At 43.6% G+C, this 72,089-nt stretch overlaps 1 protein-coding gene across 1 annotated transcript; it reads right to left on the minus strand.

The window, feature by feature from the left end:
* Positions 1-16,351: 16,351 nt before the first annotated feature.
* Positions 16,352-24,977, minus strand: LOC121006069 (oocyte zinc finger protein XlCOF6-like). Its single transcript, XM_040438961.1, has 7 exons — positions 24,877-24,977; positions 23,204-23,362; positions 22,897-23,082; positions 22,685-22,808; positions 22,516-22,613; positions 22,303-22,414; positions 16,352-18,149 (listed from the first exon to the last, which is right to left on the minus strand). Exons 2-7 carry the CDS (start codon positions 23,279-23,281, stop codon positions 16,576-16,578), a joined length of 2,172 nt encoding a protein of 723 aa, XP_040294895.1. The 5' UTR covers positions 23,282-23,362; positions 24,877-24,977; the 3' UTR covers positions 16,352-16,575.
* Between the last annotated feature and the right edge of the window lie 47,112 nt (positions 24,978-72,089).

Genomic DNA, 72,089 nt, shown 5'->3' on the forward strand with positions numbered 1-72,089 from the left:
AAAAGTTCTATGAACTCACTATGCCCATCAGCGAATACCTTAGGGTGTCTACTTTCCGAAATGGGGTCATTTGTGGGGTGTTTGTACTGTCTGGGCATTGTAGAACCTCAGGAAACATGACAGGTGCTCAGAAAGTCAGAGCTGCTTCAAAAAGCGGAAATTCACATTTTTGTACCATAGTTTGTAAACGCTATAACTTTTACCCAAAACATTTTTTTTTTTTACCCAAACATTTTTTTTTTATCAAAGACATGTAGAACAATAAATTTAGAGCAAAATTTATATATGGATGTCGTTTTTTTTTGCAAAATTTTACAACTGAAAGTGAAAAATGTCATTTTTTTGCAAAAAAATCGTTAAATTTCGATTAATAACAAAAAAAATAAAAATGTCAGCAGCAATGAAATACCACCAAATGAAAGCTCTATTAGTGAGAAGAAAAGGAGGTAAAATTCATTTGGGTGGTAAGTTGCATGACCGAGCAATAAACTGTTAAAGTAGTGTAGGTCAGAAGTGTAAAAAGTGGCCTGGTCATTAAGGGTGTTTAAGCTAAGGGGGCTGAGGTGGTTAATCACCTTAGAAAGCCTACCTGCCAAAACCTTTGCCAAAATTTTAACATCCGTATTTAACAGAGATATTGGTCTATATGAACTAGGGTCTAGTTGTTCTTTACCCTTTTTTGTTTGAAATCTCTTTTTATTAGACAAGCAAAGAAAGATCACCATATCGCATGTAGCGCAGTACAGCTTATGTCACAACACAATCAAATCTAGTCATAGATCATCAAAGACAATGCCTAACAATACAGGTTAGGATGTGACAACCACTTATCTAGAGCTAAGAGGCCCTTGAAATGATTGATCTTACAATATAGCTGTCAGTTACATATCAATAGTGGGGAAGGGGGGGGGGGGGTAACAGCCCCAACAGTGTGTCGACCCGGAGTGAAATTTACATCCTGCTCAGGAATATCTATGAAAATCATACTGCTTATATTATCAAAGGCATGGTACAACAGATTTTGACTATATCACTGGAGATGACTACATTGGAGAGTAGAAAGAGAAGAGGTATTACCTAGTTATTAAAAGAGGTAACAATCTACCCACATTCCTAATCAGATTCCCACAGTTGAGAGTTAAGAAGGTTTGCCCTATAATCTAACCATGGTTGCCAGATCTGCAAAAATCTATTTCTGCTATGGTAAGTCCAGCCTATCAGCTCCTCCATCTGGCATATCTGTTGGACCCTACTACGCCACATCTTCAGTGTTGGCGGATCAACTGATCTCCACTTAACTGGGATTAATAACTTTGCGGCCATAAGCAGATGAGTGGCCAAATTATTTTTTCCGGGGTGAAAATCTGAGGTAGGCATCCAGAGTAGCACTAGCTGAACTGAAAGCTTCAGGGTCATTGCACAGATCTTGTTAATGGCGCATTCTACATCTGCCCAGAAGGATTTGATGGCAGGACAAAACCACCAGATGTGAGACATGGATCCCGTGGCAGCAGCACACCTCCAGCAAAGATCTGTGGATAGCAGATGGATTTTAAAAAGATACTCAGGGGTTCTATACCAACGCAACGCTGTCTTGACAGAATTTTCTTGAATTTTTATGCACTTGGAAAAGCCGTGCAAGGATTTTTGAATCCAATTACTGTCAGTGTCATTAAATTCAAGATGAAGTTCTCTTCCCCACTCAGTAACCCAAGGCGGTACATTAGAGTCTCTCGCATTTAGAATCTGTCTATAGATGAGGGTAGTGCATTTATGGGGCAGGTTTGGCAATAAAACATAGTTCTCTAACCATGACGGATCAGGTAGTGGGATGAACTTAGAGGTCATAAATTGTCTACAGGCGTTCTTAAAGTCATTTATTTGAATAAAGTCTTTGCCAAGGGCAGGTACACCCGAGAGGGCAGTATAGAAATCGGATGTGGGCTGCAACCCTTTCATATCTCCTAATCTGTGATGTGACATTGATAACCAAATGTCCGATGGAGATTTAATTTGTGGAAACATTAGTGTGGGAATAACTGAGATAGGAGCTAAAGGAGAGATCTTGTCCTGAGTAGATGTTAACACCAAGGACTTATGGCAAATATGAAGCATTCCTTTGGTAAGTTCGTTTTCTATTTTGGTCCCTTCTCCTGCCCTCTCGGGTGTCCACAGCCTATGGAATAGCTCCCTACCCAACAAGGCCAATTCTAAGTCTATATGCATGCAGTGTGTCTCTTGTCTGGCGAGTTTAAGCCACCTTTCCAGACTAATAGCTTGTATGTAGGTCGATAGGTCAGGAAGGGAGATACCCCCATATTTCTTTCTTCGAGAAAGGAGGCGAAAGGACATTCTGGGACGCTTCTTATCCCATAAGTAACTGCTCATGATAGATTGTAGTTTATTGATGAAACTAATAGGTACCAAGATGGGCAAGGCTCTTAAGGTGTATATTATCAATGGCAGGATGTAGGTGGTAAGGACATTTTTCCTGCCTAGCCAGGTTAGGAAAGGAGAACTGCTCCTAGAGAGAATTGAGGTGACTTTAGAGAGTAGCGGGGGGAAATTAAGACTAAACAGCAACTTGGGGTTCATCGGGATCATCACTCCTAAATATTTTATAGCTTGTGCAGGCCCTTTGAATGGTGTGAGGGCTTTAACTTTAGTACGTAGGACAGCATGGAGGGAAACGCCAAGGGCCTCCGACTTATCAAAGTTTATCTTAAAATTTGAGATGGCCCCAAAAGATTCAAAAACCTGCATAACCTCCGGCAGAGCCTCTTCAGGATTTGACAGTAGGAGCAGTAAATCATCCGCAAAGGCGGCCATTTTGTGGACGAATTTACCTAGTTTCACCCCTTTAATCGTGGAAGATTGGAGGAACTTAAGAAGAAGCGTCTCTAGGGTGAGGACAAATAAGGTGGGGGATAATGGACATCCCTGACGGGTACCATTTCTAATTTGGAAGGCGTTCGATAGGGAGCCGTTAACTAGTACTCTCGCAGATGGTGCAGAGTATAGATAGCTCTGATAAAGTCTTCAGGGAAACCAAAAGCTTGTAGTACTTTACCCATATAGGCCCAGCTAACCCTATCGAACGCCTTCTCCGCATCTGTGCCTAGAAGCACAAGAGGGGATTTAGATTTGATGGCGTGGGTGATCGCATGTATCACTCTACTGATATTATGCCTGCCCTCCCTTCCTGTAATGAATGCAACTTGTTCCTCACCCACAAGCCCAGGAAGCAACCCTGACATCCTGCTGTTAAGCAATTTAGCCCATCACTTCAGATCAGTGTTCAGCAGTGAAATTGGCCTATAGCTTCCACATGCCTCTTTATCTTCCCCTTCTTTATGGATAATCGTTATATGTGCTTCCTGGGCTTGTGGGGTCAGAGAGCCACCCGTGAGAAGGAGATTACATGCTGTAACAAAGTGTGGAATTAAAATGTCTTTATACTTTTTGTAATAAGAGATTGGAAAGCCGTCCGGCCCGGGACTCCTGCCTGAAGGAATGGACATTAGAACCTTTTCTACCTCTTCTATTGTAAACGGCTGAAGTAGCTGATGTATTTCAACCGCAGATAATCTTGGGATGTTAATGGAGCTGAGGAACTCGGATGAGCGTGCCTCAATTTGCTGGCTGTTGAGGGGTACCGGAAGGTTATACAAGTTCGAATGAAAGGAGCAGAACTCCTGAGCTATCGCTGGGGTATTAATAAGTCGGGGGCCCGAGGCAGATTTGATGGCTTGAATAAAGGATTTATTTCTTTGGTTCTTAATAAGGTTGGAGACTAACTTAGATCCTCAATTCCCATGAAGGTATTGTTTGAAGCGCAATGTCTTCAAGGCCCCAGCCGCTCTAATGTTCAAAAGGTCAGTGACCTTATGCCTCAAGCACTTAAGTGACATCAGGACCTCTTCTGTTTTTGTTTTCTTGTGGAGAGTTTCAAGTGTGGAAATCTGCTGAAGGAGGGAGTCTAATTGTTTCTGCCTACGTTTCTTGGCACTAGAGCCTAGGCTGATAAGTTCCCCTCTGACTACAACCTTATGAGCCTCCCAAAGTGACGTCCCACTAGCAAGATCCCTGGCATTCTCTAGAAAGTAGTTTTTAAGGCACAGCTCAACAGCCTTCCTATGGGGTTCCTCTTCTAGGAGCGGCTCATTCAACCTCCAGACCCAGGATCTCGGAGGTAGGGCGTGGATTCTTACTCTCACACTCACCGGCGCATGGTCAGAAATGATTATGTTACCAATTCTGGCCTCAGTAACCGAGGACAATAGGTGGTTTGCAAAAAAGATGTAATCCAAGCGCTGGTATGAATTGTGCGCCAGTGAGTGGAAAGTATAATCTTTTCCCTCAGGATGGAGGAGGCGCCAGACATCCGAGACCCCTAAATCCCTTAGAGTGATAAGTAATCTCCTCAGCTGTCTTCTTGAGGTAGGGCGACCTGTAGAGGTCGAGTCTATGGAAGGATCGAGTGTAAGGTTAAGGTCCCTCCCTATAATGAGTAACCCCTCCCTAAATGCTTTTAGGGTCTCCAGGGTGTGAAGCAGCCAAGTGACCTGTCTACTGTTTGGGGCATAGAGGTTGACTAGGGTAAACATGGTGTTTGCAACTTTGCCTTTTAAGAAAAGAAAGCGACCATCAGGATCAGCTAGTTTGGCCTCCAAAGTGAAGGGAAAATTTTGTCCTAGGGATATGGAGACGCCTCTGGCAGCTGAGGAGTAGGAGGCATGGTGCCAAACGGGAAAATGTTTATTTACTGTTTTGGGTATATGTAGGTGTCTAAAATGGGTCTCCTGCAGAAGAACTAAGTCCGCTCCTTCCTTTCGGAGCACATGGTATATTTGGCTCCTTTTCTGCGGTGTGTTCATACCATTCACATTGAAAGATAATACCTTTAAGTCAGACATAGTAAAAATGAGTGAACCTGAGTAAAGCTATGCGACCAGGAGGGGGCGACACAGGGTAACGATAAAAACAAGGAATATGAACATAACATCTAAAGAAGATATTAAAGGTAAGTACTAAACAGGTAATAACTACCTAGAGGGTCAAAGACCCCGGCAGGGGGGGAAACTAGTGTGTAAACACCCAAGAGCCAGAGCTCACACCCCAAACCCAACGCATAAGGATGGACAGTGGATTTGTGAAAACCTTGTGTAGAGCAGGAGCACGGTGAATGAAACAAGCTCCTTGAAGTATTGCATAGTGTCACCACCGTGGACCCACAAAGGGACAGGGTAACTTGATCTCGTATGTGATCAGCAATAAACATAAGGGCAGCAGACATTATACTATAAATAACGGTCTAATGATAGGTTAGAAACAGGGCTTTTTTTCTCAGAGAAAAGGTGGTGGAACTCACCCCCCCTCTTCTGGCCACGCCCCTACCCAACCCTAGGACCGCCCCCTACCCACCCCTAGGACCGCCCCCTCTACCCAACCCTAGGACCGCAAGTAAAATTTGGGGGGGGTATAAAAGTCCAGCCCAGCAAAGAAACCCCCCAGATGGGGATGGCACTGTTAATGGGGGATCTGAGGATGGCACTGTTATGGGGTGGAGGATCTGGGGATGGCATCCACAGATCCCCCATCCTATAACAGTGCCATCCACAGACCCCCCCCATCCTATAACAGTGCCATCCACAGACCCCCGCCACCCCATAACAGTGCCATCCACAGACCCCCGCCACCCCATAACAGTGCCATCCACAGACCCCCGCCTCCCCATAACAGTGCCATCCACAAACCCCCCCAACCCATAACAGTGCCATCCACAGACCCCCCCACCCCATAACAGTGCCATCCACAGACCCCCCCACCCCATAACAGTGCCATCCACAGACCCCCCCACCCCATAACAGTGCCATCCACAAACCCCCCCACCCCATAACAGTGCCATCCACAGACCCCCCCACCCCATAACAGTGCCATCCACAAACCCCCCCACCCCATAACAGTGCCATCCACAAACCCCCCCACCCCATAACAGTGCCATCCATAGACCCCCCACCCCATAACAGTGCCATCCACATACACCCACCCACCCCATAACAGTGCCATCCACAGACCCCCCCCACCCCATAACAGTGCCATCCACAGACACCCCCCTCCTTAACAGTGCCATCCACAGACCCCCCCCACCCCATAACAGTGCCATCCACAAACCCCCCCACCCCATAACAGTGCCATCCACAGACCCCCCACCCCATAACAGTGCCATCCACAGACACCCACCCATCCCATAACAGTGCCATCCACAGACCCCCCACCCCATAACAGTGCCATCCACAGACCCCCCTCCTTAACAGTGCCATCCACAGACCCCCCCACCCCATAACAGTGCCATCCACAGACCCCCCACCCCATAACAGTGCCATCCACAGACCCCCCTTAACAGTGCCATCCACAGACCCCCCCCCACCCCATAACAGTGCCATCCACAGACCTCCCACCCCATAACAGTGCCATCCACAGACCCCCCTTAACAGTGCCATCCACAGACCCCCCTTAACAGTGCCATCCACAGACCCCCCCCCCACCCACCCCATAACAGTGCCATCCACAGACCCCCCCACCCCATAACAGTGTCATCCACAGACCCCCCATTGCCGCTCCAGTAGAGACTTATAAAATGTGTAATTAAATGAATTATGATTCCTGCTGCCCCTCAGTAAGATAACTTTCAATATATTGTACTCACAGCCGGCTACTGTTATCGTAATGCAGGCGGCCGGGCAGACGAGCGGCAGCGTCACTGACTGACGTCACGTGCGTGCGCCGCCTACTTTATGAATGAAGCAGGCGGCCCAGGCAGGTGACGTCAGTCAGTGACGCTGCCGCTCGTCTGCCTGGCCGCCTGCATTACGATAACAGTAGCCGGCTGTGAGTACAATATATTGAAAGTTATCTTACTGAGGGGCAGCAGGAATCATTATTCATTTAATTACACATTTTATAAGTCTCTACTGGAGCTGGGGGCCGGAGCACAGTGAACGCACCGGCCCCCAGCTCCTCCTCCCAGTCCCTCCCCGCTGATACATCGCAGGCTGCGATGTCAAAAGGTGGCGGAACGCCGTTCCAGTGCGTTCCGCCAGAAAAAAAGCCCTGGTTAGAAATAAGGCAAGGGAAGAGGGGAAAAAACAATAAGGAGGGAGAGAAAAAGGAAGAGGCAAAGGCAAATAAGATAAAATAAAATAATGTCCCGTAAATCAAGGGAGGCAAACTGAAGAAACAAATATAAGAGGCAATGGAGGAAAAATTAGGCAGAGGGCATAGAACCTGAGTCCTGTAAGGCTGGAACACAGCGGCTGGAACACAGCGGCCGCTAAAGTCCCAATAACGGTGGACTCTGGTATCACGAATCAGAGTGGATCCCGAGAATAAGTCCTATAGGAGCAGGTTAGGGATTCCTTTTCTTCGGAGATTTCTTCTTTTGCGCTAAGCGCCATCCCTCCGTCTGTGGCAAGCTTAGAAGGTCCGTAGTCGGATCGCAGGGAAGCCATGATTGAATATCAAGGGCTTCTGATCCCAAGGCCTCCCATATAGGCGGCAAGTCCTCTGGGAGTCTCACTGTGTACTGTTTACCTCCTATGGCGGTACTAAGGCCGAAAGGAAACAGCCACCTGACAGGTAACTTCTTTTCTCTAAGCAGCGTGGTTAATGGGCGCAGGTTCCTGCGCTTTGCTAACATGCTAGCCGCCAAGTCCTGAAATAAAAGCACTTTATGGCCGTCCAAGGAGGCATCCCCCTTCTCCCTAGCCGCTCTCAGGATAGCTGCGGTATCCAAAAAGTTCATGAGGGCACATACCACGTCTCTGGGTGGTTCGCCTGCGGGCGGTTTGGGCCTGAGAGCTCTATGCGCTCTGTCTATGACGATGGCGGCGGCCTGCTCCTCACCTATTAGGGAGGCGAACAAACAGCGTACGGTGTCGGTCAGGTCCTCTGCTTGAACCGTCTCAGGTATACCTCTCAAGCGGACGTTTTTCCTCCGACCCCTGTTTTCCTGGTCCTCCAGGTTCAGGAACGCTGTGTTGATCATTTTGGACATAGCCTTCAGGTGGTTGTGGACTCCTACTTCCCGCTGGATCATTAGATCATGGCTATCCTCCAGGTTTTCCACTCGGTGACCAAGCTGTAAAAACTCGGCCTTTATATCCGACAGTTCCCTCATGACCGGGGTAAGGGCCTGGGTCAGCGACTGCTGAAGAAAGCTTCGGGTGAGAGGTAGGGAGTCCAACTCACTTTTGTTGTAAGCTTCGGCATTAGAGCTGTCTGCATCCGAATCGTCTCCTTCCTGCTCAGAGAGGTTGCGCGCTTCCCGCGCCATCTTGCCTCCATCAGGGTGCGATGTAGATCTCCTATTAAGTAACTTATTCAAGTCCCCCCGAGTCTTCTTTGTTTTCAAAGTGGCCCCGGAGGCACTATCTTTGTCTCTGAGGGTTTTCCCCATCTTAGGATCCGTTTCCACTGATTAAATCTAAAGAAGCTGGGCTAGCGGTGTGGAGCTCTGGTGAAGACGACCTACACCTTGGCTTGCTGGCTCCGCCCCCCCCCCCCTTTACCCTTTTTTGGAATCAATGTAATAATTGCTTCTTTCATTGAGTCTGGTAAATCGCTAATTTTTTGTGCCTCACACAGTGTTGCTCTTAATTCTGGTATTAAACACCTGCGCAAAGGTCTTATATATTTCGAAAGGAAGTCCGTCACACCCTGTTTTTTTTTACAGGTTTCACCATACCCAAGACATCTTCTATTTCTAAAATAGATATTTATTTTTCCAGGTATTCCTTTTGGGCCTTAGATATTTCTCTCAGGGCAATCTGATCTAAATATTGGTCCAGATCTTTTTTTGTATATTGTACCCTAGACTTATAAAGTTCCTGAAAGTAATCCACAAAAACTTTTTTAATTCCTTCAGGTGAACTGACTATTCCATCCGTATTCTCTCTAATCGCCCCTATCCATGATTTCCCTCTCTGATTTTTTTACTATACCTGCTAAAATCTTCCCAACCTTTTCTCCCTCTGAGGCTAGCCGAAACCCTTGGAAGAACAATTCTTTCCTACTTCTCTCTATCTGGTGAATTTTTAGCTTTTCATGTTCCTCCTCCCATTTCTTATTATTACCAGAAGGGTTCATTATACATACTAATCTTGCGTTCGTTTTTAACTGACTTTTTTTTTACTGTCGTGTGCATGTAGCCTTACAATTCTGGAATGTATTAGATGACACTGACATAATGCTGTCAGTGTTATCCAATACATTTCAGAACTGTAAGGCCCCTTTCACACGGGCGAGATTTCCGCGCGGGTGCAATGCGTGAGGTGAACGCATTGCACCCACATTGAATCTGGACCCATTAATTTCTATGGGGCGGTGCACATGAGCCGTGATTTTTACGCATCACTTGTGCGTTGCATGAAAATTTCAGCATGCTCTATTTTGTGCGTTTATCACGCAATGCAGGCCCCATAGAAGTGAATGGGGCTGCGTGAAAATCGCAAGCATCCGCAAGCAAGTGCGGATGCGGTGCGATTTTCACGCACGGTTGCTAGGAGACTATCGGGATGGGCATCCGATCATTATTATTTTCCCTTATAACGTGGTTATAAGGGAAAATAATAGCATTATTTTGATGGACCATGTGATGAGCGCAGTGACTAAGTGGATTAAGGTGAGTTAAATTATTTTTATTTATTTCTTTAAGCCCTCCAGCCCTATTGTACTATGCATTCTGTATTAAGAATGCTATTATTTTCCCTTATAACCATGTTATAAGGGGAAATAATACAATCTACACAACACCTAACCCAAACCCGAACTTCTGTGAAGAAGAAAACATGCCGATTTTTCTCACTCGCGTGCAAAACGCATTAAAATGTTTTGCACTCGCGTGGAAAAATCGCGCATTTTCCTGCGATGCACCCGCATTTTATCCGGCCCAAAAACATGACGCCCGTGTGAAAGAGGCCTAAGGGTTACATAGCATCATAAATTAATATAATGCTATGCGACCCCGGCAGTTCTGAAAGTTCAGGCCGGGTGTCTCGCTGCGAGTCTGCAGTGAGACACTCGCTTGTCTGAAAGGGGTCTTAGACTCTGAGAAAGTGTTTGACAACTTGAAGTTCATTGGGGATGGTGCTTGATGCAATGAATATAACAGTTCATTTCCACACTTTCTTGAGGGGATTATACAGTAATCCCATAGCTATGATCCATCTTCTTGGAGTTTTGTCTGGCCCCTTTCCATTGACAAAGGTTACAAGAAAGGGATGCCCCTTCCCCTTTATTGTTTGACAGCATTGGAGCCCATTGCAAGATACATGGAGGTTTCTGATTTATATTCAGGAATCATCTTTTGCAGATGATTATTCTCTTCTTGTATAATCCACAAGCACATATTCAGAAGATATTTGAATTCATAGACTATTTTGGCCATATTTCTATTTTCTATGTTGGGATTGGGCACAACGGTGAATCATTAGAAACTGGCATTGTGGGGAGTCCCAATTACATTAGTTATCGCTCACATAATTTAGTTGTCAAAATTGGCAGATCGCCAATACACTCTACAAGCTAAATTACTACTAAAATAAGATTCTTAAAAAGCTAAAGAAATTGGCAAAATGTGCTCCTTACATTCTTGGGTTGCTGTCAACTGGTAAAAATGATTAGTTTCTCTAGACTGCACTACAATCGGCTTTCACTACATACATCTGGTCCAGGAAAAGACTGTGTATTGCATATAGAAAATTAATGTTGTATACACAAGAGGATATAATGTAACTGGACTATTCCATGTGGTCGATTGGTTGCATGGCACCTACTCTAACTTTACGGTAGAAGCAGAGTTGACAGGAGACTGGGATCTCACCACCCTGTAACATGAAATATGCAAAACTCCTACCTTGGGTGAAGACTTCAGTCTTAGGCCTCATGCACACAACCGTTGTTTTAGTCCGCATCCGAGCCGCAGTTTTGGCGGCTCTGATGCGGATCCATTCACTTTAATGGGTCCGCAAAAGATACGGACAGCACTCCATGTGCTGTCCGCATCCGTTGCTCCATTCCGTGGTCCGCAAAAAAAATATAACCTGTCCTATTGTCTGTTTTGCGGACAAGAATAGGCAGTTATATCAATGTCTGTCCGCGCCATTACGCAAATTGCGGAACGCACACGGACGCCATCCGTGTTTTGCGGATCCGTGACTTGCGGACCACAAAACACAACGGTCGTGTGCATGAGGCCTTACTGAGAGACACGATAGGCACGAGGAAAAAAATTAGGAAGGTGCTCAAACTTTCATTCCTATTTTCTAAACATGTCATTTTGGGGGGTTGTCCTGAGCATTGACCTGTTCATAGCAGGATAAAGGAATCAGGCAGGCCAAAGATATCAGACTGTTGAGACAAACAGGTGGCTCACTCCAAAGTCGATTAAAAGAATATTTACCCTGGCGGATATGAATTTTGCCATATCCTACAGCTACACAGCTTCTGCAGATCTGGAGTTATAAATATAGCTCAAGAGGCAAGAATGCATTCACTCGATAATGATAGGTACCAATTCGCACAGAGTAACTATCTAGAAGCTCTATAATAGTTTAAGGAATCAATTTTTAAACATTGATCTGAAGAAACTGGCAACAATGGACAGAATATTTGGATATTATTGATACAATGCTGAAGGGTTGGGAGAAGGTACATAGCAATGTGGTTAATGAAAGATGGAGGGAAACTTATTTCAAATGCACTCAGCATTGTATGGCTTTAATATCCTAGCTTCCCCTGATTTTCCAGATAGGATTATGGCTTGTCCCAAATGCCACGTACAGACTTATGGTAGTGCAAATAAACTGTCTCTTTTTGGCAGGATATTATCAGTTATATGCCACAGTTTTGGCATGTAAAAGTTTCCTTTACCCCTAGGCACTTTTGTTTCATCAACATCATGGACCTCCTTCTGGTGGGTCAAGTACCATAAAATCATACATGCAGTGCCGGACTGGGACTAAAATTCAACCCTGGCATCGTAAAGCAGACAGACCCACTTGTGTGGTGAATGTAAAATATGTTTGTGCACCTCCCCCATTACCCACTGCTAATTATATATTTGAAAAACAAAGAAGACCAAGGGGCGTCCCAAAGGGGGGTGGACAATTATATATTTGGATGGACATTACATTTAACACATCAAACATACAGGAGAATACAGCACAACATACCTATTATCCTGCTGCTACCCCCAATACTGTGCCTGCTGTGCTCCCCAAGTACAATACTGAAGTGTGAGGAATATGGATCATTATTTACTGGCAGCCATAATTTTCATCTGATTCACCTTTGTCAGTGTACAAGCAAAATAAGTTCTCACTTCAACCCTCTGCTTGTCAGATAGCGGAGGTAGTGAACTCCACAGAGGTTCTGGCTTCAAGGAGGCCACATGCGTACGAATTCACACCTCAACCAGTCAGCAAGGAACCAAGATGATGTGACAGGAAGAATCTCTCAGCATGAGGTCTAAGCCATTCCCCAGTTCAATCAAATCTAGAAGACAGCATGAAACCAGCGATTTATAAGGAATTATGAATCGCCCGCCCATCACAGGTGCAAACCGGATACATATATGTGTCACGGTAGATCACGATGGAGGTCATAGGTTGGAGGTCGGGTGCCAGGGAAGGGAGATATACATATCTCCCCACAGAAACCAAATGACGGTACCATGTTTGGACTCTATTTTTAGCCGGAACCCAGGCGGGTCTGTTGGTCCCAGAACCATCTTCCTGTGACCTGGTCTGGAGTGTCAAGTATTTATTTCATATGCCTCTCATCATCCCCATTATCATCCATTATGCCTCTCATCATCCCCATTATCATCCATGATGCCTCTCATCACCCCCATTATCAGCCATGATGCCTCTCATCACCCCCCATGGCCTCAGATCAGCCCCAAGTTTTATAAAATAAAAAAACACTTACCTCTCCTGCTCCTGGATGCCGCCGCTCCTCACCGCCCGCGATCTTCTTCCTCCTGCTGTCGGCTGTGCTGTGGACTGGCGTGCACAGCGTGAGGTTACAGAGCGCCCTCACACTGTGCGCAGCCACTGCACAGCAGACAGCCGAGGAACAGCAAGCGGTGAGTACAGAGCCTTCACTGCCTCCCGGTCCTCCGGTACTAATGAGCGCTTCCATAATGGAAGCACTTATTAGTATTCGCCCCATAAGATGCACCCCCTTTTGAGTCTTATGGGGTAAAAAATACGGTAACTGTTGTTGATTTTCGACGTGATTTTCTATATTTGATACAGTGTGTCCCTTGTGGGCCAAGTCACTTTTGCTGTCCACACAAAAGGTTCTGTATAAATGCATATAGCACACGGAAGAAAAATACAGTTGTGTGCCTAAGGTCTTATTCACAGGACACGAAACAAGTGTCTAGTAGGGGTCTGCGCCCACTGAGTATAGCATTTGGCTATCTTTGGCAGTCTTATAGAGATGAATGGAGCAGCAGCACTCATGCTTGACTTCCACTCCAATAATACAAAGAAGGATAAAAACCAAGATCTCATGATCTGTGGGGGTTGCAGCTGTTGCCTCCTCCCATAACAGTCACTTACCTCCTATCCTGTACATTAGGCCATTTAAATCTTGGGATAACCCCTTTAAATGGAAACTGTCAAAAGTAATGCACAGTGTGACAGACACAGATTTTAAATATGCATTTATTTTAGTCAAACTTGCTTGCATTCCCCTTCAATTTGTTTAAAAAGGTTCTGAGTTGTACATGTCAGTACAATCAGGATTAAACAAGGATTCTTCTTACCTGCCCTCCTGAAGATCCAGAGCAGATGGGACTGTCTACATTAGGGTTGTTGCGGGTATCAAAATATCGATACCCAATCGATACTTTTGTCTCGGTATCGGTTCGGTACCGGGATTTGCCTTTTATCGATATTAGGCTGCGCTACTGCGCAGCCCAGTATCAGTGAACATGAAGCGTGCTGCTTTCAGCACGCGCCATGCTCTCTCAGAAGCACAGGGGAGAAGGAGTCACTCTCTCCCTCCCCCTGTGCCGCCGCTGCTAATGAGGAGAGAGGGGCGGGCGCACTGCGCCATCAATGAAAATTAACGTCGAATACAGATACAGGAGGCAGGTGCGGCGGCAGAATCACATAGCCTACACCCGACCTCTGACAGGGAGCTGGGTGCTGCACCTGAGGGGTTAACTGCCGCTGATCGCAGCGCCCTCTCATAGAGGTCGGGTGCAGGCTATGTGATTCTTCCGCCGGCACCCACCTCCTGTATCTATATTAGACGTTAATTATCATTGGTGGCGCAGTGCGTCCCCCCCTTCCCCAGTATTAAAAACATTGGTGGCCCCCCTAGTATTAGAGTAATTGGTGGCGCAATGGACCCTCCTCAGTATTAAAATAATTGGTGGCGCAGTGCGCCCCCACCCCCTCAGTATTAAAATCATTGGTGGCAGTGGCCACAGGGTCCCCTCCCCTCCTCCTCATTGGTGGTGCAGTGGCAGTTCCGATCGGAGCCCCACCAGTGTAATCCTGGTGCTCCGATCTGTTACCATGGCAGCCAGGACGCTACTGAAGCCCTGGCTGCCATGGTAAGCTCCCTGCTGCTGTGTGCACAAAGCACAGGGCAACAAGGACAGTGTGAGAGCCTATTCACCCTAATAGATCTCTATTAGGGTGAATAGGACAAGGGAGTAAAATATCCCAGGAAATAGTTATTAAATAAAAAGTAAAAAATAAATAAATAAATAAATAAAAAAACACCAGAATATTAAGTATAAATGACCCCTTTTCCCAATTTTACATATAAAATATATAAACAATAAATAAATAAACATATCACATATTGCCAACATATCACAAATCCAAACTATTAAAATATAAAAAATAAAATCTATGCGGTGAATGCCGTAACAGAAAAAATAAATTAAAACTGTGTGATTTCCCTTTTTTTTTTGTCTTCTTGTCCCCCCTAAAAATAGGATAGGACTGTTCGATTATGGGCTGGACATTCCATAAAATGCAGAATATTAAGTGCAAGAAAATCACTGCAGCTCTCACCTGCACGGAAAATCAGACCTGGACACAGTCAGATGCAGAGTTCAATGAAAACAAGGAGAATACAGCTCCACGTACAATAAACTTTAATCGGCTTCTATTAAAATCCAGACATCAAAAATTGACAAAATTAGTTGTGACGCGTTTCGGGCTATAACATCTTTAGCCCTTCATCAAGACATACAAACTTAAAACCAAAGTTATATACACTAACATCAGTGAACAGACGCAAAATGTAATGTCGCCGCTGATACATTGCGTCTGTTCACAAAGGGGATACCTCTGCATTTTCTGTGCAGGGTATTGAAAGAGTATCTATGCCGATTAGGGGTGGAGATCGCAGACAGAAACTCTTCAGCAGGGAAACCTGCTGGATGTTCAATTTGGGAACATGTATACTGAATGGATTAAATAAAAAACATGATCTAACTTTACAATATAAATAAAATCCCTCATGTGTATCGGGCCTTTATTCTACCTGACTGAATTCTCCTCCCCCCTGTTGAACCTCACTCACCGGTGGTGTGGGTTTCCGGTGGGGATGATTATTCAATCAGGTGGGAGTGTCATGTTAGTGTATATAACTTTGGTTTTAAGTTTTTTGATTGTTTGTATGTCTTGATGAAGGGATAAAGATGGTATAGCCTGAAACGCGTCACAGCAAATTTTGTCCATTTTTGATGTCTGGATTTTAATGGAAGCAGATTAAAGTTTATTGTACGTGGAGCTGGATTCTCCTTGTTTTCATAAAATGCGGAATGCACACAGCTTTTTTTTTTTTGTGTGGTATCGAATGGTATCAAGTATCGCAATACTTTTTTATGGTATCGAAACCGAATCAAAATTTGGGTATTGCAACAACCCTAGTCTACATACTGACTAACTGCGTAACAGGACTCCTGGGCTTGTGCACATCATTAGATGGACTCACCAGGACTCAGGGAGTGGATGATTACTGGATCACAGTGGGGATTAGGGGGCCTTCAAACACTGATTTTGCTGCAGAACTTTCTACAGCTGAAAATCAATTCTGGTACAGTGCGGTATGGTGCAGTTTGGGGGTGGGAGGGGGGGATATGGCTTGGGAAACCTGTTTTGTTACACATGTGCCTGTTTATTGTAATCTACTGAGGATGTACCCAATTCGGGTTTATGTATGCTTATGCACATGAATCTGTTTTATTTTTGTTTCTGTATAACTGCAAAAGAAAAATCAATAAAAAAAAATAATCATTTAAAAGAAAAAAAATATAAAAAATCTATTCTATTCATAATGGGGTTATTTTGGTGGCAATCAGATGAATATCTGCAAACATCATTCAGGTGCATGGAACAGTTTTCCAGTTGAAGAATTTTCTGAAACAAAATCTGCTACGTGTAATGGCACCCTCAGAAGGTGAACTTTACAAACGCAATTACACCTATACAACAATGCCATTAGCTGGGGATGCCAAAATGAGGTGAGGGTAAATGTTTGTCACAGTAATGTCATGGGAGCTACGTTGGTGTGAGTTCTCTGATGTTTAACTAGGTTCTTCTTTTGTTTGAAACGCCTGCCACATTCAGTGCACTGAAATGGCTCCTCGCCGGTGTGTATTCTGTAATGGGTCACAAGGTTTGATTTATTAGTAAAACGTCTCCCACATTCAGAACAAGAAAAGGGCTTTTCCCCTGTGTGCACCCTCCGGTGCTTAGCCAGGTTTGAGCTTGCTGCAAAGCATTTCCCACACTCTGAACAGGTCACAGGGTTCTCAACTCTATGAGATAGCTGATGTTGGAAAAGAGCAGATTTCTCTGTAAAACTCTCCCTGCATTCTGTACAAAGAAAAGATTTCTCATTAGAGTGGATTTTCTGATGCCTAGCAAGATCTGACTTCAGTTTGAAACATTTACCACATTCAGAACATGGAAATGGTTTATCATCTGTGTGTGTTCTCCAGTGTCGTAAGAGACCTGACTTGTTGGTGAAAGATTTATCACATTGAGAACAAGGGAACATCTTCATGCCAGTGTGATTCATCTTGTGCTCGTAAAGGGTAGATTTGTGTGTAAAAGTTTTACCACATTCAGAACAAGAAAATGGACGTTCCCCGGTGTGCATTCTCTGATGTTCTGTGAGACTTGACCTTTTGGAGAAACCCTTCCCACACTCGGAACAAGAGAAAGGCTTCTCCCCAGTGTGACTTCGCTGATGGTCAACAAGGTTTGATCTCTGTCGGAAAAGTTTTCCACACTCTGCACATGAAAATGGTTTCTCACCTGTGTGGATTCTCTTATGACTGATAAAAGTTGACTTAAACGTAAAGCATTTTCCACAATCTGAACATGAAAATGGTTTGCTGCCTGTGTGGTTCCGCTGATGCTCCACAAGCCCTGATTTATAGGCAAAATACTTCCCACAATCAAGACACGCAAAGGGCTTCAATCCTGTGTGAATTCTCTGATGTTCTACAAGAGCAGATTTATGCTTGAAGGTTTTCTTGCACTCCAAACATGAGAACGGCTTCTCCCCAGTATGGATTCTCTGATGCTGATTAAGCGTTGACTTATGTGAAAAGCATTTCCCACAGTATGAACAGGAAAACGGTTTCTCCCCTGTGTGTATTCTCTGATGTTCAGTCAAGGAAGATTTTACCGAGAAATATTTCCCACAATCAGAACAATGAAAAGGTTTTAGGCCTTCGTGAGTTTTTTTATGTTCAGCAAGTGTCCATCTTCTTGTAAAACATTTTCCACATTGGGAACATACGAATGGCTTCTCTCCTGTGTGACTCTTCTGGTGAGCAACAAGAGATGATTTATGGGAAAAACATTTCCCACAATCCATACATGAAAATTGTTTATCATCCTGGGATGAGCTATGTGTCTCAGCCTCTGGTTTCCCAGAACATCCTCCTTGTTCAGAGGAAGGAACTTGTTCACTGTAAAGTACACGACGTATAACTGGGATAATATCGTTTTCTGGTGGGATATGTTGCACACTGTTGGCTTCTCCTATTTCACAAATGTAAGGTAAATCTGAACATTCATCAGAAACTGTTCTGTTTTCATCTGCAAAATACAGCAAACATATATTGTTAATGCAGCAATTTTACAATGAAATCAAATCTATTTTTTGTTTAACAGTTGTGTTTCCCAACTATCACTTAACCCCTTCATGATCTTGCGATTTTCTGTTTTTTGTGTTTTAATTTTTTTTACTCCATGCCTTCCCAATAACTTTTTACTTTTCGGTTCCCATAGCTGTATAGGGCTTGTTTGTTGCGGGACAAGTTGTAATTTCTAATGGCATTTACTGTTGCATAGGATGTAGTGAGAAAGGGATGGAATTGGGAAAAAAAAGCTATTGTATTTACAGAGTTCCTCATGCAGTAGAACTGATATGTTCCCTCCATTCTCCGGGTCAATACGATTAGAACAATAAAACATTTATATAGTTTTCCTTGTGTTTTTATACAAAAAAAAATATTTAAACTTAGATTTTTTTTCTTTTCATTACCCTATTCTGACCCCATAACCTTTTAGAGATCTGTGTACAGAGCTGCGATTGTTCATTTTTTGTGGGATGATCTGTGGATTTTATTGATAGCATTTTGGGGCGTGTATGACTTTTATAAAAACAATTTGCGATGTGAAGTGACAAAAAATAAAATGGCAATTTTTTTGTCCATTATGCCGTTAGCCGTATTGGATAAATATTCTATTTTATATTTTAATAGTACAAACATTTTGGAATATGGTGATGCCTATGATGTTTTTTTTTTTTTATACTGGGGAAAGAGGGGGGTGATTTGAATTTTAGATATCTTTTTTATATTTTTAAAAACGTTTTTTTTTCTTACTTTGTTGTAGGCCCCCAAGGGCCTAACAACACACAACTGTCAGATTGCCATTTCTATTTAGCAATGGGATTCAGTACATTGCTAAATATTCCAATGTAGTACTGTCGCCTGCAGACCTATATTGGAATAAATCTGTAAAAGGTCTGCTAGTCTCCAGCAGGCTCAGGCTTTCACTACAAATGAATGGCTCTCCCAATTGCTGCGTAGGGAAGCTGTTCCAGGCCCGGAAGTGCAGCGTTTTTGGCTCTCAGATGCCGTAGTCACATTTGACCTCAGCATCTGGGGGGTTAAATGTTCGTGATTGGTGTTATTGCCAATCACAGACATTAGCCATGATTTATGCATGAGCCACTACTAATAACAGCACATGTGTAAAACTAATGAAGTCTTGCGATAACGGTGGCCATCTTTACACAGCCTTATCAGTTGCAATACATTTAACTGCATATATGGAGATAGAAATATTAATGAATTTCAGTTGTACAGATGAACGAATTGGGTTCGTCCACAACAGGACGAACCAGATTAGCTCATCCCTAATTAACAATTATTATTTTAGGGAAAAACCATAGCATCTAGGGAGTAGGATGGAATCGGATTTATGTCAGATGCCGACTGTTACAATAGTTGGCTCCAACACTGACAGAAGATTGAAGACATTACATACCATGAGCACAGAACCTGGGGGGAGGAGCCACAGCAGAAGAAATGGCAGGAAGCCATGACGTCTCCTTACAGCGGGATAGTGGTTTCAGTGAGTGAACAGACTAAATGAAGGTCCAGATCGGTGTTACCAGTTTGGGGGTGGGGGGCGTCTCTGCACAGTCTGACGTTATTCAATCAGTACTGCCAGTGTCAGACTGTACAGGGACACACCCACAACTAGTGACAACGATCTGGACCTTCATTGCAATCTATTAGTAATTAAAGAGGTTCTGTCAGCATAATCAACCATATTACACCAGGCATACTGCCTGGTAAGACTCATCATGCTGAATAAAATGATACTTTTCTTTTGTCTGTATGCTAAACAGCTGCAGAAATATTTGTGTAATTATTCATATACAAATGAGCTGGTTGGAGCACCAGGAGGCAGGACTGAACCATTTGAGCACCGCATTGAAACACCCCCTGTGCTCTGCACACTCCCCCCCTCCCCTTTGTTGGCAGGGCTAGACATCAGCATGCTGAGGGCAGAGCTGTGTCCTAGCATCTACGTATCGTATACTCTATGTACTATAGCAGTGATGGCGAACCTATGGCACGGGTGCCAGAGGCGGCACTCAGAGCCCTCTCTGTGGGCACCCACACCCTAGAAAAAGTCTATGGTGTATCAATATGCCTTAGACTTTTCCTGCCATTCAGCAGCTCAGGGCGCTCTATGAACAGCACAGGCAGCGCACTGAATGTAGGCAGGATATTGTAAATAAATGATAAAGTACATGAAAGATATTCTATATTGGACTGTAGTATTCAAGGTAAATTGCTGTGTTGGCACTTTGCGATAAATAAGTGGGTTTATGTTGCAGTTTGGGCACTCAGTCTGTAAAAGGTTCGCCATCACTGTACTATAGCATTACCCACTGAGATATGCTCAGAAAGCTAATCTACATATTTCTGCTTTATTCACAGGCACAATATATTAGTATAAAGACACCAGTAATTTGTGTTAGCTTATAAGCATGGGAAAAACAGTCTACTCCATGTGAAAAGCCTATAGATTTGATTGACAGGGCCAGGGATGATCACATTTAGGGCTTGTTCACACGACCGTGTGAAGCCTGTGCTGTGGACCGTAAATTGCGGTCCGCAATGCATGGGTCCGCGATCCCTCCGTTCCGCAAAAAGATAGAGCATGTTCTATCTCTTTGCGGTGCGGAGGCACAGAACGGTCCCCAGGAAGCACTCAGTAGTGCTTCCGTAGTGTTTTGCTCCGCATCTCTGGATTTGAGGACCCATTGCAGTGAATGGGTCCGCATCCGTGATGCGGAATGCACACGGAACAGTGCCCGTGTATTGCGGATCTGCAAATGCGGGCCGCAATACGGCAACGGGCAGCACACGTTCGTGTGAAAGAGCCCTTACACTGACTGGCCCTGTCAAAGTGCAGATTGCACGGTAGTTGCAGAGAGAGCTGAGCCTCCTTTGCTCTTAGAAGCTTATTTGCATATAGTAAAATATCAATTTTCTCAGCAATGCGGACACATATAAATAAGGGACCAACACAGACTCCTTCAGCTGCCAAGCGCACATGCAACAGGTCAGCCAGTGTCATCGGTACAAATCTGCTGACAGACTGGCATCATAATTGGGAGACATTTTAAGGTATAATTAATGAGAGCCATACCTTGGCACTCTAATTTCTTCTGCATTTATCAATTTTCTGACAATTTTTGTTGCACTAGATCTCTGCTTCTCCATTGATGCCTACCCCTGCTACAGACCAACATGACTAATTGATGGCCAATATGTTGCTCGACTGGCGACAAATCTGGTGACCAGGCAGGCCAAGAAAGTGTTGCTATCTGAAGGAGACATTCCTGGGAAATCCTTGCTGTCTGTGGGTGAGCATTATCCTACTGAAAAATGACAGTTGGAAGCCCTGCCATGAGAAGCAACACATGTGGCTGCATGATGTCTTGCACATTTCGCTGTGCCGTTAGTGTCCCTCATATCACTACTAGGGATGACGAACTGTCATATGCCATGGGTCCCCAGATCATCACACCAGCAGTTCGGGCAGTGTCCATACTTGAACCTGACCATCATGCGTTTCCAAATAGAACCTGGATTCCTCGCTAAGGACAACACACTTCCAGTTAATAGCAGTCCAGATTTCTCGCTCACGACACCACTGCAAACAAATTTCCTTTGGGTGTGTAATGAAGGTGCCATCTGTATCTGGATGATGGACTTTGGTAGCTGCTTGTGCATCAAACTATCCTCTCTAATGGTGGTCTGTCTAGGCGGTCCGGATCCTGTTTGTCATGTGTGTGTACCTTCACGTAACCACTGTTCCCAACACCTGGGTCAGAATGGACTAGATGGTAGGCAATTTGCCGAACTGAGCCCTCTCAAAGTCTGTCAACTGGGAAAAATGTCTTTGAGAGCATTGTAGAGGAATGTCAAACAGTCAACAATCTCTCACCAAAAAGGTACACTACCCCAAAATAGCTTCTGAGAACCTTTTTATAGGGCAGCGGAGGAAGCACTTTTACACCCTCTTGTGGTCTAGTGTTTACTCAGACCACACATGTAATCATTTACATATCTGCTTGCTGAGTTTTGCAGCAATCCATTACTTCTGCCTGGATGCGTTATTCTTTTTTGTCAACGAGTTTATTTAAATAGTTATTACATACCTTGGCTGACATGTGTAAGCGTTACCTCCTGCTTGCACTGCTCATCACCACAGTCATATGTCTCTACTTCTTCTGCGATCATCTCAGCTTTGACAATAATGGGGAAGTCATCCTAAATACCCAAAAATAAAAGTTGTATATTTGTAGACATAAAAGAGAAAAATATCAGTCTATGAAAATCATAAGATAAATATTGGCTTAATTTTCACTTACATGATCGCCCTGTGGAACACTGTGGTCTTCCACTGTAGAAGTCTGTGGAGGAAGTGGACTAGGACATCTCTCTGGGGTATTTCTGTTAATAGTCCTGTCTGTAGGAAACAGAGACTGAATACATGGTTTATATAGAATTTATCAGGGGGCTTATTGTTATCACTCTTACCCAGTAATGTCAGAGTCTGTTGGTCCTCCATCATAATGTCCTTGTACAGATCCTTGTGTTCTTCTAAGTACTCCCACTCCTCCATGGAGAGATAGACAGTGACATCCTGACTCCTCATAGCAACCTGACACACAATATGACACAGTCACAAACCACTTACATATGTCACCTACTTTGGTATTACTGTATAAATTCTGGATATTCCCAACAACCTCTCCAGTCATTAGATGAATGATCCTGTGTGTGAGGTCTAGGATCTTATGATCATTGCTTCTCTCATAAAGCAGGAAGAAGGGTGGTTCTACCGTGGTGTGGCTTTGAACCTTGCCTAATTTTTCGAAAACTTGATGGCAGCTGGGAGTAACATGGTGATCACACTTCTTCAAAGGTCCATAGTCCTATGTATAGTGATAGACAATGTTATTTCCCAGCATGAGGTGTATCTGCCCTCATACTAATAAACAGCTCCCTGTTTCATTAATATAGAGTTTTGTAATGTGCCCCTGCAGAATCCATTACCTCTCCAGTCAACAAATAGATGATCTCCAGGGTCAAACTTAGTATCTGTTCATTTAACCTGCTGCCTTTCCTGTCCATTGTCACTGGATCAGTCACACGATGTTCCTACACAGAACAGTTGCACTTGCCATGAGGAGTCGAGCCGAGACGATCCTCCTACTGCAATAAAGAATTGGATTTTATATTCCCTATTTCCAATGGGTTAAAACAAATGTGTTGTGAAACTTAGTTGAAGGGAGCGCACCTGAGTGCTGCTCTATTCAAACTGGAAACACCCAGGGGTCTGACCCCCACTGATCGGACACTTATCCCCAATCCTGTGGTATAGTTGGCCGGAGTACTTTGTTTCTTGTAAAATTATTTTCATGAGATAACAACTTTAAAGCATACCTAAACTTTCAACAAACTTTGCATTAAGAAATAGTACAGTGTATGTACATGAGGAATAACACTATTTCTGGCCATTATATGACTTGCTTCTGGTATTTTTGGCAGTTTTGCTCTGTGCATAGTAAATACATGGGTTGCGGCTCTGCCTGAGATGGTGGAAGGAGACTACCAATAGCACACAGAAAGTAGAGGAGAATCTGCTTCTTGAACTTATCTTATTCACTCCAAAGCAGACCCAGGATCTGGGGGACATTACAGAGAAGTACACCTGTATGGTTGTAAATAAAGTGCTTAAGAGGTTTACATCTCCGCCTATGTAGATTGAGCAGTCTGACTGTCTGTGTATGCTCCTGCTCACTCCTCCCCCACCCTTCTCCATAGACTTGCGAGATCCTGCTGTGGAACTAATCCCATCTTGGAGGGGTTTACAGTTTTTTTTTTATATTGATGACCTATCCTCAGGATAGATCATCAATATCAGATCAGCTTAAGAGACCGATGCGCTCACACTGCAAATGTAATTACAACTCCGCCGTGCTTATTCTCGTCAATGGGACGGCTTCTTTCTATTCAAGTGAATATAAAGGGGCCATCACATTGAAGTTAATGGAGAAAAAGCTGTTGTAATTACACCTGCTCACTGCTGCAATGACGACAGCGAGCAGGTAAACAGTGAAGAGAAGGCAGTCCTAGTATGAGCGATCTGATATTGATGACCTATCCTGAGGATAGGTCATCAATTTAAAAAAAGCCGACTACCCCTTTAAGGCTTTTTTCAAAGTGAAAAGCAATTAACAATGGGAGGGAGAAGGGAGCTGATAACAAAACATTTCTCACTATTAAGACATATTACAAAGTTTCTTGTGGTCATTTGTACTATTGATTTATGCAAAGTTGTGCAAAAAGTTAGTGACCCTCTAAGTATGAGAATGATTGGAGAATAGATACACCCATTACATTTAATAAACTGGAATAAATTAGGGTGCTGTGCCAGCGCCGCATACTGAGCAAAAAATACAGAGAAAACAGGGACCTTTACCATAAAGATTTCCAGCAATACGGGCTTTAGGAGGGGTCGGTCTATGGCAGACACTACTGAAAAAGGCTCTACCTTGGCCCAAGTACAGGAGATGGGCCATAAGTAGAGCTACATGTCCATGAGGTCAGCAGCAGACCACATATGTGTGATGTGCTATTACACGCGTGTACAGGGGGAATACATGCTGATACAATATGGATATTATTGGGCTTCTACCTATGACAATTACTATCAGGTAAATTACCTCTTCCAGAAGACACTGAGGTCCTTATATACAGGAAGCCCACAGGACAGAACTAGTGATCACATGACTGCTGACGCTTTCATGAGTAGGGTCTAAATCCCATGCGCCGTAAGGACCTTGTGATGTCACTGGTCACATGACATGCCAAAGTCACATGGGCTTGAAGAAGCGGGCGGGATGTAGAGACGGGGTGATTTCTATGATTACTGTGATAATAAAGAATACTAATATTATAACTAACCCTAATCGCGGTGTCTATAATGAATCGCATGCTGAGTTTTGGATCGAAGCTTCCAATGTCACGTGATCCTGAAGGCTACAAGAAAATGACGCCCCTCACCAGCAAGGACCTGAATGACGTCATTTGTACCATGTGACCGCCCGTAACAGTACAGAGCGGGAGATTGAACTACTGGAACTGGGGGCAGTGTTGGAGTGCGACATTTCCACTGGTGCTCACAGTGACTCCAGGGAGAGCGTCACTCTCTGCAGAGCTTGACTAAGATCATAGACTAGAAGTCAAATGTCTCTTCAGAGCCCTGCTGTGGAGGGGTTGTGACTTAGGGCAATAGAAGCTAAATAAAACATGCTGCAGTATTGTATAATGCCAGACACCGTGATGGAAACCAGTGCATCTGTTTGCTGTAAATGGCGCTTCTGTCATTATCATCGTTCGGTGACAGCAGAAATGAGTAGTGCAAATATAGACCAGATCAAAAAGCCAGATGCAGAGGGGTTTTCCAATTTTTTTAATTTTTTTTTTACTGATGACCTATCCTTTGTATAGATCATTCATCGGTAACTGATCGAAGGGGGTCCGACACCCGTGATCCCCGCCATTTGAGATGGCACTGGTGCTCCTGTGAGCAGTGCTGTACATAGCATGGCGGCTGTGCCTGGTATTGTGCTCAGCCCTATTGAAGTGAATGGGTCTGAACTGTGATACCAGGCACAGCCGCTATACTATGTACAGCACTGCGTTTGGTAAGCACGGAGAAGGCCATGGCGCTCACAGGAGCATCAGTGCCATCTCAAATGGCGGGGACCCAGGTGTTAGACCCCCACTGATCAGATACTGATGATCTATACAAAGGATAGGTCATCAGTAAAGAATAAATATTGGAAAACTCTTTTAATACTAGAAAATAAAATCTTTGGATAAAAATTGTCATTTGTGTTGGTCCCATGTTCATACATTGCTGAGGATGGCTCCAAAAGTTCCTTTATATTAATTAAAGGGGTATTCCCATCTTAGACAATGGGGGCATATCGCTAGGTGCGGGTCCCATATTTTATATTGATGCACCTATATCGAAAACGGAGCGGAGAGCGCTGTGGCTGGAGCAACCCAGATTTCCTGGGGTCCGCCCACCACCAAGTGCTAATTCCCGCCTCTCCCATAGAAGTGAATAGGTGCGTGCCATGCATGCGTGGCCTATGCTTCCATTCATTTCTATGGGGCAGACGGCAATAGCTGAGCCAGTGCTCGGCTATTTTCGGCGGCCCCATAGAAATGAATGGAGGGCGGCTGCTCTCTCCTTCACTTTCGGGGCTCCGTTCTCGATATAGGTGTGGGACCCGCACCTATAAGACAATGGGGGCATATCCTAGCAATATGCCCCCATTGTCTGAGATGAGAAAACCCCTTAAGGACCCATGACATACATGTACGTCATTTCTTTGCGGGACTTAAAGACCCGTGACGTACATGTACTTCATGGGGATCAGGCGGGTGCAGGAACTGCGCCTGCCCGATCCGCAGCAGGGGTCCGGCAGTCACTGATAGCCGGACACCTGCTGCATGCGCCAGCATCGGTGAAATAACCAATGCCGGCGCATTAACCCTTCATGTGCAGTGGGGAGCGGCGCTGCCATCGGGTCCCCGTGCTGCTGTGATGGGGACCCGATGGCATGGAAGGCAGCGCGATGGCGAAAGCAGCCCCCTGGATCTCACAGGCAGGAAGATGTATGAGTAATACACACTGTATTACTCATACAACCAATGCATTCCAATACATAAGTATTGGAATGCATTGTAAAGGGGATCAGACCCCCAAAAGTTGAAGTCCCAAAGTGGGACAAAAAATAAAGTTGAAAAAAGAAAGTTTTCCACCCCCAAAAATTAAAAGTTTCAAGTACAAAAAAACAACAACGTCATTTTCCCCCAATAAAGTAAAAAAATAAAAATGGGAAAAAAATAAAAGTAGACATATTGGGTATCGCTGCGTCCGTATCGACCGGCTCTATAAGCACATCACATGACCTAACCCCTCAGATGTACACCGTAAAAATAAAAACTGCTAAATAAACCATTTTTTTGTCATCTTACATCACTAAAAGTACAACACCAAGCGATCAAAAAGGCATATGCCCGCCAAAATAGTACCAATCTGTCACCTCATCCCGCAAAAAATGAGTCCTTACCTAAGACAAAAAATAAAAAAAACTATGGCTCAGAATATGGAGACACTAAGGCTGTTTTCACACGGGTGTTGCGGGAAAAGGTTCAGGTGCGCTGCAGGAACACGTGCGATTTTTCCGCGATTCTGTATTCAGAATGCTATTATTTTCCCTTATAACCATGTTATAAGGGGAAATAATAATGATCGGGTCCCCATCCCGATCGTCACCTAGCAACCGTGCGTGAAAATCACACCGCATCCGCACTTGCTTGCGTATCCTTGCGATTTTCACGCAACCCCATTCACTTCTATGGGGCCTGCGTTGCGTGAAAAACGCAGAATATAGAACATGCTGCGATTTTCACGCAACGCACAAGTGATGCGTGAAAATCACCGCTCGTGTGCACAGCCCCATAGAAATTAATGGGTCATGATTCAGTGCGGGTGCAATGCATTCAACTCACGCATCGCATCCGAGCGGAATACTCGCCCGTGTGAAAGGCCCTTTTCACACGAGCGTGACGGATTAGGTCCGGATGCGTTCAGGGAGCGCTCAGTGAAACTCGCACCATTTTGCAAGCAAGTTCAGTCAGTTTTATCTGCGATTGCGTTCAGTTGTTCAGTTTTTTCCACGCGGGTGCAATGCGTTTTGATGCGTTTTTCACGGCCGTGATAAAAAACTGAAGGTTTACAAACAACATCTCTTAGCAACCATCAGTGAAAAACGCATCACACCAGCACTTGCTTGCGGATGGAATGCGTTTTTCACGCAGCCACATTCACTTCTATGGGGCCAGGGCTGCGTGAAAAACGCAGAATATAGAACATGCTGCGATTTTCACGCAAAGCAGAACTGATACGTGAAAAACAACGCTCATGTACACAGTCCCATTGAAATGAATGGGTCAGGATTCAGTGCGGGTGCTATGCGTTCACCTCACACATTGCACCCGCGCGGAAAACTCGCTCGTGTGAAAGGGGCCTAAAACATCATTTTTTTTTGTTTTAAAAATGCTGTTATTGTGTAAAACTTAAGTAAATAAAAAAAATATACATATCAGTTATCGCTGCGTCCGTAATAACCTGCTCTATAAAAATATCACATGACCTAACCCCTGTTAAAAAAGCAATTTTTTGTCACCTTACATCTCAAAAAGTGTAATAGCAAGCGATCAAAAAGTCATATGCACCCCAAAATAGTGCCAATCAAACCGTCATCTCATCCCGCAAAAATGGTACCCTACCCTAGATAATTACCTAAAAACTGAAAAAACTATGGCTCGGAGACACTAAAACATGATTTTTATTTTTTGTTTCAAAAATGATATTATTGTGTAAAACTTAAATAAATAAAAAAAGGATACATATTAGGTATTGCCATGTCCGTAACGACCGGCTATATAAAAATACCACATGACCTAACCCCTCAGGTAAACACCGTAAAAAAAATTAAATAAAAGCTGTGTAAAAAAAGAAAGCCATTTTTTTGTCACCTTACATCACAAAAAGTTTAATAGCAAGCGATCAAAAAGTCATACTCACCCCCAAAATAGTGCCAAGCAAACCGTCATCTCATCCTGCAAAAATCATACCCTACCAAAGATGATCACCAAAAAACTGAAAAAACTATGGCTCTCAGACTATGGAGACACTAAAACATGATTTTTTTTTTTGTTTCAAAAATGAAATCATTGTGTAAAACTTACATAAATAAAAAAAGTAGACATATTAGGTATCGCCGCATCCGTAAGAACCTTCTCTATAAAAATATCAGGTGAATAACGTAAAAAAAAAAAAAAAAACGATGTAAAAAAAGCCATTTTTTGTCACCTTACATCACAAATAGTGTAATAGAAAGCGATCAAAAAGTCATACGCACACTGTTACATTGAACATGGTATTTGAGCTGCAGGCAGCATGTTATGGAGCAGGAGGAGCTGAGCAGATTGATTTACTGTATAGTTCTATGGGAAAAGTTTCAGTAAAACTTCAGTAATTTATTCATTTAAATTCCTGCTCATTCTGGGATTTGAAGTCAAGGTGGCGGTCCTATCAGTGAGTGACATCTATCTCTGTATACATAGAGGAAAGGCTGTCAATCACTGATATGACCTCCTCCTTGACTTTAAAGCCTAGAATGAGCAGGAATATAAATGAATAAAATACAAGTTTTACTGAATCTTTTCCCACAAAAGTATATATTAATCTGCGCAGCTTCTACTATTCTGTTTCATGCTGCCTGTAGCTTACATTGCACTTTCATGGTGACAGGTTCCCTTTAACACTGCAGCCTATGGGAGATTTGGTACATTCCTATCAAGCCCTGCCACAGTCTGTGGCACACCTTGGAGCCTTCAGAATGCCCAAGGCTGTCATAGCAACTGAACGGCTCCCTTGATCCTGTCACAGGGGAGCCGTTTGGTCCCGGGGAGCGCTGCGCTCCCAGGAAAAGATCATTCAGATGCCGTGGTCCAAGGGGTTAAATGTCTGTGATCGGCATTATCGCTGATGACAGACGCAGCCTCTGGGCGTCTGCTGTGTACAACAGCGCAAGTCGTGAAGGAGTTAAACTTTGTAAATAGTCTTAAGTAAAAATGTACTACTAGTTTTCTGCTGCAGAGTGTGATTGTCACAGGTTGTCATCACTAGTGCCCAGGTCAATGTCCCACTCCCCCCCACACACCTACACATACGGCTGTTGCTTGTTCCCTACATGGCTGGGATTTTTCTGACTGCCAGTCCTCTATTTTGTAATACTCTGCCTCCTACTGAGCCACTGCACAGGGCCTTTGGTTCATGCAGTCTGCTAAGGTGTTCATTCCTGAGTGCTGTTATCAAGACAGCTTGTGTATTTAAACTCGTATTCTTGTCTGCCCCCGGACCTGATTCCATTGTGAATGAACTCTGCCTGCAGGGGCACACTGGCCATAGACCCTACCATGGAAGTCTCCCAGTGGGTCGATGCCTAAGGGCCCACCTGAACCCTCCTCATGGCCACTGGCCGGGTACATAACCATCGGATGCTCTTAGCAGGGGCGTAACTACCAAAGCGGCAGACCATGCGACTGCTATGGGGCCTGAAGGGACATATGTAACTCCATTTTGTCTGCTTTAACAATGTGTATTGTGAAATCATCTAGTTCATGCACTGTTTTAAGTTCCCCTCTGTGGAATTTGAGAGATTTCCTCTGTCCTTGGACAGTTTCAAGAGACCCTTAAATTCCTTAGTTTAAACAGTCATACCTTATAAGGTCATCCTGGCTTAATGCACACTAAGCATATATGTGTTCACCTATGATTGAATGTCAAGGAAGCTCAACCTCCTCTATATCTATCACTTGCATGTTGCTAAATAAACCAGAGTGAATTTGAACAAGACACGTGTTTGGTGTTAAATCTGATTCATTCTCCTGGTGCCAGAAAAGACTTAATTCAAGCTGACCACCGAAAATCTGGTATTAGGAATACCATAAGCAAGGGTCAAAATTGCCTTACAGCTTTGGGGGCTCGTGTCCGGGATCGAGAGGGTCATCCTCGGGTCCGGTGTGAAAGACATCAATTTTGTCCTCCGTGTGATCCGAGGGCACTGGCCACGTCTCGACCCAAGTTAGTTGAACCATCTATTTAAGATTTCGGTAGGTCGCTGTGTCAGGGACACAGACAAAGGCTCAGGGAGCCAAAGGTGATTAAAAGGGACTCCGGGAGTCCATATCACCGCAGATAGATATAAAGTGGACTAAAGAAATACTGTTCAGGGAACAGAAGGTTATAAGCTTGGATTAACTCTTATATATATATATAGTATAAGTATCTTAGAAGTGATAAGATTATCTGTTTGTGTGAGATACTGACCGGGTGGTAAGTGTACGGTCACATCCCACTGTTATTGTCAAATTGATGTATTTTGGGTTAACTACTGTTAATGTGTAAAATTGTTTGTGTTGTGGAGGACTGCAAGACGCCCCACTTTTTCAGCTAGGAGTAATCCGCTGACCCGGAAAACATGAACGCAAGTGGCGGTCCAAAACAACAATAGTCGATAGGGGTCCAAAGAGTATAGAGAGACATTAAGATACGAATCAGCTGATCAGTTGACAGGATTTTTGTCGGAACCTTCACGGTTCAGTACAGCCAGTCCTGACAGCGATTGTCTCACATATTCTTTGAACTGTAAATACTAACATGGGAGGACAAGGGTCTAAAACTAAATTCCCTAAACCAGAACCAGGAGAAACTTGCAAAATCTATGTAGCTCGTGTTAGTCCAACAAACTATTACCTGATCAACCCGTGGGTAGATAATCTAGCAGGCTGGACTGAGGTAATGGAGGCTGCAGATACATTCCCCAGGGACGGTGATAATAGTATTTATCATATGGATATGGTCAAAGGGTTATGTCTAGGTGATAAGACAGCCTGGCCGCATTTCGATGCTGATCCTTCCTGGGACATGGAGTACATGTCCAGGGGAGGAGAACAGTGGCTGGAAATAGCCCCCCACTGGTATGATGCAGGTAATAGAAAAAATTATAAGAATCCAAAAGGTCCCAAAAATGATAGGACTCAACATGAAATAGAACAGGAGGTAGGCACAAAGAAGAGAAGTCAGAAACCCCCTCCACCCTATAATAAATCCACCCCCACGGCACCTCTGTACCCAGTTCTGACCCAGGATGAGGAAGATGCTGTAACAGCAGTTATACCATTAAACCCAAGAGAAAGATACCAACCTAAAATGCAAGTAGGTTCAGAATTTGTAAAAAGTATGATAGAATATAGTACAGCTGCCGACACACGGCCTACTAAGGCTGGTTATGACACACGCAGCAAAGACAGAAAGAAAGACTGTGAGGATGAATTAAAAGAGGAAGTCCAAGTAATCGCTCCCTTTCTGACAGTAGGACAACACTTAGTAAAAAAGCCCATAGAAATAGAGGATCTCAACAAAATTATTAAATATTGTCCCAAACCTTCCATAGCCCCACTGGAGACTATTACATACCTAAAAAAATCCTGTAAAGGGAGGAACTATACACAGGAAGATTTAAGGCTTATCCTTGATGGTATTATAGGCACACACACAACATGGGATTGGGAGCAGGTCAAATCCATATCTACTGTTATACAACGTGTTGATGCTCCAGATTATATATGTAACACAGAAGAGGGTCAGAAAAAGATATGGAGGGAGATTGAGGACCATATGAATGAGGTATTCAAACAAAAATATTCATTGCCCGTAGCAGTGGCCTGCAAACAGAAATCTGCTAAATCAGTCACTGAATTCTGGAAGAGATTCATTGACTACTGGAAGACTGAGGTGGGGCTGCCTGTGCGTGACAATGACAGTTTGATTATCTCCACATTTGTGAACAATTTGTCAGACAAATTGATCCTAACTGTGAAACAAAATCTGTCCTCTTGGACCTCAGATAAAACTGACGATTTTGAGAAACATCTCTTTGAAAAGGAAGCAGCAGGATGCTTTGAGATAAGGAAAACAACATCCCCCACACACGCATATAGTGGTAGAGGCAGGAGCAGAGGAGAAAGGAGAGGTGGAAATAATAACAGACCCTACAATGGAAGACAGGACTCATTGCCAAATAATTGTTGTTATAACTGTGGAAAGGAAGGACATTGGGCACAACAATGCCGTGCACCAAGGAGGGGTGGGGGAGGTCAGGACTACAACACACAGAAACCTGACACTCAGTCACAAAACAATCAAACAAGCCAGATAAACCAAAGACAAGGTTCACAGAGTCATCCCAGATCCCCATTAGATTGGCACCAGCAACAATCATACTGAGGATGCCCGGAGGGACAAAACCCAACTTTCACACAGGTCACAACACATTGGAAGGACACACCAGTAATTCTACTTAGAATAGGAGGAAGGAAAGTGGGATTTATGGTAGACAGTGGAGCTACTTCTAGTGTGTTAAACAGCTCAATGTACAAGGGGCCTTTAAGGAAGTGTGAGCCCTCTATGGGAATAAATGGGGTACTGACAAGGACATACAGAACAGATTCCTTACCAGTAGAAACCGTTGATAGGGAATACATTACAGATCATGCTTTTAGCATCATACCTGAATGTCCTGTGAGCCTTCTGGGAAGAGACTTGTTCATTAAGTTAGAATTGTAAATCACTGTTGAGAACAATGGCATCAGTGTATACTCTGATGCTTTGCCCATAATAACCCCCACACCTCTGATCTTTACAAACTTACAAGATCACTCAGAATTAGAGGATATAAACCCATCATTATGGGCAAAGGGGGACTATGACACAGGATTCATTGACTGCACACCATACAAAGCAACCATCAAAGAAGGCAGTACACCTGTATATCAGAAACAATACCCACTGTCAAAAGAGAAACTTGATGGACTTAGGCCAATGATAGAAGAATTCCTACAAAAGGGAATCCTGGAAGAGGTGATTTCACCCTACAGCACACCCGTGAATCCAGTGACAAAGGCAGATGGTACTACCCGCTTTGTACAGGATTTAAGGGCAATAAATAATATCATTGTGCCTATTGCTCCTATTGTCCCAGATGTCACCTCACTTCTTTCTTCAAATCCTGCAGACGCTGTCTATTTCAGTGTGATAGATCTGAAGAATGCTTTCTTCTCTATCCCAGTTGATAAGGCAACCAGACTACTTTTTGCTTTTTCCTTTGACAGACGTCAACGGACCTGGTGCAGAATGCCCCAGGGATATTCTGATTCACCCGTAGTGTACAGCATAGTCCTCCAAGCCACGTTAAAACCATGGTACCCCCCCAAGGTTCTGTGCTGCTGCAATATGTCGATGATCTGTTACTGTGTAGCATGTCAGCGGAGGCCAGCATTCAGGATGGTTTATCACTGTTACAATGGTTGTCAGGATGTGGTCACAAAGTGGCACTTAAGAAAATGCAATGGTGTAAAATGCAGGTTGAATACTTGGGCTTTGTCCTCACAAAAGGTGAAAGGAGAATCAGCACAGAAAGAGTCCAGTCTATTGCGGGTTTGGTCGCCCCGCACACCAGGAACGAAATGTTATCTTTCCTTGGTATGATAAATTACTGTAGACAATGGATTCCTGATTGCTCCTATTATGACAATGTTTTGAGGCAAGCCACTCTGGATGAAAATCCAGATTTGATTAAATGGTCTTCTGAAATGTACAATGCATTTGATTATCTGAAATGTTCACTCATGTCGAGTCCAGGGCTGGGCCTCCCTGACTATAATATGCCTTTCCACATGTTTGCACGCCAAAATTGTAAAACCATGGCGGGGGTACTGACACAAGAACACGGAGGCAAGTTGCGTCCTTGTGCGTTTTTCTCAAAGGTTATGCCCACCTCTGTTCAGGGGATGCCAGCATGTCTGCATTCCCTTGCAGCCTGTGCAATGATGGTAGAATTAGCAACTACTTTCACCCTGGGACACTTAACCTTCTTGCACACTACACATGATGTTGTAGGCTTGCTCAGAGGTGTACATACACAACACATGTCAGCGCAAAGATTATCTGGATATGAGATCCTGTTGCTCAGTAACCCTTCACTCCAGATTAAATATGCATCCAACATTACAGGACCAGCACCTATTTTGAATGCATTACTAGGGCTGAAAGAAACAGAAGACATCCTTCCTGACACACATGATTGTCTACAGGTGCTCAATCATGAGACGTCACCCAGGGCTGACTTATCAACTGTTCCCATACCTGACGCACCAGAAGTTTTTGTTGATGGATCATGTTCTCGTCCCACTGACACCATATTCTGTGCAGCATATGCTATTGTCATGCTGCCAGACATAGTCCTGGAAACAAGCCCAATTCCCATCCAGTCTGCACAGGCAGCTGAACTCATTGCACTCACAAGGACTTGCATACTACACACCAATAAACCTGTCACTATTCACACAGACAGCAGATATGCTCATGATGTAGTATGGGACCATGGAATGATTTGGCAGAGGAGAGGATTCACTGCAGCATATGGTAAGAGAATCTCACATGCACAGCTAGTCACGGACCTCTTGGCCGCAATCAGATTGCCTTCAGATCTAGCTATAGTACATTGCAGGGCACACACAAATGGAAAAGACAGCATTTCAAAAGGAAATGCATTTGCAGATAGTGTAGCTAAAGACACAGCCAAGAGAAACCCAAACAGAACGAATCATGACAATTGGTCTTACACCCGCCCTCACCTGATTTGACACACATGCTAACAGACCTACAAAGGTATGCCACTGAAACAGAGGAAAAGGATTGGTGCTATCCAATTTTGCAGAAAAGTCCAAAGTCTAGATTGATCTGCAAGGAGGGGAAGCCATGCATACCTCAGCATAGTGCATCCATCTTCATTGCACACTTTCACGGGGTAGGACACAACAGCATACAAACTACCAATATGTTGTTGAGCCAAAGTTTTTACATTACTGATAGCAAACAGCTAGTCACAGACTACATACACAGATGTATTACATGCTTGAGAAACAACCCTAACAACCCACTGAAAATACCTCACCAACACCTTGACTACCCCACTACACCATTCACCCACTTGCAGGTGGATTACACGCACTTACCTAAAATAAAAGGGAAACAAGAGTATGCATTAGTGATAGTGGACATGTTCTCAAGGTGGCCAGAAGTCTTTCCTACAAAAGCAGAAGATGCTAAAACTACAGCCAAAATCCTGACTCAGCAAATAATCCCAAGGTGGGGCTGTCCTCTGGTTATTGAGTCAGACCAGGGGCCAGCCTTCACCTCAAAACTTAACAAGGAGATAGCCAGACTGTTACAGGTGGAATGGAAATTTCATATTCCATACCACCCACAAAGCTCAGGCATTGTGGAAAGAATGAATAGGACAGTTAAAGACAAACTCAGGAAGGCCACTGCTGGTACATTTGAAAAATGGAAACAAATCCTACCCATAATACTTGCCTAATAAGAAGTTAGGGATGTCACCATTTGAAATTCTAATGGGTAGGCCTTTCCCCACACCATGGGCAAAATGCCCCCTGGTAGTGCAGGAAGGGGACTTGGATCTGATCAGAGAGGAGTATGTTACTAATCTGATCAAAGTCCTCAGTAAAACTGAACAAAAAGTTGCTTGTAAGTCTCCTTCTCTTTCACCGGAACCAACCCACCCATTCCGGGTAGGCGACCAGGTGATGGTCAAGATCTTAAAGAAGGGAAAGGAACCAGGAAGCTTCACCTACGGACCACCCACCGAGGTAGTCGCGATCACCTGAACAGCAGTCCTCACTGAACAGTCACCCACGTGGATCCACGCCACAAGGATTAAGTTGGTGAAGAAAAGAGAGGTACTAACGGAGGCAGACAGCCTTGACCTCGAAGAAGATACAGAAGGGGTACTAACGGAGGCAGACAGCCTTGACTCCCAACGAGATGACGCAGTCGGGAAATTCCTCGAGATGGCTGAGATGCAGTGCCTTGATAATTGCAATTTTGTATCTCTTACTCACTGTCCCACGGCTGTGGAACAGACAGACATACCTGAAAACGGAATGCAGGGGGGAAGACAATCTGTGGAAGACGAAGGAGAACTTATGGCTGTACCTGGCCAAAACTCTGAACTTAACTGATTTCTGTCTCCGAACCACTTTATCTGCATCTAACATTTTGGAGACATGTCTGGTAGCAGTCCCTACCCCAGTAGATGTATGGACGGGGCTCCTACGTTCCGAATGGAATGGCACTGATTTGCAGGATCATGATGTTAAATATGGATATGTAAATCCTTATCATGCTTGTTATAACTGTTCTACATATGAGACTCTGCAAAATAACATGATAGAAATAATTACAGGTCTTGTTACAGCAGCAGAAATATGTTATAAGTTCACCTGTGATGAGAAACTATTGCCCCCCTGCATACAAGCAAAAATGCAGAACAAGGCGACCTTGACGTGGTGAGTGGCTTATTACGCTTTGGCCAAAATGTACACCAATGCCTCATTCAACATCCAGCATAGAGGCAGGGCAGAGTGCTGGTTGCAGAGTGCTATTGCATTTGTGTTTTTGAGTTTGTATATGTATTTCGCCATAGCGATGTGCACCTCACATTTTTGCTTTAACAATGTGTATTGTGAAATCATCTAGTTCATGCACTGTTTTAAGTTCCCTTCTGTGGAATTTGAGAGATTTCCTCTGTCCTTGGACAGTTTCAAGAGACCCTTAAATTCCTTAGTTTAAACAGTCATACCTTTTAAGGTCATCCTGGCTTAATGCATACTAAGCATATATGTGTTCACCTATGATTGGATGTCAAGGAAGCTCAACCTCCTCTATATCTATCACTTGCATGTTGCTAAATAAACCAGAGTGAATTTGAACAAGACACGTGTTTGGTGTTAAATCTGATTCATTCTCCTGGTGCCAGAAAAGACTTAATTCAAGCTGACCACCGAAAATCTGGTATTAGGAATACCATAAGCAAGGGTCTAAATTGCCTTACAGGGCCGAGGGCAAGAGAGGGCCCAGTTGGGATTATCCCCTCTTCTACTGGGATGAAAACTTGATCAGGACTCAACCCTCGAAAGAAACAACTTTTAGCAAATGAGACAGTGGAAAAAATGGCCCAAGGGTCAGTGAAAGGGGTTTAGGCGGAAACCGTTCTGTCCTGTGTGGGGGCCAGGTTTGATCCTTGCTATAGGGCCCTTACTTCTCTATGTACACCACTGGCTTTTAGCATAAATTAATGCTAGGAATGTTGGGTACTTATGTTCCTGGCCGATGGCCATGGTTACCCTTTCAAACTCAAATGTATCTATATCATTAGGACAGAGATACAGTTAACGGAGTTGTCCACTTTTTTTATATTGATGACCTATCCTTTACCTGCTCGCTGTCACAGCTGCAGCGGTAAGCAGGTGTAATTACAACTCAGTCGTCCTATTCACTTCAATGGGACGGCACTGTAGTATTCTCTTGTACTGGAAGGAACTGTCTCAAAAAAGTGAATGGGACGGCGGAGTTGTAATTGCACTGCTCACTGCTGCGGTTATGAGAGTGAACAGTTAAACAATGAAGAGAAGGCAGCGCCCTCCGATCTGATATTGATGACCTATCTTGAGGATAGTTCATCAATATAAAAAAGCAGACAACCCCTTTAAATACGGCAGCGGGGGCAGCAGTATTTTGTGCTGAACTGTCATATTTGGTTCTGCTGGGGCGATATTTTGTGCTGCACTACATTGCTGGCCTCAACTACTTCTGCTGTCCCTTCTTGTGTTGCCCTATTTTCTTTCAATTTGGACCCGCCTACAACATGTAGCCATTTCTAGTTTTTTTTTCCCAGGCCCACTTTAAGTTCCAAATCCGTCCCTGTCTGCCTGCCTTGACCTTTGCACTGGCTGCATGCCAGCTGTAGCTAAAGTAGGCTATACTAGGAGTTGCAACCTGGGGATTCCCTGTGGGAAAGTCAGTGAGCAGGTTAAGGGTCCATTCACATGTCCACAAGTGTTTTTTGCGGTCTGCAAATAGCGGACCCTCAAAACACGGACAGCGGCCTTGTGCGTTCCGCATTTTGTGGACCGCACATGGCCGGCACTATAATAGAAATACCTTTTCTAGTCCGTGTCTGTGGACAAGAATAGGACATGTTCTAGTTTTTTGCGGGGCCGCGGAACGGAAGTGCGAATGCGGACAGCACACTGTGTGCTATCCGCATCTTTTGCGGCCCCATTGAAAATGAATGGGTCTGCACCCATTTCGCAAAATTGCTGAACAGATGCGGACCCATTTTGCTGACGAATGGGCCCTTGCACACGACCGTATGCCCTCTGAGACTTACAGTCCGTAAGAGGGCCATATGTCACAGAGCGGGATTAAGCGTGTCCAGGGGAGCTCACAGCATCATACGTTACTGATCTTATGAGTGTGGGACAATAGCCCTGCAGGCGGCCTAACTTGCATAGCATCATTCTAATCTATGATGCTGTTTGCTCCCGTGCGCATGATCAATGCCGCTCTGGGACATATGGCCCGCTCACGAACCGTATGTCTCGGAGGGCATACGGTCGGGTGCAAGGGCCCTAAGAGTGAAGAGGTCACAGTTTTCTGGTTAACATCGACATCCTTTAAAATAATCATTTATTAAGGTAACAGTAATTTTGTAATGTATTTCTTTTACTTTCATTGCTGCTATCTTCCGTTTTGAGCTGTGGTCACATGATCATGTCCATGCAGCTCTTTCATATTTACTAGGGAACCTGTCACCGGGATTTGATGTAGAAAGCTGAGGACATGGGTCGCTAGATCGCCGGTAGCACATCCGCAATACCCAGTCCCCATAGCTTTGTGTGCTTTTATTGTGTAAAAAAAACTATTTGATCCATATGCAAATTAACCTGAGATGTGTCCTGTACGTGAGATGAGTCCAGCGTGAAGGAGCCCAGCACCGCCCCGCAACCTCAGAATCTCCTCCTTGCTCCCCGACGTCAGAAAGCTAGAGCGCCGTAATCTCGCAATGAGCGAGCTAGCGCATGTGCAGTTCCTTCGCTGAGGCTGATGCCAGCACAGGGAAGGAACACTATGAAGACACTGCGCATGCGCTAGCTTGCGCATCGCGAGATTAAGGTGCTGGGCTCCTTCACGCTGGACTCAGGTTCCCTTTAAGTCCATGGGCGTGTCAAAACAGTAGCAGTGATAGGGGAGAGTCTAGAACCTCCCCCCAGCTAGTTAGTGGCAGTGCTGGAATGTGGCAGAGAGAGAAGTGCATCGTGGGTTTGGTTGGATAGAGCAAAAGGAAATGCTACATACAGGATGGAAACTAACAAGAGTGATTGGCTTACATGGTGAAAATGAGTCAGGAGAGTCCAATAAAAAAAAAAAAAGATGCATCCCTTTGTTAAACTTGATGGACTTGTGTCTTTTTTCATGTACATGAGGTAAGCAACTACATGAGCATATCTTTTAAAAACCATAGTAAACCTGGTTAAATCCTTTAACCCTTTCCTTTCTACTCCCAGCCCTCTCAATCGGAAAAAAAATTCCAAATAGGGTGGATTTCTGCGGGGTTTTTCACACCGTTTCCTATGTGGTAAAACTGACCTGTTAATTTTATTCTCCAGGTCAGTATGATTAAAACGAGTTTTTCTTGCGTTTTAATACTGAAAAAAACGAAAAACTTTGGAAAAAGCAATTTTTTTCTTTGCATTGCCATATTCTGACCCGCGTAACTTTTTTGTGGAGAGATCTGTACTTGTCATTGATACCATTCTGAGGTCTGTATGATTTTTTTTTTTTTGCGACGAAAAGCAGCAAATCAACCATTTTGACTGTATTTTGCTGGTTAGTACGGGTGTTTTTGTATGTGGCAATGCCCATTATGTTAATTATTTAATTATTTAAGTATTTTAGTTTTGGGGGGAATTGAATTTTTTTATATATTTAATTATTTTTTTTTTTTTTTACCCTTTAATGATTGCTTGTTATAGTTCCCTAGGAAAACTATTTAGATTGCTTTTTCTCATAGACTCAATTGCATTTAACTAAGTTCCTATGGAGCCCTGCTAGAGGCAGGGGCCCCAGAGGAGCTAATGTGTGGCAGCCCTGTACACATTGCTGACACTCTGGTATAAACGGCTGACATCTGTGCTGTGATGTCAGCCGTTTAACCCTTTCCATACCGCGGTTCGTACGGACCGCTGTATGGAAAAGGTTAACAGTAAGAGGGGGCTCCCTCCCTCTCCCATCGGGGGGCTGCTGTGCCTTTGCAGCCCCCCCGAAAAGATGGGGTCACAGAGGGAGGGAGCCCCCCTCCTTACCCTTTCACATCTGCTCAGTTGTGGCCACAACTGAGCAGACGGGGAAGGTTCCCATGGCAACAGGACGCCTTCTTAGGCATCCTGCTGTCCATGGTGCTGAACAGATCTGTGCTAAAGGCATAGATCTGTTCAGACAAAGTGTAAGTAAAATACAGTAAAATACACTATATAGTGTACTGTACTGTATTATACAGACATCAGACCCACTGGATCTTCAAGAACCAAGTGGGTCTGGGTCAAAAAAATTAAAAAAGTGAAAAAAGTAAAGATAAAAAAAAAACATTTATCACTGAATAAAAATAAATAAAATAAAATACACTACACATATTAGGTATCGCCGCGTCCGTAACGACCTGATCTATTAAACGGTCATGTTACTTTCCCTGCACGGTGAACGCCATAAAATAAAAAAATAAAAACTATGAGGAAATTGAAATTTTGCCCACCTTACTTCCCAAAAAAGGTAATAAGAGTGATCAAAAAAGTCGCATGTACGCCAAAATAGTACTAATCAAACCGTCATCTCATCTCGCAAAAATCATACCCTACCCAAGATAATCGCCCAAAAACTGAAAAAACTATTGCTCTTAGACTATGGAAACACTAAAACATGATTTTTTTGGTTTCAAAAATGAAATCATTGTGTAAAACTTACGTAAATAAATAAAAAGTATACATATTAGGTATCTACGCGTCCGTATCGACCGGCTCTATAAAAATATCATATGACCTAACCCCTCAGGTGAACACCGTAAAAAAATAAAAATAAAAACGGTGTCAAAAAAGCCATTTTTTGTCATCTTACGTCACAAAAAGTGTAATAGCAAGCGATCAAAAAGTCATATGCCCCCCAAAATAGTGCCAATCAAACCGTCATCTCATCCCACAAAAAATGAGACCCTACCTAAGATAATCGCCAAAAAACTGAAAAAACTATGGCTCTCAGACTATGGAGACACTAAAACATGATTTTTTTTGTCTAAAAAATTAAATCATTGTGTAAAATTTACATAAATAAAAAAATTGTATACACATTAGGTATCGCCGCGTCCATGACAACCTGCTCTATAAAAATACCACATGATCTAACCTGTCAGATGAATGTTGTAAATAGCAAACAAAAAAAACTGTGCCAAAAAAGCTATTTCTTGTTACCTTGCCTCACAAAAAGTGTAATATAGAGCAACCAAAAATCATATGTACCCTAAACTAGTACCAACAAAACTTCCACCCTATCCCGTAGTTTCTAAAATGGGGTCACTTTTTTGGAGTTTCTACTCTAGGGGTGCATCAGGGGGGCTTCAAATGGGACATGGTGTCCAAAAAAACAGTCTAGCAAAATCTGCCTTCCAAAAACCGTATGGCATTCCTTTCCTTCTGCTCCCTGCCGTGTGCCCGTACAGCAGTTTACGACCACATATGGGGTGTTTCTGTAAACTACAGAATCGGGGCATAAATAATGAGTTTTGTTTGGCTGTTAACCCTTGCTTTGTAACTGGAAAAAAAATATTAAAATGGAAAATCTGCCAAAAAAGTGAAATTTTTAAATTGTATCTCTATTTCCATTAAATCTTGTGCAACACCTAAAGGGTTAACAAAGTTTGTAAAATCAGTTTTAAATACCTTGAGGGGTGTAGTTTCTTACATGGGGTCACTTTTATGAAGTTTCTACTGTAGGGGGGCATCAGGGGGGCTTCAAATGGGACATGGTGTCAAAAAAACCAGTCCAGCAAAATCTGCCTTCCAAAAACCATACGGCGCACCTTTCACTCTACGCCCTACTGTGTGCCCGTACAGTAGTTTACGGCCACATATGGGGTGTTTCTGAAAACTACAGAATCGGGGCAATAAACATAGCATTTTGTTTGGCTGTTAACCCTTGCTTTGTTACTGGAAAAAATGGATTAAAATGGAAAATTTGCCCAAAAATTTAAATTCTCAAATTTTATCTCCACTTGCCAATAACTCTTGTGCAACACCTAAAGGGTTAACAAAGTTTGTAAAATCAGTTTTGAATACCTTGAGGGGTGTAGTTTCTAGAATGGGGTCATTTTTGGGTGGTTTCTATTATGTAAGCCTCACAAAGTGACTTCAGACCTGAACTGGTCCCTAAAAAGTGGGTTTTTGAAAATTTCAAGATTTTCTTCTAAACTTCTAAGCCTTGTAACATCCCCAAAAAATAAAATATAATTCCCAAATTGATCCAAACATGAAGTAGACATATGGGGAATGTAAAGTAATAACTATTTTTGGAGGTATTACTATGTATTATAGAAGTAGAGAAATTGAAACTTGGAAATTTGCATTTTTTTTTAAATTTTTTGGTAAATTTGGTATTTTTTTATAGATCAAAATGAATTTTTTTAACTTCATTTTACCAGTGTCATGAAGTACAATTAGTGACGAAAAAGCAATCTCAGAATGGCCTGGATAAGTCAAAGCGTTTTAAAGTTATCAGCACTTAAAGTGACACTGGTCAGATTTGCAAAAAATGGCCAAGTCCTTAAGGTGAAATAGGGCTGAGTCCTTAAGGGGTTAAGTGACTGAGGACTGCCCTCCCACACCACTGTCCAACATACGTTGGTGACCCCCACAGAGCTGCACCAATCACACTTAGATCTCCCCCCCCCCCACAGACTAATCACATTCCGATCATCCCCACTGCACCCCCCAAAGTAGTCAGTTAGCTTGTTCCCCATTCCCCCCAGAAATCATTTTCACGCTCATCACTCCTTCCCCCAAAGTAGTCAGAAAGCTGGTTTCCTTTCATAACCAGCCTCCCCTATCCCCCCAGCAATCTTGCTCAGACTCACCAACCTCCCCCTCCCTCAATCTCATCACAGTGCTCATCCCCCATCTCCCTAAACTCACAATCCTGCCCCCCCATCTCAATCTGGTCACATGCTTGTTCCTCCATCTCCCCAAGCTCACGTTCCTCCCCCCACCGCAAATCTGGCTATATGCTCATTCCCCCATCTCCCAAGCTCACCTCTCCCCCCATCCCCAATCTGGTGACATGCTCATCTCCCCAAGCTCACATTCCTGCCCCCAGTCCCAAACAGGTCACATGCTGGTTTCCCCACCTCCCTACCCCCAATCTTTTCACACACAAACTCTCAGTACATGTAAATACCTCTGGCAGCATTTCTGGCAGTCCTGAGGAGGTGGAGACGCGCAGCAGCGAGGTACAGTAGAGAACAGGGAGAGTTGGGTGGGTCCTTGCTCCAATTAGCCACTCCAGGTATTCGTGGTAACTGTGGCTAATCACATGAGAACCTGGGTGTGCTATAAAGGGCAGTCGGCTCAGTAGCTGATGTCCCTCTGCTACTGGGAAAGATCCGATGTGAGTAAAAAGCAACTGTGTGTTCTGTTTATGGTGCTGGGTACAAGGCCGTTTCCTATAGTTAGGAACTGCTTGTTGTATAGAGGTGATTATTTTGTACTTGTTATTTTGCACAAAATATGTTATTTTGCATTTGCTTTAATATTTTTGTCTGCAAAAGCCAATAAAACTGGCTGAGGCCAGTTGCACCAAACTTGCTTGGACTGGACTGTGTTTTGTGTGCCAACAGCGCCCGTCTATCCCAGGAGACGGTGATCCTATGAGCTAATCCCGTTACAATACCTAGTCACACCCACTTTCCAAAACTAGAGTGAGAGGTTTATAAATGCAGTAAGTAAGCAAATTCTTTTTGCAAAAACCTATTTTTGAAGCCAGTATTGTGGAGTACAGGGCTTGACACATTACCCCTTAGCCACCAGTCCCTGGCCTAGCCTTACACCAAATCGAATCCAGAGGCTACATATCAGTTCTTGTAGCTTTTCTTACAGCATGTAAATCTTTCAAGTAGCTGGTTACCCTGCTGCTTCTAACATAGTATAATCTTTATTATATCACAGCAGTTTACAAATCAGAGCGTAGATGTACAAAAAGTAACAAATCTAATCACAATTCAGACAATCTCTGGAAATGGGGATGGCACACAAGGTAAAACTGCAACAAAAGCAAACAGCTCCTGGCTGTGTTGGCTTGCTCTCCTTTCCCCCACAGTAGCAGGAATGAAGATGTACCTGGCAGATTAAAGTGTGGAGAGAGGGGAAAGCATTCCCATTTTTTTTAGGGAGGGCACACAGCCTGTAGATAGGTAAGAAATCAAACACAAGGCAGTCGGCATGAGGAGTGAACACTCAGGCTGTGTATTTGGGTACAGCAAGGAGGTAGGGGAAATCACATACTTCAGCATGAGGGAGAAGAGATCCCTCATGAACTGTAGTAGGAGAAATCAGTACAGGAATGAGGCTTTGCTGAGACATGAGAGCTAGTAAAGACAGCATCATCCTGGACACAGATCCAGCATGCACTAATAAGACAGACATGACAAAATAGGAAACTAGGAGCAGATTGTAAACTGCATATCAGGGGTTCTGAAAATGAATGAATATTGCAGGCTAAAACTTAACCCTTAGTGACCACCAATATGCCTTTTTACCGTGGTCACTTGGGTGCCCAGTCTAAGCGCTGCACGGGTCCCCTGTGCAACTGAGAGTGGGGACTCGTCTCTCATATGAGAGCCACGCTCCTGCTCTAACAGCCAGGACTGGCAGGAGTGCCGATCCCAGCTGTTTAACACCTTACATTCTGCCGCATGTAAGTGATAACAGAGGGAGCGGACTCCCTTTGTCTCCCATCGGCACCCAGCAAATGCGATTTGGTATAGGCCCTAAGCCAGCCTTGAGTGTTTTCCAGCAGGCTGTGCATTTCTGGCGCAACCTGCTGGTCAATCTCAGTATAGCACTGACATTAAAATTAAATGCACTATAGTGATAGTGATGGTGTATTTTAAAAGCAATCAAAAGATTGCCTGTTATAGTCCCCTTGTGGGACTATTAAGTGGTAAAAAAAAAAGTAAAAATAAAAACATTTATTAAACAAAAAATTCCAATAAAAAAATAAAAAATCCCCATTGAAAATACGCTTTCAATCAAAAAAAATGCAAATACAAAATCTCCCCCATGTTTCATATCACCGCGTCCATAACGGCCCAATAAAATCAAAAAGCGTTCGTCCCGCAAAAAAACAAGCCCTCACACATCTCTATAGAAAGAAAAGTAAAAAAGTTATGGGTCTTGGGAAGCGGTGATGCAGAAAATAAATTAAAAAAACTACATGTATTTGGTATCACTGTAATCGTACTGACCCAGAGAATAATCGTGTTATTTATAACATAAAAACGCCGTAAAATTTATAATGTAAAAACTCTGTGGCAGTATTGCTGTTTTCCCATTTCATCCACCATGATGGCCACAATGAGAGATGACCCTTGACCTCTGTAGGGGCATGAACACACAGAGTTTAAATAGCCCCCACCCCTCCACCCCCTCAGGGTTTTACTGCCCCTACGGGGGTTAACATACAGAGAGAGACCTCCCTATGGAGAGGTGAAGAAAGAAGACAGGAGAAGATTACCTGTATCTCCTGCTGTCCTCCCACGGCAGGGGTTAAGGCTAGACAGCGGGGGCAACAAGGACCCTCGTCCCAGCTTAAGCTGGTGCCTGCGGTCCTTATTATGAGGCAGTCTTCCTTCCACTTGGTGGAAGCAGTCAGCCAGAGCCGTCTCCTGGCGAGGCACTCGCACAGTGCTGCGGTGTCTCCTATCTTGATTGGGATCGGCTGACGGGGTAGGTGCGATGCGGCGCATGGAGCGCATCTGAGGTCATCGGACAGGGCGCAGTTCTATGATGTAAGACACCGGGAAATTTAAATCACACGGCGCTCATACAGAACTTTCTCTGCATCTCCGCCGTGATGTCCGCCTCAGAGACACCTACTCCTCGTCTGGAGGGTCCGGATCCCTCTTCAACTGCCAGTACTGTGTGTCCCCTCCTGAGGGGGTGTATGTGTGTGTGTGTGTGTGTGTGTATATATATATATATATATATATATATATATAATTTCAAATTGGTTTCTTGAACATGACAATGAGTTCACTGTACTAAAATGGCCCCCACAGTCACCAGATCTCAACCCAATAGAGCATCTTTGGGATGTGGTGGAACGGGAGCTTCGTGCCCTGGATGTGCATCCCTCAAATCTCCATCAACTGCAAGATGCTATCCTATCAATATGGGCCAACATTTCTAAAGAATGCTATCAGCACCTTGTTGAATCAATGCCACGTAGAATTAAGGCAGTTCTGAAGGCAAAAGGGGGTCCAACACCGTATTAGTATGGTGTTCCTAATAATTCTTTAGGTGAGTGTATATATACATATACAGTCAGGTCCAAAAATATTGGGATATCGACACAATTGTAACATTTTTGGCTCTATACATCCCCACAATGGATTAGAAATGAAACGAACAAGATTTGCTTTAACTGCAGACTGTCAGCTTTAATTTGAGGGTATTTACATCCAAATCAGGTGAACGGTGTAGGAATTACAACAGTTTGCATATGTGCCTCCCACTTGTTAAGGGACCAAAAGTAATGGGACAATTTGCTTCTCAGCTGTTCCATGGCCAGGTCTGTGTTATTCCCTCATTATCCCAATTACAATGAGCAGATAAAAGGTCCAGAGTTTATTTCAAGTGTGCTATTTGCATTTGGAATCTGTTGCTGTCAACTCTCAAGATGAGATCCAAAGAGCTGTCACTATCAGTGAAGCAAGCCATCATTAGGCTAAAAAAAAAAAAAAAAAAACAAGCCCATAAGAGAGATAGCAAAAACAGTAGGTGTGGCCAAAACAACTGTTTGGAACATTCTTCAAAAGAAGAATCGCACCGGTGAGCTCAGCAACACCAAAAGATCCGGAAGACCCCGGAAAACAACTGTGGTGAATTATTTCCTTAGTGAAGAAAACACCCTTCACAACAGTTGGCCAGATCAAGAACACTCTCCAGGAGGTAGCTGTATGTGTGTCAAAGTCAACAATCAAGAGAAGACATCACCATAGTGAATACAGAGGGTTCACCACAAGATGTAAACCATTGGTGAGCCTCAAAAACAGGAAAACCAGATTAGAGTTTGCCAAACAACATCTAGAAAAGCCTTCACAGTTCTGGAACAACATCCTATGGACAGATGAGACCATGATCCACTTGTACTAGAGTGATAGGAAGAGAAGAGTATGGAGAAGGAAAGGAACTGCTCATGATCCTAAGCATACCACCTCATCAGGGAAGCATAGTGGTGGTAGTGTCATGGCGTGGGCATGAATGGCTGCCAATGGAACTGGTTCTCTTGTATTTATTGATGATGTGACTGCTGACAAAAGCAGCAGGATAAATTCTAAAGTGTTTCGGGCAATATTATATGCTCATATTCAGCCAAATACTTCCAAACTCATTGGACGGCGCTTCACAGTGCAGATGGACAATGACCCAAAGCATACTGCAAAAGCAACCAAAGAGTTTTTTAAGGGAAAGAATTGGAATGTTATGCATTGGCCAAGTCAATCACCTGACTTGAATCCAATTGAGCATGCATTTCACTTGCTGAAGACAAAACTGAAGGGAAAATGCCCCAAGAACAAGCAGGAACTGAAGACGGTTGCAGTAGAGGCCTGGCGGAGCATCACCAGGGATGAAACCCAGCGTCTGGTGATGTCTATGCGTTCCAGACTTCAGGCTGTAATTGACTGCAAAGGATTTGCAGCCAAGTATTAAAAAGTGAAAGTTTGATTTATGATTATTATTCTGTCCCATTACTTTTGGTTCCTTAACAAGTGGGAGGCACATATACATACTGTTGTAATTCCTACACTGTTCACCTGATTTGGATGTAAATGCCCTCAAATTAAAGCTGACAGTCTGCAGTTAAAGCACATCTTGTTTGTTTCATTTCAAATCCATTGTGGTGGTGTATAGAGCCAAAAATGTTAGAATTGTGTCGATGTCCCAATATTTATGGACCTGACTGTATATATTAGTTTCAGATATGTGATATCTTGCTGATATTTGGTTGCTCTCTTTTGTCCCTTAGGGCACCAGATAACCTAAGTCTAAAGCAAAGTCTCTTAAGTGCTCTGCTTGTTCAAAAAAGCTTCCTGAAAACTATAAGAAAAGACTATGCAGATCTTGCATGTCAGACATTTTGAAAGAAGAACAACCAAATATCTTTTCAGAAATAAAGTCCTTCATTTATGAAGAAATTAAATCTTCTCTGGCTTCCATGTCTACTCCCAGCACCCCTATTCCTCCTGCAAAAAAGCCGAGACTTTCCGTCCAGTCCTCCTCTGACCCTGAGGACATTGAGGAGGACTCCTCTACCTCTAGATGAGTATTGGAGGAGGACCTCCTCTCAGAGGGAGAGATCATAGATAGTGATATGACACTCCTAAGACACTCCTAAGCTTCGCACGGTGCAAGATGAAATGTTTGGGGGCCTTCGCTCAAAAAAAATCGATCGTCTTCCCCATTAATGAAAATATCAGGGAAATGATTATGGATGAGTGGCTGGATCCGGAGAAGAGACTTGGTGTCTCAAAAGAATTTAGAAATAGACTATGCTTTGCTCAGACAGAATGCAAGATTTTTGATGATATTCCAAAAATAGACATTCAGGTAGCCAAAGTAGTGATAATAACAGCATTATCCTTTGAAGATTCCTCACAAACTGGGTGACTTTATGGAACGTAAAGCAGATGGCCTCCTAAAAAGATCTTGGGAATACGCCAGGTTTAGGGTAAATACTAACATAGCGGCAACTTCTGTGGCTAGAGCTATGTACATTTGGTTAGCAAAGCTAAAGGATCATCTTAAAAATAAGACCCTCAGAGAAAATATTATAGATTCTATACCTCTGCTAAGATCAGGAACTGCCTTTTTGGCAGATGCATCGGCTGAGTCAATATACGCTTTTCCGCTAAGGAAGCAGCTTTCTCCAACGCAGCCAGAGCCTTATGGATGAAGGCTTGGGCAGGAGACAAAGCATCTAAGGCTGAACTATGCTCCATCCCCTTTTCAGGCGAATTTGTGTTTGGTCCAACATTGGACACGATACTGGAAAAGGCGGCCAACAGAAAAAAAGGGATTCCCAGAGGAGAAAGAATCAAGGAAGAAGTCGTTTCGTCAGTTTTCATCTCAACCCAGATCATACAGAGGGAAGGGAAAATCAGCCGGTGGAGCTACCCCAAGGGAGGTAGAGGCAGAGGATTTATCCTTAATCCCCAGAATAGACAGAGATACAGGCAATGACGCCAGAGTGGGAGGCCGATTGAAGAGATTTCTTGTTCAGTGGAGTCAGATTACATAAAATTCCTGGGCATTAGACATCATTGCCCAGGGGTACAAAATAGAATTCTCTTTACTACCTCCAGAGAGATTTCAGATCAAGTCCCAAAACAGTTGAGTTCAAAGATCTGGCAGGGTGTTCGGGTTTAGTAAGATCAGGAGTAGTCCAGGAGGTTCCGGGTTTAGAAAAAGGAAAAGGTTTTTACTCAAACCTTTTTTTTGTAAAAAAAAAACCAGACAACTCCTTTCGTACTATAATAAATCTGAAACCTCTAAACAGATTAATTACGTACAAGAGTTTCAAGATTGAGTCAATCACCTCTGCAATACCGTTAATTCCAGAGGGTGCTTTTATGACATCAGTGGACCTAAGGGATGCCTATTGTTGTGGAAAAATTATTGTTCGCCATATGGTCACCATCTATCCTATGGAGATGCGCAGAAACTTTCGCACGATGGTCTGGTCGTCCCAACCTGTAGCTGATTTGTGCCCGGCCTGGTATTACTGCAGGATACCAGTATCATAGCGCCGGATGAGGCGGGAGGGATGGGGACCGTCGAACAGAGGTTTCTTCATCCACGAGGATAAGCGTGGCAATGGAAAGGGCGTGAATAAGTGTGTGAACGCGCGAACATAAGTTTGCGCGATCATTCACATCTTCGCCAGCCAATCACTTCATACCATAACCTGTCTCCCCATTGGTCATGATTGTAAGACCGCCTTCTATCTTCTGGTATAAATAAACCTTGCCTAGCTGTTGGAAGCAGGCACATTATTGGATCCTACTTGAGAACGTCTCTGATGTTATTATGGAGGAATTGCGCACACATCGACGCACACTACACCAAGGATTACCCGATTGTACTTCTGGCGGTTATTTTCGGTTGTGAGAACGAGACAAAGGAGCAAACGGTGATATCAGTTGGCGAGCACTGTTAGGGAGCAAATTTTTTTTCTCCCCGTTATCAGCAGAGCTTAAAGGAGACACAGCTTAATTTTCAAAAAGCAAAAAAAGGCCGGCATAAGGTAATAAAATCCCTTTCCTTACTCTCATTTTTGAGAAAGTTTTGCTCTTTGTGAATTGAAATCTGTGTACTACAATCTGGTGATATCAGGAAAAAAATCTACTGAAAGAACCTTTTGGTGTATGTGGTTGATGTTTTTCCAATAATAGCTGCCCACATACTTGTTGTTGCATATTTACATAACTGCTGTGGGGATTTCTCAACTGTAAAGGGCTGATCAGTGCTCTGTTGGGACAAAGGATCTATGGTGAGAGATCCAACAGAGGGCTTGTGTGTAAGGTCGGGTGTTTATAGTTTAACACCACAGCAGGCAGATATTGCCATCGGTATCTAAACAGGGATTTTGTTAAACTGTAATTTTATCTGCTGCGTCAAAAGGAAATTTCTGCTTGGTAAAAAAATGTTTTCGATCTATTTTTGTAAGGACGAGCTAAGTGCTTTTCCGTTGTGTAGTTTTTGGTGGATCTGAGTTGATTGTACAGAGATTGTATGATGATATTGTGATGTGTTTGCTGAGCAGTACAGAGTATTGTGTTTTTGTTGTAACTTTTTAACTTTTATATTACTGTGATTTAGAGGCAGCAATTTGTTTTAGTGTTTGTACATTAGAGACAGCATTTAGAGAGTATTTTTATATTGTTAACCTGTAAATCACCCACAGAGTGGAGGTTTGATCTTTGTTTCGGGGGTAGGGCTCAAGGAATATAGAAACTGTTTTGTTTAGTTTGGTTTTTCTATTGCAGGATATTGTAGATACTATCTTGTCTTCCTTTGTGTGTCAAGCCATGTGGTTTTGTCAGCCATTTTATCTTCCTTTTGTCATATATCTTCTATATAAAAAGAATCTTCATATTAAAGAGAGGATAAAAAAAAAACATAAAAATTATATTATCCTTCGGTCGGACATAAACACGCCTCTAAGTTCTTTTTATCCGGTATCTTGATTTGTGCAAGCAGTGAAACAAAGGGACAATTGTAGATGCAAAAATATATATATTGTTTATTATAAAACAAAGAATATAAAATCAATACAATTGCAAAACAAATGATGAAGTTACAAAATAATACCCAAAATGTACCACACGGTGGTGTTAACACACCCCTATCTGATCAGCACAGTATGATTTAGTGATTTATGACAACCAGTGTCATACTTTTAACAAACAGACTCATATACCAAGAGAAACTTAGGATCTTCTGTTTATCAAACAGGCCATAACAATAAAACACGGATTATACAGGAAAATAACTGTTATCCCTTGACTCTGTTTCCTATGACCAATGAAAAATATATGATATTAATATGATAAAATATTCAGCTCGGCAATCAGACTATGGAAAATAACTTCCCAAGGGTTTTAGTCCTCTTTTCAAATAACGTCAGATTTTCCATTAACAATATGCATCTTTGCTAAGAGAATAATCAGCATTATGGAGGCGCCTAACACTATATATTCCCACAGTATGGGAACTCTTGGCTATATACCGAGAGAAATATCTTATTAATATCACGAGTAGTAAACAAAATATACGTTACCGGGTCAAAGGTAGACAGAGTGCAGATGGGACCAGTTCTGAAGAACTTTCCTAGTAATCCAAAAAAATAATCCAAGTTTCTTCTGATAAAGTTTTCTTTTTGATTGGATGGATGGATCTATGGCTTAATATGGATCTCCCTTGATGCTCCGCACACGAGTAATTATTCCCCCCCTTATCTAAGAATCATCCCCTTTAGATTAGGGATTCCCAATCAGGTAAGGTCGGTGTATTCGCATGCTAATAACACCATGATGTCATATTAACTCCTAATATGGTATAGAACAAATAATGAAATAATATAATATTGTCCATCTGCCTCCAGATGGCACTGTGGTACTGCAGATGAACATCACAACTTTTAAGCATTAAAACTAAATATCTAATAATACGTTCACATGACCTCCTTGACCTTCTTAATATAAATCATTGAGGAAGGTCTTTTCCTGACACTTTTAATCACCTATATCCTGGACTTGTTGGAGTTGGCTGTCTTCTCCTATCTTTTTGAAATATAGGTTGACTTGATGAAAATTTTATATAACGGCTTTGATGCTTGGCATCGGAACTTGTACATTTTACTTATCTACATCCATGAATAACTATTGTTTTGAAATAACATTTACTCTTCTCAGAAATCCAATTAACATAAACTTACTTCAATGTTTCTGTACCTTCTACAATACCTTCTAAATGATAAATACATGGTATAATATCTATATAAATCAATACATTGTTACACATAGATAAGACATTATATGAATTATTGATTAACATATGTTGTAAACTAAATATACCATACAGAGATATATATAATATAATTATGAATATATAAATTGAACCTCATACAGCAGGTGTGCCTCAAGGATATGAACCCTTATCACGTCATGGCTTATCCATGAAACAACCTTGTTCCCTCCCTCCAGACATGTCTTAGGCTTCAGTTCCCTTTTGGGCATGACTTCTTGTTGTTGCATCCAGTTCCCATGAGATCATCCACATCCAAAACTTCTCCATTGATGGCTGCTTGTTTAGCAAGGGAGTCTGCCAGATCATTTCCTTCTTTGTCCACACCTGGATACTTTGAATGACCCTTTACCTTTTTCCAGCAAATGGTAAGACTGTGGGTAGTAAACATTTCATCAATTTTACAAAACATCCTACCATGCTTGACTGGCTTGTTATTGCTTCTCTTCATGTGGGATCTTTTCCATCCGGGGAAATACTCCACAAAGCTATTACGAATATAATCAGAATCTGTGATTATGGAAAACTCTTTAATATCATATTCAATAGCCATTTGTACGGCTTTGTACACAGCGGTGAGTTCTGCGACTTGGCTACTTTTGGGACCAATTTTGTATCCGACGGATATGTCCGGGAATATATTATTCCATGCAACAACGACACCTGCAACCAGTGTACGCTCATTTCCTACATCCGTATGGAAAGAACAGCCGTCCACATATACATATGGTAATGATTTGTAGTACTCCTCTTCATAAGATTTATATGGGGATGATAATTGTTCCTCCAAGAAATCATTTTCTGGTGACTTACCTCCCTGTTCCGCATTGGAACAATCATGCAGTTCAGCTAATCCTTGAGCAACTGGGTTCTTATTATTTTGTTTATACCTGATCTCCAATGGCCATCCCATTAAGGACATCGTCCAGGCGGTTATCCTGCTGTTTGACAGATTTCCATCCTTGATCCTGTCACTTTGCAAATATTGCAGTGGTTGATGTGCAGTTTCCACAATGATCTTTTCACCTTGAATAAAGCTCCTGAAATATTGCAAAGGCCACACTGTTGACAGTAATGCTTTCTCACAACTGTTGAATTTTACCTCAACCGGTGATAAGTATTTGCTGGCATAGGCGATGATCTTGTTCAGGTTTTCCTTTTTCTGGAAAAGGACTGCACTCATGCTTTTGTCAGTGAAACCTGTTTCCACAAAGAAAGGTTTTCCACCCTCTGGATATGCTTGGCCTTGAGTTCATTCACAGCTTGCTCATGACACTCACTCCATTCCCATTTCACTCTTTTCTTCAGCAACTGTAAAAGAGGTTTTGTAATTTCAGCATAATTATCTATAAACTTACGGGAATAGTTAATCATGCCCAAGAAAGATCTCAACTCCTTGAGATTTGTAGGTGTCTTGGTGTTAATCACTGCTTCCACTTTCTTCTTCTGTGGGTTGATTCCATCAGCAGTAATTTCGTGACCTAAGAAATTAACCTTGGCACGACACCATTGAGCCTTCTGCAAAGAAAGTTTCACACCAGCTTTTCTCAGTTGGGTTAGTACATATCTCAGTTCTACAATGTGTTCCTCAAAAGTCGTGCTTTTGATCAGGATGTCATACACATAGGATAAGGTACCTCGTTCAGTGGCATCAGGCATTGCCTTATGCATGAACACAGAAAATTCATGGCCCGCATTTATGTATCCGAAGGGCAGTCGGGTCCATGCATATTGTGTCTTTCCAAATGTAAAGGCCAGTTTGTACTGATCCCTTTCGTCCACTTTAATCGTCCAATATCCTTGTGCACAGTCAAGGGCGGTGAAAATTTTGGATCCTCGAATTTGCGCCAAACACTGGTCAATGTATGGCATGGGCCATCCGGACATGTAAACACGTTTGTTTAATTGTCTTAGGTCCGAGCAGAGACGAAATTGACCGTTGGGTTTGAGGACTCCAAGTATAGGATGGTTGAACGAGCTATGTATCGAACGGATGATGCCCCTCCTTTCCAGGTTTTTGACAATTTCCGATAGGGACTCGTAAGCCGCCAGCAGAAGTCGGTATTGTTTGACAAAGACAGGGGGTGCATCAGGATCTGTCTGGATTCTTGCGACATGCAGGTCTGTTTCCCCACAATCATAAGAATCCTTGACAAACATGTCCTGGAATTCTGTGAAGAGCTCCTTTTAGCTGTTGACGCTCTGACTCATTGGAGCACGCGTTAGCTAAAGATATTTGCTCTTCTACCAGTTCCTGAAATTCTGGAAAGATTTCGGGCTGACTTAACTCGTAAGTTTCTTCAAGCTCACTGGTTAAATCATTTTGGGTGTAGCGTACCTTATCCTTTCCTTGTTGGCATTACTCGTACTCTTCATCGATCTCCTGGTTGAAAACCAATGATGACTCTTCGATGTGGCATGTACCTTCTTCAGAACTGAAAGGATAAACAGAGTGGATATTCAATAATCCCTGAGGTGTTGAGGAAAAACATTGTTCCACTACTTGTTCTTCTGTTAGGTATTCATCAGGAATAAGTCCAATTACATCATTCTGGAATCCAAAAGTATAGTATTCCGAATCCATAGCTAGACCAACTATTGTGTTCTTCTGCAGGGATATGCTATGGGGAGCCATGTTATGGATTATCATGTGCAATGGATCCTGATGGATGTTAATTATAGGAGTGGGTTTTACCTGTAGGCCGAGTTGCTGCATCCGGTTGGACAAACAGATCAAAGCGTCTGCGTTCTTCAGAGTTTGTCACTTCACTTGAATGGGAAGAAGAAATGGTTTACATCCTTCAGGGATTTTAACCTCCTCGGCAACCATGATACTCACGGCATAGGGAATCTGTTGTCCCCATCTCAAGGCTTGCTTCACATCCTGGAATCCCTCTGGGTCTCCCGGTAATCTGGACCAGAGGGTATTATTTACCAGATCAATCTGCATGGCAAATCGGTGCAGAAGGTCATTACACATATACATCTGATGCCGTGGTTCATTCAACACGATGAAAACGTGTTCTGTAGTCTTACTTCTTATGGAGATAGACAAAAGACATTTTGCAACCACATTATGACTCTGGGAATCTTCATCCAGATCATGAACCCATTGTTCCTGTGGAGAGGACATTTTTATCATTTTAGGATTGGTGACCTGTTTTAAGAGTCCTACGCTTATGTAGCTGGCTTCGGATTTCAGATCCAACTTGGCATATTTCACCCGGGCTATACTGTTCACCTGTATGGGAATCAATAAATTGTCATTGACCTTTTCAATCTGTACCATGGATTGAGTATACTTGGTCAGGTCCGCGACTTACTGACTTCCCCCTTCAAGGGAAATAGTCAATACATCCTCATCCAAGGTTCTTTTTGATTCTGTCCTTCTGGATGGTAATGATATGAGCGGCACTGTTGACAGCTTCCTCGGGCCTACCATTTTTCAGGATCGTGACATCCGGCGTTTGACTGTTCCTAAAATGAACTTCAACAGAGTTAGGCCTCTCTTCAACCACATGACAACTACGTTGGGTTTGTGCATTGCAAGAATAATCATAGGCAATGGGTGTCTTTACCTGAGTCCAAACTGCTTCATTAATGAAGTCTATTATGGAACTCAACCTATTCAGAAGGTCAATTCCTATGATCAGCCGATCATATGGAAGGTCCACAATCAGTGTGGGTGTTTAATTGTTTTCTTGCCAATTTTGAATGTCGAAGAAAGAGAAGAGAAGCTCAAAGTACCAAAAAATATATATTTTATTAAATTATGTCAAAACATGATTAAAAATGCATACAAGTGATGCCATGAACAAGGTAAGGAGCAGGGAAAAGGAAAGAACAAGCGCCACCCTGGGAGACCACACAGGTCACAAAAACCATAGTGCAAGTTTGTAAAGGTCATGGGGAAATGCTAGATACAGTAACCAGCCCATAGACCAAATGTATCGAGGAGATGTAAAAATGATGACCTTTACAAACTTGCACTATGGTTTTTGTGACCTGTGTGGTCTCCCAGGGTGGCGCTTGTTCTTTCCTTTTCCCTGCTCCTTACCTTGTTCATGGCATCACTTGTATGTATTTTTAATCATGTTTTGACATAATTTAATAAAATATTTATTTTTTGGTACTTTGAGCTTCTCTTCTCTTTCTTCATCATTGCACTCAGAGCTTGTACCGAGTTACCTTTTTACGGGTGCCCCACTGTGGTCACATTTGGTAGGCACTGTCCTCCATCCCTCTTTGGGACACCCGGGGTCTCCCTCTCTTTTTTCTGACCAATTTTGAATGTCAACCATGATGTACCTTTTACCTGCAAAGTGTCTCCACCTACACTTATCAGAGAGCCATCGAACGATTTCAATCTCGGTCTCTTTGCTGTTAAATCCAGAACCTGTTGGAAATAACTATGTGATAAGATAGTTGCCTGTGATCCTGTATCAATTAAACCCCTGATCGGTCCGATATGCTCATCTTGAAGATAAGAGTCCACGAAATATCGGCCTTTGACCTGAAACAAATCACATAGGAATTTAGGGTGAGTGTTCTTTTCCTGTTTTCTGAGAGCGTGACCTCTGTTGAATCCTTCACATTCCTGCAGCAGGGAACAGGAGTGGTAGCCCCCACCTTAGGGGAAAGCTGGACTAAGTCACAGTTTATGGACGGACTTGTTGGACTTGTTGGAGAAGACGCAGGATTGTATGGATCGACAAGATTAGTCTGCAAAATAGATAACATATTAGACACCTCCTTCCTGGCCCCAACTTTAGGGTCAGGAGCACTGCAAGGCAAAATATGATTAGAGGGGGGGCGGAGCCAGCAAGCCATGGTGTAGGTCGACTTCACCAGAGCTCCACACAGCTAGCCCAGCTTTAATAGATTTAATCAGTGGACGCGGATCCTAAGATGGGGAAAACCCTCAGAGACAAAGAGGGTGCCTCAGGGGCCACTACAAAGGCAAAAAAGACCCAGGGTGACCTGAACAAATTCCTCAACAGGCGATCCACATCGCACCCTGATGGAGGCAAGATGGCGCGAGAGGCGCAAAACCTCTCCGAACGGGAAGGAGCCGACTCGGAAGCCGACAGCTCCGACGCTGGTTTACAGCAGAAGTGAGTCGGACTCCCTGCCCTTAACTCGAAGCTTCCTTCAACAATCGCTGACACAGGCCCTTAACCCGGTCATGAAGGAACTATCGGACATCAAGGCCGAGTTCCAGCAGCTCGGTCACAGGGTAGAAAGCCTGGAAGAAAGCCAGGACTTGCTAGTCCAGCGGGAAGCGGGAGTTCACAATCACCTGACAACTATGTCGAAGATGATTAATACAGCTTTCCTGAACCTGGAAGACCAGGAAAATAGAGGGCGGAGAAAAAACGTACGCCTGAGGGGAATACCTGAAGCAGTTCAAGCTGAAGACCTGGCCGGTACAGTACGCTCCCTGTTTGCCTCCCTCGTAGGTGAAGAACAAGCCGCCGCCATCGTCATAGAAAGGGCGCATAGAGCTCTTAGGCCCAAGCCGGCTGTGGGTGAGCCGCCCAGAGACGTTGTCTGTGCTCTAAAGAACTTTTTGGACACTGCAGCTGTCCTGAGAGCGGCTAGGGAGAAAGGAGATCCCTCTTTGGACGGTCATAAAGTGCTATTATTTCAAGATCTGGCGGCGAGCACACTAGCCAAGCGCAGGAACTTGCGCCCATTAACCGCGCTCCTGAGAGAGAAGAAATTACCAGTTAGATGGCTGTTCCCTTTTGGCCTCAGCACCGCCATAGGAGGGAAGCAATACACCGTAAGACTCCCGGAGGACTTGCTGCCTATATGGGAGGCATTGGGATCAGAAGCTCTGGACATTCAGTCATGGCTTCCTTGTAACCCGACAATAGACCTTCCAAACCTACCGCAGGCAGAGGAGTGGCGCCTGGCGCAAAAGAAGAAATCTCAGAAGAAAAGAATTCCCTAACCTATCTGGATCTATCTGAATCGAGATCCCAGAATTCGCCATAATGGGGATCTCAGCGAACGCTATGTTCCAGCCTTATAGGATTCAGGTTTTATGTTACCCGTCTAACTGATCCTCCATTGTCCCTACTGTTTGCTTTTTCAGCTCACTTCCCTTAATCTATGTTTGTTCATCTTTAATCTCTCCCGCTTTTTTCCTTCATACCTCTATTCCCCCTTCCTTTCCCTTCTCTTCTTGTCTCATCCTGTGCTCCATTAACAGGCCGTCATCGGTAATGCAATGTCTGCTGTTTGGTCGCTCATGGCTGATAGCTCACAGGGCTCATTTACCCTATCTTCATTTGTACCTATGGCGCTGACACTGCGCAATAATTTAGTGAGCTCGTTACATATACCGTGCCGCTACATTGTAGGATGTTTTTATATGTCCACTGTCTTTTTCTCTCCATTGGGCTTAGTGTGTGAGATCTGGCTCAAGGGTGTTTACACACTAATTTCCCCCCAGTCGGGGTTTATAACCCCTCAGGTAGTTATTACATACTTAGTAACTGCCTCCATTATCATTTTCATCAGATGTTTTGTTCATGTATTTTTTGTCCCATTTGTTGCCCTGTGTCGCCCTCTTATGGTCATATAGATCTTCTGCTCAGGTTCACTCTTGTTTATAATGACTGACTTAAAGGTATTGTCTTTTAATGTAAATGGTATGAACACCCCACAGATAAGGAGTCAAGTTAATCATTTGCTCCGGAAAGAGGGAGCTGACTTAGCTTTCCTGCAAGAGACCCATTTTAGGCACTTACATATCCCTAAAACAGTTAATAAGCATTTTGCGGTATGGCATCATGCCTCCTACTCCTCAGCTGCTAGAGGTGTTTCTATAGCCCTAGGACAGAAGTTCCCATTTACTTTAGAGGCCAAATTAGCTGACCCTGATGGTCGCTTTTTATTTTTAAAAGGTAAAGTAGTAAACACTAAGTTCACTCTAGTGAATTTGTACGCTCCAAATAGTGGACAAATCACTTGGCTGCTACACACCCTGGAGACTCTAAAAACGTTTAGAGAGGGATACCTCATTATAGGAGGGGACCTTAACCTCACGCTTGATCCTTTAATTGACTCGACCTCCACAGGTCGTCCTACCTCAAGAAGACAGTTGAGGAGACTACTTATTGCTCTCAGAGACTTGGGGGTCTCGGATGTCTGGCGCCTCCTCCATCCCGAGGAAAAAGATTACACCTTCCACTCACAGGCGCATAATTCATACCAGCGCCTGGATTATATTTTTGTTGCAAACCATCTGCTGTCCTCGATTTCTGAGGCAAAGATAGGGAACATAGTCATCTCTGACCATGCGCCTGTGAGTGTGAGGGTGAGGATCCACGCCCTACCTCCGAGATCCTGGGTCTGGAGGTTGAATGAGACGCTCCTGGAAGAGGAATCCCATAGGAAGGCAGTTGAGCTGTGTCTCAAAAATTATTTTCAAGAAAATACTGGGAACCTCGCTAATGGGACATCACTCTGGGAAGCCCATAAAGTTGTAGTCAGAGGGGAGCTCATTAGCTTGGGCTTCAGTGCCAAAAAGCGTAGGCAGAAACAATTGGACTCCCTTCTCCAGCAAATCTCCACACTTGAAACCCTTCACAAAAAAACTAGGACGGAAGAGGTCCTGTTGTCACTCAAGTGCTTGAGACATAAGGTCACTGACCTTTTGAACATTAGAGCAGCAGGGGCCTTGAGGACATTGCGCTTCAAGCAATACCTTCACGGGAATAGGGGTTCCAAGTTGGTATCCAGCCTTATTAAGGGTCAAAGGAATAGGTCTTTTATCCAGGCTATCAGATCAGCCTCGGGCCCTCGACTTATCAACACCCCAGCGATTGCCCAGGAGTTTTGCTCCTTTTATTCGAATCTGTATAACCTCCCGGTACCCCTTACTAGTCAGCAAATTGAGGCACGTACATCGGATTTCCTCGAATCCATCAATATTCCGAGACTTTCAACAGATGATATACATCGGCTGCTACAACCATTCACAATAGAAGAGGTAGAAAAGGTCCTAATGTCTATCCCTACAGGTAAGAGCCCCGGGCCTGATGGGTTCCCAATCTCTTATTATAAAAAGTATAAAGATATCTTAATCCCGCACTTTGTTGATGCATGTAATCTCCTCCTCACAGGTAATTCCCTGACCCCACAGGCCCAGGAAGCACACATAACGATCATCCATAAAGAAGGAAAGGACAAGGAGGTCTGCGGTAGTTATAGGCCGATCTCATTATTGAATACTGATTTGAAGTGGTGGGCCAAGTTGCTTAATAGTAGGATGTCTAGGTTGCTTCCTGGGCTTGTGGGTGAAGAACAGGTGGGATTCGTGGCGGGTAGGGAAGGTAGACATAATGTCAGCAGAGTGATACATGCGATCACTCACTCCATCAAATTTAGGTCCCCTCTTGTACTATTAGGCACAGATGCGGAGAAGGCGTTCGATAGGCTGGGCCTATATGAGTAAGGTACTAAATGCCTTTGGTTTTCCTGAAAACTTTATTAAAGCTATTTACACTTTATACTCTGCACCATCTGCGAGAGTACTGGTTAACGGCACCCTATCGAACGCCTTCCAAATTAGAAATGGTACTCGTCAGGGATGCCCTTTGTCCCCTACTTTATTTGTACTCACCCTAGAGACGCTTCTTCTTAAGTTCCGACAATCCCCCTTGATCAAAGGTGTGAAAATAGGCAATTACACCCACAAGATGGCCGCCTTCGCGGACGACTTACTGCTTCTGATGACTAATCCTGAAGAGGCTCTACCGGAGGTTATGCAGATTTTCGAATCCTTTGGGGTTATATCAAATTTCAAGATTAATTTTGATAAGTCGGAGGCCCTTGGAGTTTCCCTTTCGACTGCTTTACGTAATAAAGTCAAAGCCCTCACGCCATTCAAATGGCCTTCACAAGCAATAAAATACTTAGGGGTGATGATACCGATGGACCCCAAGCTGCTGTTTAGGCTTAACTTTCCTCCACTGCTCTCCAAAGTCACCTCTGTTCTCTCTAAGAGCAGTTCTCCTTTCCTTACCTGGCTAGGCAGGAAAAATGTTCTCACCACCTATATCCTGCCGTTGATTATGTACACCTTAAGAGCCCTTCCCATTTCAATCCCAGCTAGCTTCATTAATAAACTGCAATCCACTATGAGCAGATATTTATGGGATAAGGGCCGCCCTAGAATATCCTTTCGCCTTCTTTCCCGTAGGAGGAAAAATGGGGGTATCTCATTACCTGATCTACCGACTTATATGCAGGCTATCAGTTTGGAGAGATGGCTTAAATTGACCAGACAAGAGACGAACTGTATGCATATAGACTTAGAATTGGCTCTGTTGGGTAAAGAATCTTTTCCCAGATTGTGGACACCTGGGAGGACAGGGGAAGGACCCAAAGTGGAGAGTGAGCTAACCAGAGGAATGATCCATGTATGTCATAAGGCTACGGCTTTAACCTCTACTCAGGGTAAGATATCTCCACTTGCTCCTATTTCAGTTATTCCCACACTCCTGTTCCCACAAATTAAGTCTCCTTCAGATATTTGGCTGGCACTTTCACACCATAGAATAGGAGACATGAAAAAGTTTCAAACCTCATCCGACTTCTATACTGCCCTCTCAGGTGATCCAGCTCCTGGCAAAGATTTCATCCAAAGAAATGACTTTGAGAGTATCTGTAGACAGTTTTTGACCTCTAAGTTCATCCCAATTCCAGATCCGACGTGGTTGGAGAATTATGTATTATTACCGAGTTTACCCCATAAATGTACCACCCTCATTTATAGACAGATTCTATGCGCAAGAGATTCTAATGTGCCGCCATGGGTAGCCGAGTGGGGAAAAGAGCTCCAACTTAAGTTTGATGACGCTGATATTAAGTGGATTCAAAAATCTTCGCATGGCTTCTCCAAGTGTATAAAAATACAGGAAAATTCTGTCAAGACAGCGCTGCGGTGGTATAGAACGCCCGAGTACCTTTTTAAAATCAAGATACTCTCCACTGATCTTTGCTGGAGGTGTACTGCCGCCACTGGCTTCCTATCTCACATCTGGTGGTCCTGCCCGGCCATCAGACCCTTCTGGGAAGGTATTGAGTCCGCTATTAATGTAATTTGTGCAATGACCCTGAAGCTCTCAGCCCAGCTGGTCTTACTCTGGTTACCTACTCCAGACTTTCGTCCGGGGAAAAACAATTTGGCCACACATCTGCTCATGGCCGCAAAGCTTTTGATCCCAGTAAAGTGGAGATCAATCGATCCACCATCACTAGGGATGTGGCGTGACAGGGTCCATCAGATGTGCCAGATGGAAGAATTGATAGGTTGGACGTATCACAGCAGAGACAGATTCTTGCAGCTCTGGCAACCTTGGTTAAACTATAGATCAGATCTTCTCAACTCTCAGCAATGGGACTCTGAATAAGATTTTTGGTAGGTGGCCAATTTTTTCTCCCCTCCTGCCCGCTCTCTGCCCGGCCCATTATAGAGACCTACTCTGGTGACACACAGTCAATATATGTTTGTACCATACCTCAGACAATACGAGCAGTCCTACCTCCACTACCGACCTGAGCGGGTTACACAATATACTTAGGGTTGACACAATGTTGGGGCTTTGTTTTTTCCCCTTCCTTTATTGATATGTAACTGTTGTTATGTATATTTGTACTGTAAGGTCGATCACTTTAAGGGCCTTTTAGCCCTAGACAAGTGGTAGTCACATCCTAGCCTGTATTGTTAGGCAATGCCTTTGATGCTGTATACCTAAATTTGATTGTGATGTGATACACGCTATATTACGCTTTATACTATGTTATGATCTTTGTTTATTTGATCAATAAAAAGAGATTTCAAACAAAATATGGGGTTTTATGGGGTTGAGCTGGGACCTGGAGTTGCCCCTAAAAAAGGTTCAGGCTGTTTTCCTTGGGACCCCTGGGTTGTGGAAATTTTATTATGCAGACATTTTATCTTCGGATGTGTGTGTTTTTATAGATTGTCATCTGTCTCCCTGTGTTGGATTTAGCCAAAGAACGCTCTAGCAGAGGGTACTTGGGTTGAATCGGGACCAGTGGTAAAACCGTCAGTATGAAAACCTTCTCATGGGCTTGGAAACGTGTTCTCAGTGTGTTCGCAATGCACTGGGCTTCTTCCCTTCAAATGTCTATACACATTAGAGAAGGGAAGTCTGCATAATGAGAGATACATATTATACCTCTGCTGCGGCTTCGCTATCACTTTCTGGATACATATCTGCTTTTATGACATGCATATCTGCCTTGTCAGTATACTCGTACCGTATACTGACAATAGCCGTAGCAATGTCTCACAGATGGTCTCAAACCTATAAGAACCAGTAGAATGATCTTCACTAGATACTGGTCGCTTTGAGCGGTATTGAATGGTATCCATGCTGACAGTGGTGGGGGATGGGCGGCCGCCTGGCTGGTCAGACAATGGACATGACTCATCCTTCCTTATACAGGGATGGGGTGTGTGCATTGTCTGTCCAGCCACGTTGATGCCCTTCCCTGTCCTTTGACAAGTCTCACTTCCTGTATGTCATCACTTCCTGCATCCTTGTTATGGGCCAGCCCCTTTTACACCTTTTGTGAGTAAATAAAAGAAACAGACTGGGCAGGGAGGAGGAGGAGTTGCTCAGAAGAATTCAAGCAAGATGGTAACACCTGTGTCTGCCTCTGACTGTGGCTGAGGGAATAGGGATTTATCTTCTGCGTCAAGGGGTGTAAGGATAAGGTAAGCGCTTTTCCGTTGTATCGTTTTTGGTGGATCTGAGTTGATTGTACAGAGGTTGTATGATGAGATAGTGTGCTGAGCAGTACAGGGTATAATTTGGATTTTCTATTGCTGGATTTTGTAGACACTATCTTGATTTCCTTTGTGAAGGCCATGTGCTTTTGTCGGCCATCTTTAAGACATCTGGTTTGTCGGCCATCTTGGTTAGTTTGCTATGGAAAGCGATTTGGTTGTTTTTGCCTCAAATGTTAGTTTTGTCCAGAATAATTATCTTGTCTTTTTGTAACCTTTCTATGTACAGTTTGATTTTGTTTTGGTAAGTTTTGTGCTGGATATCAGTTGAGTGTTCGGTTATGGTCTAGCGCAGGACCAGTCTGATACAGGAATCATTGTGTGAACATTAGTGTCAGTTTAGCGGTGAAATCGTCCTATAGTTGATGATTCTGCTTAATGTTTGTATATCTGTGGCTGTTACACTGAATTGTAGACTTGTTTGGCATACTTAATATGGGTACTACAGTGAAGAAAGGAGGTGCTTGGTACCAGTGTTTTGTTTTCTTGTGCAATAGAAATGGTATTTTTAAAGAAGTTGCAAAGTTGAAGGACACGGCGGCCATTCTTCAAGCTATGCAGGGATCTACTGATCCATGGCTGCGGGCTCAGAATTGTGTAGCAAACCTGATCGGTACCAAAAAATGGCGCAAAAGGAAAGGCAAGTATGCTCTGATTTTTGCTGCTGGGTGGATAGCGGATAAATATCAGGAGTCTTGTAGGCTGAAGCTGAGTTTGGAAGGAGAAGTGGAAGATTTAAAAGTGAAAATTGTTAAATTGAGAACTCTTGTCCAGCAGGCAGCTGAAGCTAGCGCTAATTATGAATGTACTGTGAGGTGTAATAATGAGCTGCGCAAGGAAAATGAATGTTTATCTGAAAGCCTGACGCATGCACAGGATGCTGTAAGGGAATTGTCTGCTCTCTGCAGGAAGACAGAGGATGAGCATTCTCGGTGCTTAGTGCAGCCAGAGTTATTGAAACAACCGTTAGAGAGTAATGTGTCTAGGATTAGAGGAAATGTATGGGCTGTAAGCATGGAGAAGTCTGAGGACTGTGGGTCACATAGTGGATCCGACTCAGGGATGGAGATGGACAATGTGTCTGACCCTGGAGTTGGAAGTATTAACACAAGGCCAGAAGATTCCTCAGATGAGTCTGTGGTAAGTGGACTCAATACAGATAGTAGTGTGGGATCTAGTCATGCTAGGATGGTTAATGTTGTGCGCCAAGTCAAATCACCATGTGCCCAGACAAGGTATTGTGCAGGGAGGCAAGCTATTCGTTGTTTTGCATGCAGGGAATACGGGCACGATATTGTAACGTTGCTAATGGCAACAGACACAGGTATGTTAAGTACCCCAGAACCACGCCTAGAAGTAAAGTGGTTTATTCAGCAAGGTGGGGTAATGGTCCCAGACATGCTTCTTTGCAAAGGCAGAGAACCCAGGGACAGCCAAGGTCATTGATCAATGAAGCAGATTTTAAATCACAATATGAACGGTTAAAATTTGAAAATGTGAAGCTCAGAGAGGAAAGAGATCGGTTCTTGGAATTCAGTAGAGTTTCTAATTTTTGTGTGCCAAAGAAGGGTACATTAAGGTCTTTGTAAACCATTTTAACTCTTAAGACCTAATTTAAATAGATTTTTCCCTTCCCCTAGGAAAAACTGGTTTTGGGACCTTGTAATGTTAAATCCTGCTTCTCTGGTAAAATGAATCTGAAGCTGGTTTGGGGCTGAGCAAATTAACATTTCAATGACTGGGTGGGTAAAAATTCTCCTGTACGGTTTCAGGTGAACCCTCCAAGACATTGATTTGTTAATTCAATCCTATACAGTTGTATGTGTTTGAGTCTCAGTTTTTAAGTTAACATTTACTTTTTACTGAATCTCAATGTATATAGCAAGATTTTCTGTAACTGAAGTTTTCTATGTTGTTTTTCTCTACTTTTTACAGGTCTTCTTTTACTAATCCATTTTTATTTTTAGGTTTTATTGTTGTAATCAAGTTTTTTCCTTTTTCATATTTTGGCATCTTTTTCGGTTTTAGTTTCAGTTATTTTTGTCTATTTTTGTTTGGGTATTACTTTGATTACCGTATTTTTCGCCGTATAAGACGCACTTTTTCCCCCCCAAAAGTGGGGGGGAAATAGCAGTCCGTCTTATACGGCGAATGCTGCTGATTTTGCTGAGTTTTCAATGATACACCCGCCGCGATGCCGCGCGGCGGGTGTATCAGCTGTGAGGGAGGCGGGACTGGGGGCCGGCATCTGCTTTTATAATGACAGCGGGGCCCGTGCAGTGACTGTATTCTACTACACGGGCCCCGCTCACTGTATAATCCTATGTCTAATAGTTAATTGTAATTGTATGTAATCACATAATGAGCGCTGTGTATTACCGGTACTTACAACTACAAGCGCTAGCCGCTAGGTAGGTAGCAGAGAGGAGGGAGGAGGCAGGCCGGGAGGACGGACGCTGGCAGTGTGAGTCATACGTCATGCGCCGCCCACTTTATGAATGAAGCAGGCGGCGTGGGCGCATGACGTATGACTCACACTGCCAGCGTCCGTCCTCCCTCCTCTCTGCTACCTACCGAGCAGGCGAGCGCTTGCAGTTGTAAGTACCGGTAATACACAGCGCTCCTTATGTGATTACATACAATTACAATTAACTATTAGACATAGGATTATACAGTGAGCGGGGCCCGTGTAGTAGAATACAGTCACTGCACGGGCCCCGCTGTCATTATAAAAGTAGATGCCGGCCCCCAGCGTGTATTGAGGGTCATTCACTACAGGGACACTTATGGAGGGGATCTGTGGATGACACATAGCATAAGATGCTATATATGTGTCATCCACAGATCCCCCCCATAACTGTCATACACAGATCCTCATAACAGTGCCATCCAGAGACCCCAACAAGAGCCACCCACAGATCCCCCATAAGTGTCACCCACAGATCCCCCATAAGTGTCACCCACAGATCCCCCATATGTGTCACCCACAATTCCCCCATATGTGTCACCCACAGATCCCCCATAAGTGTCACCCACAGATCCCCCATAAGTGTCACCCACAGATCCCCCATAAGTGTCACCCACAGATCCCCCATATGTGTCACCCACAGATCCCCCATAAGTGTCACCCACAGATCCCCCATAAGTGTCACCCACAGATCCCCCATAAGTGTCACCCACAGATCCCCCATAAGTGTCACCCACAGATCCCCCATATGTGTCACCCACAGATCCCCCATAAGTGTCACCCACAGATCCCCCATAAGTGTCACCCACAGATCCCCCATAAGTGTCACCCACAGATCCCCCATAACAGTGCGTCACCCACAGATCCCCCATAACAGTGCGCCATCCACAGATCCCCCATAACAGTGCCATCCACAGACCACAATTAGTTCAAAACCCACCAAAAGCACACCTTTTGGTTCAAAATATATTTTTTCTTATTTTCCTCCTCAAAAACCTAGGTGCGTCTTATGGGCCGGTGCGTCTTATAGGGCGAAAAATACGGTAATTTACATTTCTCTTCTTTTACTAATCCATTTTTTATTTTTTAGGTTTTTATTGATGTAATCAAGTTTTTTTCAGTTTTTCCTTATTTACCAACCCATTTTTATTTTTTGTCTATTATAAATTTTTTTCCTTTTTCATATTTTGGCGCTTTTCTCTTTTTCTTTCTTTTTCTCTTTCTTTCCCTCTCTCTTCTCTGTAGATTTGGTTAGGAGTACTGGGTCTCATGATATTGTGTGGGAACTACTGTCTGAATTCAAGTGTTGCTGCTGAGTGAGAGGTTTTTGAGGAGTCACTGCAAAAAGGGCTTTGTGTGCTGTTCAGCTTGACTATATAGAATCATATCGGCAAAGGAAAGTGAGTTGATGAGCTTTTTTTTAAGGAGACAAGGTGATTTATATCACCCGGGCATACCAATAGCTGTGCGAGTATTCCCTTTCCCCACAGGAGTACTGTGTATTGTTTCCTGTGCGCCCCTTTTTCCACTCCAGGTCAATTGGAAGCCCTATCCTGTGGTCAGGTCACTATTCAGAGCCAAAACTGAGGCTGGTATATCTCATTAGGAGACTCAGAGGGCTGCTGTGTGTCGGCGAGAGCCCTTTTCCACACACTGATTACTCCTTTTCCTGAGGTCTAACTAGGGTGAACGGAGTCCGTGTGTCGGTGCCAGAAACCCTAGGGCAACTCAGAGGCGAACGAAGGGGAGTAGCAGCCGTCCAAGCGTGTGTCACGGGACACTGGAGGTGGACGCACCTACTTTTAGAAGGCTCGATCATGGGTTTAGGGAAATTTAGGGAACAGAAGGGTACCACTTCTGACTATAGGACAGCCAAGCCGTACATGAAATCCATCTATGGAGGAGGAGTTGTTAATCCCCTCAAAGATTGGCACCAGGGGACTGTAGGTTCATAGTGGACCATCCCCAAAGAAGGGACCTTTGAGGTCTGGATTGGGAAAAAGTTTGTCTGTAAATTCCCCACTAGACTCCAAAGCCATGGTTCCCTCCAGAAAGCAGAACTGTGGCTGCACGAATCCATCGATCTCCAGCAACAGGGCATTCAAAAGTCCCAGACAGTGCGAACTAACACTGTCATGTACTCCCGTCCCGCTAAGACTGCAGAGTCCAATAGAAGCGCTTTTCTCTTTCTCTATCTCTCCCTCTTATCCCTCCCTCATCTCTCCATCTAACCTTGAGACGATGCACCATGTTTAATCCAGCTTCTCTTCGTCCTGGTTGCAAAGATGAGAAGGGGGGAAAGTGGTGCAGAAAACAACGATCTTCAAACTTTTTACTAACCATTCTAACCAATTTCTAACCTAGTAGGGAATTACGTTGAGAACCATCACGACTGTCTTTTCTTTGATGGTACTTGGGTCAGATTTTTGCAAAGAAGGTAAAAATCACGGCCGATCCATGGCCTGAATGTTCTGCTGTAACCCTTATATTCCATCAGGGATGCCCCCAAGCAGCCCCACGGGTTATCACTCGATGTCCACCACCGGGTTTGGGAGTTTCTCCCGGACCCAGACTCAATAACCAGTGTTCATTCTAGTCAACCAGATGATTGGGTCGTGCTAAAGAAACATCCGAGGACAGGACTAGAGCCGAGATATCTTGGGCCATTCCAGGTGCTGCTGATGACGCCAACCTCTCTGAAGTTCGAGGGGCGAGACAACTGGATCCACACCGGTCACTGCAAGAAGCTGCTCAACTAAGTCAAAGAATGCAGAGTATCACTTTTGTTTATTTGTTAGAAGGAGACATTTGTTGATAGCACTGGTTTTACATTCCTAGAGGGTAATATCAGCTATAGGTTTAATATTAGCTCTGGCTCCTGCTCCTCACTTTTTAATCCTGTATGGTGTCCGGGCAGCTAGGCGGCCTTTAGATGTGGTAAAGGCATACGTTTGTGGGATCCTCCAGTTGTGTTTTCCTATGACCAATCAAAAATATATGATAATAATATGATAAAATATTCAGCTCGGCAATCAGACTATGGAAAATAACTTCCCAAGGGTTTTAGTACTCTTTTCAAATAATTTCAGATCTTCCATTAACAATATGCATCTTTGCTAAGAGAATAATCAGCATTATGGAGGCGCCTAACACTATATATTCCCACAGTATGGGAACTCTTGGCTATATACCGAGAGAAATATCTTATTAATATCACGAGTAGTAAACAAAATATACGTTACCGGGTCAAAGGTAGACAGAGTTCAGATGGGACCAGTTCTGAAGAACTTTCCTAGTAATCCAAAAAAATAATCCAAGTTTCTTCTGGTAAAGTTTTCTTTTTGATTGAATGGATGGATGGATCTATGGCTTAATATGGATCTATATGGATCTCCCTTGCTGCTCTGCACACGAGTAATTATTCCCCCCTTATCTAAGAATCATCCTCTTTAGATTAGGGATTCCCAATCAGGTAAGGTGGGTGTATTCACATGCTAATAACACCATGATGTCATATTAACTCCTAATATGGTATAGAACATGTAACTGATCTCCTGGCACCCCGACCGGGTACCTCCGTCGATGGATGCTTCTAGCGCTTCCCGAGGACTCCAAGCACTCCACTTGACACCATAACCGCCACAGACCCCTCGAACCGCCGAAGCTTGGTTGAGGTCTCGCCATCTCCTACCCACCCTGGACCTACGACAAGGCTCCAGGCTCCAGTGGGTGAACCTCTCCTAAATCCAGACAGCAGGAACAGCTCTTACAAGAGCTAGTAGTTATAGCCAGGGGAGTATAGCAAATCTTCAGCGTATAGCAATCCCCAGTGTCGATCAGTTACCCAAACACCAGCCTCAACATGATGAAGGGTAAAACAGGAACTCTTTAATGGGTTATTTTTCAGCCTTTTATGCAGGTCTCCTAGCAAGGGACACTCCCCCTGGGGCCCTTGTAGAAGACTGTGACAGTTTATATTTTAGCCAATCACATGCATTTACAGTATTGAAACCTTCCCAGCAATTGTACACAAAATCCCCTTCCCTCTGTCTGTAATGCAATCAACAAAATACAATGAGCATTGTCTTTGAAGCAATCAGCAAAATACAATGGGCATTGTCTTTGACTAAATCAACATCTATACACATGACAGCTGCCCC

This window comes from Bufo bufo, chromosome 6 (assembly GCF_905171765.1).
Source record: "Bufo bufo chromosome 6, aBufBuf1.1, whole genome shotgun sequence".
NCBI lineage: Eukaryota > Metazoa > Chordata > Amphibia > Anura > Bufonidae > Bufo > Bufo bufo.

What these genes read in the sequence shown, in the direction of transcription:
- LOC121006069 (XM_040438961.1), bottom strand. Translation starts at nt 23,281, where the DNA reads ATGGACAGGAAAGGCAGCAGGTTAAATGAACAGATACTAAGTTTGACC. An exon ending in ACAGACTCTGACATTACTGG is followed by an intron (nt 22,614 to 22,684) that starts GTAAGAGTGATA and finishes TGTTTCCTACAG; the next exon opens with ACAGGACTATTAACAGAAAT. An exon ending in GTGTTCCACAGGGCGATCAT is followed by an intron (nt 22,415 to 22,515) that starts GTAAGTGAAAAT and finishes TTGGGTATTTAG; the next exon opens with GATGACTTCCCCATTATTGT.